At 38.7% G+C, this 72,089-nt stretch overlaps 1 long non-coding RNA gene across 1 annotated transcript; it reads left to right on the top strand.

Annotated features, from left to right (window-relative positions):
* The first annotated feature begins 47,310 nt into the window (after positions 1-47,310).
* On the top strand, positions 47,311-67,603 carry LOC116561660. The gene is made up of 3 exons (XR_004273546.1): positions 47,311-47,321; positions 54,050-54,056; positions 66,986-67,603. It is a non-coding gene; the product is annotated as an uncharacterized LOC116561660 (long non-coding RNA).
* Positions 67,604-72,089: the final 4,486 nt, after the last annotated feature.

Here is a 72,089-nt window from a genome sequence, read left to right as displayed (position 1 = left end):
GTTGTTGTATTGAAAAAGAGCCAGCTTGCTTTAGGCAGATAATAAGGAAAGTGTTCCCACAGAACCTCTGACCTGTGTTTTGTGTAGATAAGGGAACTTCCATAGGGTACTTGCCTAAACATCCCCACAGTGGACTAAGGGCCCACATGAGCACTGGGGCAATGGGGTGGAGCTACCAGGAATTTGTGCCTTATACAAATAGGGAACCCAGTCCCATCAGCTGGTGTGTAAAAGCCTTGTATTCACCTGTGAATGGGGCAACCAGGAAGGTGCTTTCAGGACCCCTCTCTGCTGAGAGCTTTCCTTTCACTTAATAAATTCTACTCCACTTACTCTTTGAGTGTTCACATGCCTAATTTTTCCTAGTTGTGAGACAAGAACCTGGACCTAGCTGAACTAAGGAGAAAAAAATCCTGCATCATTATCAGTTCCCATAGCCTTAATGCAGACAAAATTATTATTCTATTTGGGTAAATTTTCAATAATAACCCCACTATTTCTGGATATCTCTTTTCCTATCTATTTCTAACAGGGGCATGGACTGCGTTAAGAACTCATACTTATGTCACCCAAACATCTACCACTGTACCTTGCACATAGCGGATGCTTAATAAGTTTGTCTTATAATAAATTACTTTAATTTAATAAAATAATTAATGCTTGAAAAATGATGTAGTTAAATCTAAAACAATGGTCACAATCAGGATACTTGTTGCATAATAAAATACTGTTGGTAAATATTTTGATTGTATTTACTCATTCAGTGAGTATTTATTGAGTGCACACCATGGGCCAGGTGTTATTCTATGTATTAATCATACAGTGGTGAACAGGCAAATAAGAGCCTTGCTTTTATTCTAATGGGAAAAGACAGAATAAAGAAGACAAATAACTACGATAATTTTAGAGAGTGACTAATTGTATGAAGAACGTGAACTAGGGAAGTTGTGAGAGACTGTGCCTTGTATAGAGAGGAGAGGAGCACATGTTTGACAAGATGGTATTTGGGCACAGACCTGAATCATGCAATGAAATTATAATGCAGCAACAAACAAGCACGGCAAGTTTTTGGAGTATACAAAGAAGACCATTTTTCTCTGTGACTGGAGCAAAATGAACTAAGAGAAAAGTGGGGAAGATGAGAATGGACTAGTAAAAGCACTTACAGGGTGTTCAGGGAACCAAAGCTTATTGGAGTGAGTTGGGCAGGCAGGCTAGAAGGACATGATAGCTCTTCCAAACTGTTGGAAATGGGGTAGTGGGGTGAAGACTTTTCCTTTCCTCTCCTCTCCTCTCCCATTCTTGTTCTTTGCCCCTCATTCTCTCCCTTCCCTCCTTCCCTTCCTTCCTTCCTTTTATTTTTTGAGACAGTCTCACTCTGTTGCCCAGGCTGGAGTGCAATGGCACAATCTCAGCTCACCACACCTCCTCCTCTCGGGTTCAAGGAATTCCCCTGCCTCAGCTTCCCAGGTAGCTGGGACTACAGGTGTGTACCTTCATGCCCTGATAATTTTTGTATTTTTGGTAGAGATAGGGTTTCTCTACCATGTTGGCCAACTGGTCTTGAATTCATGACCTCATGATCTGCATTTCGACCTTTCAAAGTGCTGGGATTACAGGGGTGAGCCACCATGCCTAGTCCCTTCCCTTCTTTTGAAGTTGGGAAACACTAGTGTTTGCTTGTGTTCTGATGGAAATGAATCATTAGACTGAGGGAGAACAATGATACAGGACAAAGAAGGTGAAATTTCAAGAGGGCAGTTGATGAAGGCAGGAACACAAACAGCAGCCGTAGGAATGGGGAGGTGCTGCTGTGATGAGAGGGATGGGAGAGAGTGTGGGCACCATGCATGTGCATTCTTCTATTTAGTGGTGTGACTGAGAGGACCTTGGTTGGTTTGCATTAATTTTCTTAGAGGAGTATGGAGCATGGTCATCAGCTGAGAGAGGGCGGGTGGAGGAGGTGCAAGCAGTCTTAAAAAGGAGAAAATATGAAATTATCTATTGGGAAGGTGGGTGAAAAAATCCCTCAGGGAGGTATAGTAACAGTGTCTGGAATTGTTGGCATATGGAATTGGTCATTGCATGTGGTTTATTTTGAGATTGGCACATTGTAACAGGCATAAAGAGAGTCCTGTAAGTGCAGTAGGGTTGAAGAAAGGTCTAAGAAGTGTTTCATATGCAGAAGGACTAATGGAATTGGGCTAATAGAGTGTTTGGCTTGAAGAAGAAAATATTTAGAATCAAAGTGTGGTGGTTAAGACCATGAGCTGTGGAGTCTGGCAGACTTGCATTTGAATCTTGGCTTTTGTGTCATTAGCTGTGTGACCTTAGACAGGTTACTACCCTTTCTGAGCTTTAGTTTTTCATCTATGAACAATGTAAATAAACTTTCTACAGCAGGTTGCTATACTAGGGATTCAAGGATACCTGCTGTTTGTTCATGGGTCTGTATGTGTTGGTGCACTACTCTTTGGATAACAAAAAAGCTACTATGTGAAAGGGACATCTGGCCTATTCTGTATAGCATCAGAGAACAGATCTAGAACATGGGGAATTAAAAGGGTGACAACAAAAACAACTTTCTTGTAGCTGAAGCTGTTCTAACAGGGAATAAACCTTCCTGTGAGGGAGTGGGCTTTTCCCCATTAGAGGTGTTTGCACCAGGGCAGGGTGACTGCCTGTGAAGGGTATGGTAGGGACTATTCTTGCCTTAGTGGGAAGGTTGGAATAAGATGCTGAATTCTATAGCAAATATAATGATATGCATGGGTATGTTCCATATATTTGCATGTACAACTTCTAATTGCAAATAATTTGCATCACAAGTTTGATTTGTGTGTGTACAAACACTTTCGTTCTTGTGAAGCCTGAGAAATCAAAGCATTATATTTATGTACACATTGTATTATTGGATCATTTTAAGAATCCTATTGAGTAGATATTATTGTTTGGTTTTGTAGACTGGGAATAAAGATGGAGAGAAGTAAAGTTATTTGGCTATGAATTTACAGGAAAATTAGCATAGGGATCAAGACTCAGTACTGTGATTCGCCCAGTAATTTCCATCTCAGTTCCTTCAAATTGAGTGTATTCGCATTTATAGACTACTGTTAAGCACTATTCAAAGTCCACTCTCTTTATTAAATATAATGAAAAGGATGACTTATATGGCAGATTTTGAGTTAATAAATCATTTTTATAATGCTCTATTATTTAAGCTAATTTATCTAATCAATTCTCCGATGTTGATGAGCAATCTTAGAGCCAATTTGTAGAGTACCATTGCAATTTTCTAGTATTGTAGTATTTCTGTAAAACAGTACTAAGATGCAAAGTGTTATTACATCTAAATTTTATGATGATTGGGGGAAATGGCTGGAGACATTCATGGGTGACACTATATGCAAACTTTAAAAAAGCATTTCACATTATTATCAGAACAGAGAAGCTTTCACTAATAGAGTCACATAAATCCAAACGGATTAGTTTTTGTTGTGAGAAAGGCTAGCTCTCATAAGGCTTTCTCTATAATTGAAGGATTTTTACCAATTATGTTCAAATATTGTGTGAAAGGAAAAGATTTTCCATCACTATTTCTGGTTACATTTTACTCCAATGGAGAAAATATTTCACTCCAATGAGAACCGGAGCAGCATTCAGAGATTTTTTCTTCTTCTTCTTTAACTTTCAGTGCAAACTGACTAATGCTTCTTTCTGAGTTGGAGAGGAAATATTACAAAGCTCACTTTCTTAGAGGTGGAAAATAATACCATGCTTTAGAGGAAAAATGAATACATTGTTAAGCAGATCAACTTCTGAGTTTTCTGGAAAATTATATAATCTAAAGAAAATAGCTGAAGATTCAGCAGCATTTGCTAGAAACTGGAATATAGTTAAAGGTGGTTGAATGGGGGGGATATTGGAGGAAATGGAGGAGAAAGCCATGCAGTAGATATGATTCAGTCCTGGCAGATTAGACATGATGGTAACCAGACCTTTTGATTCAGTAATCAGCCTGATACTAAATATCTTCAGAGCATAATGACTTACAGAAGAACTCTGTGTTTCTTTTTTCTCCCAACAGAAATGTGAGGTAAAAATAAGGAGGCTTTCCTGGAAGTTGTAACAAGAGTGGAGCCTAACTCAGTGTTGTAAAAAAACAGCATCTTTGATCATTGGAATATTTCCAAAAAAGGAGGACTCATAGCATTAAAATGGCTAAAGATTGACTCATGCATAATTTGCTCACTCTCTTTGACCATCTCTTAAATGATATCAGGAGGGATTTTAATAAAGTGCTCTGTCAGTTTCCTAGGATTGGCACACTGGGTGGCTTAGAACAACTAAAATGTATTGCCTCATAATTCTGGAATTGCCAGAAGTCCAAAATTAAGGTGTCGGCAGGGCCATGATCCCTCTGAAGGCTTTGGGGAGGCATCCATTCCAGATCTTTCTCCTGGCTTCTGGTGGGGGTCTCAGGCCTTTCTGGGCTTGTAGATGTATCCCTCCAGCACGTGGTGGTCTTCTCTTTGTGTGTCTTCCCTTCATTTTCTCTCTGCATGTCTGTTTCTGTACCCAACTTCCTCCATTTCATAAGGACATCATATTGTATCGGATGAGGGCTCATGCTAATGACTTTATTCTTTTTTTTTTCCCATTTATTTTATTGCATTTTAGGTTTTGGGGTACATGTGAAGAACATGAAAGATTGCTGCATAGGTACACACATGGCAGTGTGATTTGCTGCCTTCCTCCCCATCACCTACATCGGGCATTTCTCCCCTTGCTATCTCTCCCCAGCTCCCCACCCCCCACCATCCCTCTCCTATTTCCCCCCAACTGACCCCAGTGTGTAGTGCTCCCCTCCCTGTGTCCATGTGTTCTCATTGTTCAACACCTGCCTATGAGTGAGAACATGCGGTGTTTGATCTTCTGCTCTTCTGTCAGTTTGCTGAGAATGATGATTTCCAGGTTCATCCATGTCCCTACAAAGGACACAAACTCATTGTTTTTGATGGCTGCATAATATTCCATGGTGTATATGTGCCACATTTTCCCTGTCCAGTCTATCAACGATGGGCATTTGGATTGGTTCCAGGTCTTTGCTATTGTAAACAGTGCTGCAATGAAAATTCATGTGCACGTGTCCTTATAGTAGAACGATTTGTAATCCTTTGGATATATACCCAGTAATGGGATTGCTGGGTCAAATGGAATTTCTATTTCTAGGTCCTTGAGGAATCGCCACACTGTCTTCCACAATGGTTGAATTAATTTGCACTCCCACCAACAGTGTAAAAGTGTTCCTATTTCTCCACATCTTCTCCAGCATCTGTTGTCTCCAGATTTTTTAATGATCGCCATTCTAACTGGCGTGAGATGGTATCTCAATGTTGTTTTGATTTGCATTTCTCTGATGACCAGCGATGATGAGAATTTTTTCATATGTTTGTTGGTCTCACGTATGTCTTCTTTTGAAAAGTATCTGTTCATATCCTTTGCCCACTTTTGAATGGGCTTGTTAGTTTTTTTCTTGTAAATCTGTTTTAGTTCTTTGTGAATTCTGGATATCAGCCCTTTGTCAGATGGGTAAACTGCAAAAATTTTTTCCCATTCTGTTGGTTGCCGATTCACTCTAATGACTGTTTCTTTTGCTGCGCAGAAGCTGTGGAGTTTGATTAGGTCCCATTTGTCTATTTTGGCTTTTGTTGTCAATGCTTTTGGTGTTTTGGTTATGAAACATGACCTATACCTATGTCCTGAATGGTTTTGCCTAGGTTTTCTTCTAGGGTTTTTATGGTGTTATGTCTTATGTTTAAGCTAATGACTTTATTCTTAACTTGACCACCTCTATAAGATCCTATTTCCAAATAAGGTCACATTTTGATGTGCTAGGGTTTGAGATTTCAACATATCGTTTTGCAGGGACACAAATCAACCTATATCAAGTGCTTTAAACATATTTTTTCTTTTTTTGAGAAGACAACTGAAGAGTTAACCTTATATGCAGAAGCCATAATTTATTCTCTTTCTCATTACAGTGTCAGAAAGATATGTGAGCACATTATGGTGCTATTTAGTGTTATTATAGGAGTTTGGCACAAAGTAAGTGCCCAAGATATACATTTTGATGGACTGATTGTGTGATCACATGATGTGGTCTTCAAAGCTCTTTATAATCTTGAACTCACTCTGGCACCATTCAGGTGTGACACTTGATTCATTAGCTAAAGCCAGAGAAAACCTCCTCTAGTGCCTTTGTTACCTCTGAATTATCTACCAGAGAGCACAGCTGAGCAGAGGTGACTTTGAGTAAGAGAATATGGAGACCCTTTGATAACATATCTAGGACCTGTAAGTGAATTTAAATAGGACTCAGAGTCCTGGGCACTGGGCTCTGGAAGAGCTGGGAAGACAGTTAATGATGATCTATTGGCTTATTTTTTTTCCTTGGCTCTGCCAGTGTTCCCACGTTTTCCCACTCTGCTAGTCTTTTCTGGTCTCTGAAATGAATAGCATATTTACCTGACCCACCATCTGCCTGGGTGGACCCACTTCTCCTCCTTCCCTTTTCTTCCTCCTCCTAAGTCCTTTCATCCCCAAGGCCTATATTTGTTCATTTCTGCAATATGGATTCTTCTGCCTAGGATTTTGCAGCTCTGGTAAATGATCTTTCAGTATACCCATGTACCCCATTTTGAGACAAATTTGTTTTATTTTTATTTAACTCCTAAACATTGTGTGTGTGTGTGTGTGTGTGTGTACAAATATATGCTACACACATATATATAGTGCACAGAGATATGCTACACATAAGTTTGGTGCATGTAGATGTGCTACGCATATATATGGTGCCTATCTCCCCAACCTGACTTTGAACGTCTTATGGGTAGAATCCGTTTTATTCTCTAGTCCCACAGAGCTTGATACATAGTGAGTACTCAGTGAACTGATAATTAAAACTGTAAAATGCTACTCACTTCCAATGGGACATCTCCTTATGGTTTTCCTTCAAGAATGCATGTGTGTATGTGTGTGGTTTTTGTAAATGAAAATGATATCTTCCAAAGATATCCACATTTTTAGAGAATCTTATGTTACTTCTGCTAATCCTACCAAATTTATCCTTAGAACATTCTGGCAACTCAGGAAGGGGGCATGTCAACCTTCCTGATGTTATAAATGATAATATCGTGGGTTGTGATTCCTTGCCAAGATCCCGTGTTTTTCAGATAAGTCCAAAAATAGATCTATAGAACATTTGATGTAATTGGATGTTTTGTGGAAGTTAGTGAAAGAGCTGGTTTGCCATAGGGATAAAACAGAGCAGCAGAAGTGGACAAGTAACAGCCAACATCTGGATGACACACCCCACAGGGCTGTCAAGATGGTTAAATGCAGTAACGTACATAAAGCTCAAGGGCTAAAATAAACAGGAATGATCATCACTGTGATGGTAGTGCCATTTATTGACTGCGTGTATATCCACACCTTTGCAGTGGAATTAGACACCACTGAATTAGATATTTTAATTTTCTGAGGTGTGTCTTTCCTGAGACTCTGTACTGATTTCCACAGAATCAGTAATGTTGGCTTGATGGTCCACAGGAAATTGAAATAACAGAAACTTTTGGGAGCATATGAGTTGACCCTGTGCATAGATGCTGAACATAAATGGCAGATTGAGGAGTAAATTCTAATTCATTGATTATAAAGGCCTTTTCCCTGAGCACAGCACCTTGCCATCTGTCTTTTTAATCTCTGTAAGGAATACCCCAGCCTGATTCCAAACTCTCTTTCTCTATAATGGGAAATCTCTCTGTGTTTGATGAACCTAAGTGAAAAATGCAGTCTCATATCCATGTATTTATTAAATCTCTGGTTGCATAAAGGCCTCGCTCCAAAGTAATGTTCAAAATAAATTGCTTCCATGATTGTATTGTTAGAATGCACATGTTTGATTTCTTCTCTCTGCATTCTAAGATGACAATGTATCTTGGGGAACATTAATGATGCAAATTCAAACTACCAGGGCAATCAGCAACAGACAGATCAGAAAATTGTAGTGATTGGCCTAAAGACTCCTTCTGAGTTCTTTCTAGTGCTAGGAGGTCTGGGAGAGCTCTTCAAGGAGATTCTGCTTATCACGTTCCCTGCACTCCCCACCCCCACCCTGCCAAGACTCAGAAAAAATAATTTTTGTTCAGAGCATGGCAGTTCTTCTCTGTGTCGGGGGTTCACCTGAATGCTTCTTCAAAATGCCAAATCTGCCATCACAGCCAACAAAACTTGGATGGATCTCACTGCTACACCAAAACCTTGACACTCATTCTTCCAGCAATGCACATTGGAGCGTGGCTTTAGGACAGGTCATTTTAAATTCAGTCTGGTGCTTTCTGCAGTGAGAAAATGCTTTCCACCTCTCGAATAGGTTTGGAAACCAGCAGTGTGTCAATGTGCTCCTGTGGGGTTCTTGCAGCTCTTGGATAGTTGGTAACTGAGTGGTCAGAAACATTCTTTCCTAGATGACCAATATTTTTCCATGGCTTAGCGGGTACTAAGAACTTTGCTTAGTTATCTAATTTAATTCTCATAACAGTCCTATGAAGAAGGCATATTTATTATCTCCTTTTACAGCTGGAGAAACTAAGGTTTAGGAAAGTTGAAAAATGTGCTGATATTTGCTTGGTGAGTGAGTAGTAAAGTTGACTTGGCCACTGGCAGGCAGACACCAAAGCCTGGGAGCTTGGCCATCCTGCTACATCTTTAAGGCATGTAGGTAGTAGTTAGCAGTCCTGCTGCCTGGGACCAAAGGCCAACTCTGCCACTCTCTCCTAATGGGATATTGGGCAAGTTTCTATACCTTCCTGAGCTATCACTTCCATCTTGCAGAATGAAGTAATAGGAGCCTGTCACCCAGGCCTATTGAGAGAATTAGGTGAGATAATGCATGTAATACACTGAAGCAAAATGTGCTCTACACATGTTAGCTATTGTTGTTGGACCATATCCCGCACTTTTGTGTCTGTCTGTCTCTAACTCTCTAGTTTAAAGGTTAGCCGTGATGTTTCTTCTCATCAATAAGAGAGAGTCGTAAGTTATCTGTGTTAAGGGAGTATAATGGAGGAATCCTAGCTTCTTAAATACGGTGAGTGATGAATTGACTCCGTGTGCTCATTGGCCTTCAAGGCTGAACATAAAAGAGACATCGTGATGTTCTTGCTTACAGAGAGCTTTGGCAAAGCTTGTTTTCAGGGATGTTAACTTTAATCACATTACCTCTCAATACAGAGTCAGTGGGGAGTGGAGCTCAGAGTCTTTATCTGAGAGCAAGGAGACCTGGCCTCTAGCACCTATTAGGTCGAGTGAGTGGGATTTTGTTATAGCTAGCACTTGGAGTTCTCATTTACAAAATGAGAGAACAGAACTAGGTATTTCCTAAGGACTTTTCTGCTCCTGGTGTTTATAAAGTGAGTCCTACATGTTTCCTAAATGCCTCTTTTAGTATTTGCCTTAAACAAGAGCTGCATGCTGGGATCGTGGAAGAGGAGTGGGCCATATGTAAGAAAGACAGATCAGATATGAGAATGAAGATATATGTGAGAAGTGATGGGTGGGTTTACACTAGGGCAGATGAGTAGAAAAAATAACAGAAAAATCAAAAGAAAAAGACCAGATATAATAAACAGTTGCAAAACAAGTAAGAAAAGGGTTGGGAAAAAGGATTTCATTAAGTTTGATCAAAAACAGTGTGATAGGATAATCCTTTAACTTAACAGGTGATGTCTTGTGTTTGCTTCATTTAAACTAAGATGATATGGTGCTGAATGTGTTTTAATCAAAAGAAATAAGTGTAACAGATAAGAATGAGAATTATTCAGCTGACCCAATATTCTTTAAAAATCAAGCCAACAACTTAAGTGTTGTGATGATTTTAAGAAGATAAATTCACAAGACCAGTGTTCTAACCCCTGAGCTATGGAGTCACTTAAGAAGGTAAATCAAAGTGGGATCAAGACTAAAGCCTTTAAAGTTTATGTTTATAAATAGTCTCAAAACAGACTAAATTATGTATACTAGTTATTATCTAATATGTAGATGATGTTTCAAATCAATGGAAAAATAATGCTTTCAAATAATTGATATTGAAATGAATTTTTTAATTATTAAATTACTAACATTTTAACTTATTAAACATTAAATTATTTTTAAAAGGTTAAATTTCTAGTTCACATATTTTTACTTAAATTAAATTCTGATTGAATTAAATATTTCTAATGTAAAAAATGAAACTATAAAATAACTAGAATGATATTCTAAGATAAAATTTTCGTAATGGAGAGGAAAAGGGCTTTCTACGCCACACACCAAGGATAAAAATAATAAAAAGAAAATATTAATAGGTTAGACTGCAAAAAGTAAAAACAAAACAAGATGAAAATTTAGAAAACAGAATCTCATATAACCAAAAATAGCATTTACAAACAAAAAAGGACAAGGTGAGAAATATATTTGAAGTGTACCTATCAAAGGAATCTTTGCTTTAAATTATGCTGAAGTCTGTTAAATCAATAAAAAAAAATCTCCAACAAGAAAGAAAGGGAAAAGGAGATAATTGGGAATTTGACACAAATCTTGACCCTAAATGCCTTCCAGATTTATGAAGAAATACAATGTTGAGACAGCATTTAAAAAACACATCATATCGTTCAAAATGAAAAAAGATTAATCCTATTATTGGTGAAGTATCTGGAAATAAGCAATCTCCTATTTTATTTTGGGAATGTAAGTGGTGTAATAATTCTGAGTGAAAAATAGAAAAAGGTACTCTTTTATCTATTCATTTAAATTATATATATTTCTATGAAGAAAACAATAAAATGTAAAAATATGAACACTAATTTTAATGACAGGAAAACAGCTCAAATCACTATCAATGAGGAATCGATTTAAAAGATTATATCCATTCAAAGGAATATTATGAAGTCATTCAATGCTTGTGTAGATCAATCTTTAATTCACAAGGAAAGATGTCCACAAAGTAAGAAGATACATTATGAGGTCATTTACATAGACAGTAGGAATTTATTTTATTTTATTTTATTTTTTGAGACGGAGTTTCACTCTTGTTGCCCAGGCTGGAGTGCAATGGCGTGATCTCGGCTCACCGCAACCTCTGCCTCCTGGGTTCAGGCAATTCTCCTGCCTCAGCCTCCTGAGTAGCTGGGATTACAGGCATGCGCCACCATGCTCAGCTGATTTTTTGTATTTTTAGTAGAGACGGAGTTTCACCATGTTGACCAGGATGGCATCGATCTCTTGACCTCGTGATCCACCCGCCTCGGCCTCCCAAAGTGCTGGGACTACAGGCGTGAGCCACCGCGCCCGGCCGAATTTATTTTTTAATTAAGACATATAAGGACATACATGAAGATAAATGTTACATTAAATACATCAAAATATTAAAAATAATCATGCCTATGTGCTGTTACATTGTAAAATTTTTACTTTTAATATTTGTATTTTTCTAAAATTATTCATGAGCATAATTTTATAATAATATTAAGGATTTTTAATAGAGATATTTGTGAAGAAAATGATAGCTATTATAATCATATATGGTTCAGCATATTTCTGTGAGTTACAGAAGAAAAAGAAGAAAGATGATTTATTGGTAACATGGTGTTAAACTTAACAGGGAGTAGGAACTAACAGTATGTAACCACTATGCACTAGACATTATTCTGATGGTTTTTAAATACATCCCATTTGATCCACGCACTAACATTCTTTATTAATTAACTCATTAATTCACTCATTTATACGCAATTCAAACAGTATCTCCTAAGCATCAACTATAAGACAGACCCTGTGCCTTCTGATTCCTATTTAGAGAGCTAGGATTTGAACCCAGATATATTCCTATAAAAAGTTTATATCAGCACTGTCCAATAGAAATAGTATGCAATTTAAAACTTTTCAAATAAATACATTAAAAGAAAGTGAAAAGATATAGGTATAATTAATATTAATAATATATTTAATTTAACCCAATATATCCAAAGTATTATCACTTATACATTTAATTGATGAAAAGTTATTAATAAGATATTTTACATTCTTTTGTATGTAAAGTCTTTAAAATCTGGTGTGCACTTTACACTAACCGTACATCTTAATCTACACTTGCCACATTTCTAGTGCTCAACAGCCAACTAAGGCTCATGGCTGTGATATTGGACATACAGGTCTATCTTATTTGCACTATATTATTTCCATTATCCTCTCTTACAGAATGAAAGTAAAGAAAGCATTGTTCCAATTATTAGAGAGATTACAAATTAGTTGGAAATTTAAAAACATAAATATGTGAGAGGGTTTGGAAATGACTGTAGTTCATTTCAACCAGAAGGTAGTAATAGCAAGCCACGTCTTCAATCATGGTGAGTGCTTCGGTTTGAATACCAGTGCTTTGCTCTCCCTAATGGGATTAACACTCTTACAAAAGGGCTCAAGATTGAAGGGAGCTCTATCTCTTTTGCCCTTCCATCTTCTGCCATGTGAGATGCCAGATACCAGTCCTGACAGAGCCTTATCTTGGACTTTCCAGTCTCCAGAACCACCAGAGATAAGTTTCTACTGTTTATAAATTACCCGGTCTGTGGTGTTTCATTATAGCAGCACAAACAGACTAATACAGTGAGTATGGGGTAACTCCAACCAAGCTCTTTAAGGTGGTAATTTTGAGCTGGGTCTTAAAGGATGAAATAGAAGATTTAGAAATGTTATTTAGCAAGTCATGTATAAGGATTGGCAAATGAATTAGCACAGCTGAAACAAAGAATTTATATAAGGAAATAGTAAGAGAAGAGACTGGCAAAGCAGAGGGGATTCACTCTCTGGGAGGCTTTGAATATTGGCCTGATAAGTCTCAACTTGATAAGGGAGTTCAGGAGAAAATCAAGTGAACAAATGGAAGTTTGTAGGAGAATGAAGATATGGGGAGACAGAAGAAGAGGGGTGAAGAGATGCTGGAGAAGGAAGTAAAGGGCAGTGATAAAGTGCACCATCTTTTAGCTCCCATTTTCTGTAGATTTGGGAGCAATTAGAAATGGGTTGTTTCATAAACAAATAAGACATTTGTTGGGCCAACACCACGTATGGCAACTTCTCAAGCAAGTCTAGACAGTGAGCAAAAGACTAAAAGTGCTAGAGAATTCAGTAACTTAGCCTTTTCTGAAATAGGAATATGCTAAGATTAGATGACAATCCTTCTCGAATTAGGCTCCATGGGGCCAAGGACCAAGTTCTTCTTGTTTATGGCTTAGGCTCAATTCTTCATACAATGCTTGGCATTTAGTAGGTATTAAAATTTTTTGCTAAGTGAGTGAGGGGAAGTAGGTACTCAAAAAAAACCTTAATAACTGGCTGAGTGATGCTGATTAGTGGGATTCAATCTTAGGGTTCTCTGAAGCAGACTCTGAGACCAGAATTACAGTGCAAGTAGTTTAATTAGGAGGTGATGCCTGGAACATCTCTAGGAGAATGAAGAAGTGAGATAGCGCATGGAAAGAAGTCAATATGAGTTAATGAGTAGGTTAAGATCTGAGCAACTAGGACCCTGTCCGGTGGAGAACTCTGGGAGACAGCATTGAGCCTGCATCAGGGATGTTTTTACATCCAAGAGCTGAAGGAGCTGGGGTATTTTTCCTTCATATCTCCATTCATTCTTGGCTAAGAGCTGTTCCGAGGACCCGACACTTCGAGCCAGCTTCAAGTGTAGTTTGAGAGGAAGCTCTCTGGCAGAGATGCAGGTGCCTCAGTAGGACGGCGTGGCATGTATGAGAACAGTGGGTGGCTAAGGAATCTGAGTGAGGCACTGGAAACATCTGCTGCAAGGGTTGAGTGAGAGCAGAGAGAATGGACTCAGACTGCAGGTTGCTTTCAGCTTGATTTACCTCTGCACCAGCAAACAAGCAGTACAAAGGACATATGTGGGATTAGGGTTCATGAAAGTAAATGCAGGTATTCAGGATGCTTTCTTCCCTCCCTGCAATGCTCTGCCTTCCTGGTTTGTCATGGACATGCACGTGGAGTCTGTGATCTCTGAGACACTGACCATGTGGGAGGAGCCTAGAGCTTCAGGCTTATGCCTTTTAAGACTTTAGACTGAAGACAGGTGATGGTAGGCCCCAGCGCCCATCTTATTACCTTATATTCTAATGCTTGAATGTTAATTTCCTCCTCTGTTCTAATTTTTACTGAATCATTGGGTCCGCAGCATGTCTGGTTCTACCATAAGATCAATGTTATAGGTTGGTTTATAGTCCATCTTGCTCCTAAAATTTATTTGAGATGGCTAAGAAAAACACAAATAAGATGACTTATAAAAATAGCAATATAAATAAATAGGAATATCAGGGGAAAGGAAACATCTGAAAACAAAAATAAAATCGAGTGCAAGTTAGTACAATATTCACCTTTGTTGTGCACCTTGCATATCTGTGAGAACCAGACCCCATTTTTGGGCTCTGAACATTCTAACATTCAAAGCAAAGAAAAAGATGACCTATGAGAAGGAAGATGATCACTTTAAAGTGACAGAGTATTCTTAAGATTAAAACAAAACAAAATAAAAGCCCCAAAGATACAAAACAACAAAAAGCCATTGATGAGAAGTATGGTTTTCTGAGACCTGAAAGAGGACACCAAGTGTTCTGGGAACATAACATCTTCAACACCAACCTCAAAACATACGCTACATACAGGGGTAATTATTGTTCTATTGTTCCTCTGTTCCATTGTTTCTTCTGAGGTTCTGTCTGTCCTCTCAAAACAAACTTTGGCATAATGCCAAAGCAAAATTTAATAAAAGCATTTCAGGATGCAAATCAATGCAACTCAAGCATAGAGTTTTCTGATTGTTTAGTGTGAACGAAGGGCAGATTTAAACTATCCAGAGAAATGGATAGAATGTAGACTCTTCAGGAAACCTATGAGTATTGTTTTTCACAATCAAGCTTTTGATATAAATCTGTAGAGAGCAGAGAGTCCAAGGTAATATTCTCTGGAAAAATTATACGGTGAGAGTTTTTTTGTGTGCAACCAATTAAGGACAGATTAGTATGTTTTGGCAATCAATCAGCCAAGCCAAAGGATAGAACTGATACTCTTAAGAAAATTATGAAGCATAACTAGGATATATGCTCAATAAATGACTTCAACTATCTCTCCCTAGAGATATTTTCATACTGTCTATTATAATGCTAGCATTTTTAGAATTTCTGTATTTAGGCTCTATAGGTTTAGCTGTTTTTTCTTATCTTTCCAACTAAAGGGTTATTATTATTATTTTTGTGGTTGTTGTTTTGGTAATGCAGTTGAAAAGTGTATTGTAACAAAAATGTTTATGGCATGAGCATTTTGATATCTTTTTAAAACCTGTGCAATGAATTGGCTTCATAGCCTGGCATTTTCAGGGAAAGTGTGAGCAAGCAGACTCATTATTGATAAATATTTTAAAACACGTGATATTTACCCAGAAGGTCCCAATGGCTCGATGTGCCTCCTGCAGAAATGGCATGTAATAAAAAACTCCAGAATGAAATTTCAGAGGAAAAAAGGATACTGCACTTAAACAAAAATTCAATAAAAGAAATGTTAGAAAATCCCCAAAGCATTCCAACCAAGTTATGGATTAATTGCTTGGCACGTTTCCTTTTTTAATTCCAAGCTGCCTTTTTGTTAGCTGAGTAAACAAAGCATCTAGAATAAGAACTTCAGCCAATGATGACAGCCCATTAACATCATGACTGATAATAATGATAATTCCCAAAGGCTTTGACAAGGTCCACACATCAGCAATGTTTGACCAGCAGGGACTGAATTGAGAAAGAATGAAAAAAGAGTATTGTTATCCCTTCTAATAAAGAAAAAAAGTGAAGTCAATGGGTAGAATGCGAAGAGCCTGGCTTATGGCTGGACTCCCACACTGTTGACTCAGGGCTGCTTGTGAAGGAGGCGTAGGGGAACAGCTTGCAATCCGTCCTGTGGGGTATAGGAAAGGGCAGAGAAATTCTTAAATCCCAAACACAGAAGTCTTTCTAAGGCTGTTAAAACAGTAGGTTTTAGGGCTAGAAAGCAATTGATTGCTGTATCACAAAATTGGTAGTTAATACACTTGTTCACGCCTCAAGGAAAATGTTTTCATTAGAGATTATTTTATTTACATAATGTAGATTCTATCTCCTCCTTTCCTCCCTCAATTCTCTCTGAGTTCCAAAAGAGCAAGGTCCCTGCCTTGCATATTGTTTGTGGAAGGTGTATAGTGAATATTAAACAATATGCAGCCACAAACAAGGGGCATTCAGATTAGGTTTGTTTAAAAAAACCAACAGCGACCACATAGCACTTCTCTAATGCTGCCCTCCAAATAACTGTCAAATCAAAACTTACATTTTGGTTCTCAGCTTTTGGCAATGCCCTACTGTGTACATTATCATTCTTTCTATACTCTGACTTTTCACGAAGATACCATGATGGAGAGATTCGTTAAGGAAGAATTCTCCTAATGCATTGGGAAACCATCTCTTGAGAGGAATAGTGTAAGATAAACAATTGATAACCAACCCAGAATCTCTTCCACCATCAAATTCTTAGCATTCTACTCATATAGTTTATATTAAAAACTATGCCCAGATATATACTACAGAGGAACACGGTTTATGCCTACATTTCATGAGTGATATTGCTGCTTGCTTCTGTGAATGCCTGAAACTGAAACTGAATATGGATGCTCATTATTTCTTATCCTATCTATGTGTTGCATTTATACTGAAATCCTGAATTATCACCACTTGTCTTATTTTAACATAGGCCAAAAGGGAGAGCTCAAAAAAAATCACTGGTTTTTATAATCTGAAAGGGGCAGTAGAAATCAGTTAGTTCAATCCTTTAATTTGACAAATGAGAAAACTGAGTTCTAAAGGGGCTTTGTATCTGATCCAAGAGCATGCAGTACTGAGATGCAGAGCTAAAACAACCATGTCTTTATTATGGAGCACATTAAAGCAGTTAAGAATGAAAAGAAAAGATCCATCTTTTGGAAAACACAACTGTCTGTGTATACTGGGATTATGGCCAGATACTTTGTAAGCTGTTTTCGACCTAAGGTTAAGGTTTAGGATTAGCCTCTGCTGACTGCTGGAAAAATCTTGCCAAAGACTTTTATAATAATACATAGTTCTATTTTCTGGATTTAAGAGAAATTTTGATGCTTCTTTTTCTTCAGCAAATATTTGTTGAGCAACTATTCTGGGTAAGGCATCATGCTAGGCGGGATGAGGATATGTAACAATGCAAACATCATGGCCATTGCCAAGAACTTAGAGTCCGGCATGGGAAATAACAAAGTGAGGCAAGGACATAACAAATCAGAATGGGATTCTGGCCTCTGTGGTGGTATAAAGCACAATGGGAAGTTTGGAAGCGGAAAGAGTAACTTTAATTGGGGAAATGAGAGAAAGATTTCTTAGCAGATGTGGCCTTTGGCTGGCACTGAATGAAGCTGAAGGATTTGACAGACTGCGTTGAGGAAAATCCTTCCAGGAGGAGGAAAATCAAGGAGCAAAGACATAAAAAGCATAGGATACTTTGGTGAAATTGCAAACTTAGTGATCTGATGAATGCGGTAGAGAATGGGGAAAATTTTGGTGGGTATGAGATAGGCATGGGACTAGAATGTGGGGGCCTTCCACCACAAAAAAGTAAAGCCCAAATTAAATGTGTTAACTTTTCACTGCATTACATTTAAAAAATCTCCAGGAAGCAAAGTGAGTTGAACAGATATAAACTCTTTCCTTCTAAAGAATCCAAGGGGTTTAACAATCCATTAAATTCAGATTTCCTTTTATTTATCTCTGGAATGAATTAATCACTTAACCAGTGTATGACTTGAAGACTACAGAATCAAGCAGGGTTATCAATCAGAAGAATACGGTTTTCATCAAGCAGTTCAGGTAACTGGTATACATTAGGAGATGTTGGAATCCCCAGGTCATGTCTCACGTGACACAGAAATCAACTTCTCAGTCTCCTAATCAGAGGTTGGGGATAGGAGAGGAGATGGTTATCTTTTATTTCAATGCTTGTGTTTTTCTCTCCCATCAGTTCATTCATTATTCATTGAACAAAATTCAGCAAGCACTTTTAATGAGTCAAGCAATGTGCTAAGGACTGCAAAGCAATGATTTTTTAAAAAACAATGGTATGGTTCTTGCCATTGTGTAGCTTGAGGTCTAGAAAGGAAGACTGAAAACGTTTAAAAAGCCAAAATCATGCAACCCTAAAATGTATACATACTGTGTGTTAGGGCAAGCGTAAGGCCACGTGGTGGGTTCAGCAGCATTGGGTCCAGGCAGTTCTGAGAGCGTCTAGGCTGACACTGGAAGAATGAGGAGCCAGCAGGAAGGCGGAGAGAAGTGGAAAGACTGACTCACACAGTGAAGACTGAAGCAGGAACACAGGACATTTGGAGAAGGTGAAGAATTTCTGTTTGGCTGGAGAGTCGATGAGGCTGCAGATTGTTGCAGGGGCCGGGACTTGAAACTCTTTATAAGCCATGTTAAGAAATTTGGACCAACGACATCTTCTTTCTTCCCTTGTTTTACTTTATTTTTTTTAGTTTGGCTTTGTTTTGTTGGACAGTAATTGTAGAAGTTTAAGCTCAAACCTAGGAAGACATATGTAAGCAGTCTGAAGGAAAAGCTATGATAAGTACTGTAATTATTATGAACCATGCTGTCCCATTCAGTAGCTACTAGCTACAAGTGACTACTAAGCACTTGATATGAGCCTGGTCCAAACTAAGAGGTGCTGTAAGTGACAAATGCAAACTGCGTTCTGAAACCATAGTAGGGCAAAAAAGGCATAAATATATCAATGATTTTTATACTGATTATATGTTGAAAATAAAAATATTTTGAAAATATTGGGTTAGATAAAACATATCATTAAAATCCATTTTACTGTTTTCTTCTTTTTTCCATGGTGGATATTAGAAAATTTAAAATGATATAAATGGCTACTTCTGTCGGACAGTGCTGGGTCAAAATAACTCTGATTTCCTTTTTAAGGGTAAGTGAAGCAAGCATGTGTAATTAAGTACTTCACTGAAATGCCTTCTGGAGCCTAGCCAAATTCGCTGTTATTGACAGACACATCCCTGTCATTAAATCAACGTCGTTAGAAACTTAGACAGGGGTTAGGCTGGCTGGTAGTCTGCTTTGCCTGATCAATGTAAAAGGTGTTCACTAAGCAAATGAACACTGGTGATTGGTTTGATCATAGGCTTGAGCCTATTTAAGAATAATAATGTAATGATCATCTAGGATCATTCTTATATTTGAATAACTTAATGGGAAAATTATATGTAATACAAATATATATTAGTTGTCAGAAAATCTTTACTTGGCAATAATTTATTACAGCTAAAAATAATATAGTCAGTATTTTATAATTCAGACTTCAGGAAAGCTCATTTAGACCTCCTAATAAATCTAAATTAAAGCAGTTTGAGTTTATTTCATGTGGCTTCATCCATTGGCTTCTCTTAATTCATTAAGCTGAGTACTAATGTTACAACGATGAGGCCAAATAAACAGGCAAAATGCCTCCCAACTAAAACCTGTTAGGCAGCATACACCTGAAAATATCCTGATACAATTTAGGCTTAAGAAATGAGCACATTGGCTCATTAAAAGTGTGAGAGGTCAGGATCCTGGAATAGAGTGGAAGTTAGTTATTATTACTGTTATCATTATTGTTATTTTTATTGTGGGCAATTTGTTTTAGCTGTAAACTGTAACACACTTTACAAGACAAACAGGTGTGCATGGCAATTGGACCACTCACTCTCGGGTGATGGCAGATGAAAAATCACACCATCCCGCTGTCCAGTCAAGTGCTCTATGTGCTGACCTCAACAGAGGAATCTGAGGAGATGCTCTCAAACATAACCCCAGATTTATAGGAAACAGCCCATTAAGCTCTAAATCTCAAGTGCCCATTTTAAAAAAGCAATGTTCACACTTAAAAAACCAACTGTGCTCTCCACTTTCCATGGAGGGAGATCTAGCAGAGAATGCATGATTGAGCTATATACCAAGACAAAAAGTCTGCCTTTCATTGCAATAACAAGAGGCAGAGACAAGCATGCACGTTTTAATATGGGGAACCTTATGTCTGTATGGTGATTCATCCCACTGCCTGTTCTGCTTCTCCCTACTTCCATTGCCCTTCGAAGTGCCATAGAAGACTGCTATAGTCATGTATTCTAGGCCCAAACAGGATCTCCCTCCAATTCATTTTTAAGATTGAGCATCTTCAGTTGAATCACCATTGTTTTATCTAAACATAGAAAATAAAACCAGAAAATTTCCTAAGCTGCCGTCATACAGAAGCTGTAGGAAATTGATTACAGAGAAGGCACAAAGGCTGCTGTACTGACTTTCCTACAAGAATGTCTGATTGTTTTAGGATTTCAGTATGGTAGATGGATTCCTTTGGTGAGTACAACTTTAAGGCATGGAATAGGTTTGTGATAGCCTATTCACTTATAAAATAAGGCATTTAGTAATGTAATAGTCCTAACATTTAAACCTCAGATGTATTTCCATGCACAAATGGTTAAGAAATCAAAAACAAGTAATTATCAATAGCATATGTATGCAATAAGAGAAGCATCAACCGAAAAAAAGTTATATTTATGACACTGGCAAGAAAGATGTATTAATTAACTGCAGAAAGGAGCCAACATAATATTTACTCTGCATTTTCAAAAGGATATACAGAAGATTCCAGAAACTTAAATGCACTTAACTTTATTTGGGGAAGAAAAGCCCAGGGGAACACTAATCAGAAAAGAACTGAAAAGGGTCTGTCTAGTGCCTTCTGATTTCATTTTACACACCCAGATGGAACCAGTCAGTGGATAGTCTCACAACTAATGCACAGGATAACAGTTTTTGGGTGTGTTAAGAGAGCTGTGGTTTTCAAAGTCATGGAGAGTTAAGAGACTTTTGAGTTAGAACTCTCTGTAATGCTGAGCATGATCCTACCTTTTTTCATATAAGCCTTTTTTCATGTTGGATTGTCTTTACGAAATTACCTTCTCTTCCTAACTCTGCTTACCAAAGTTGCACCTACATATTAAAGTTGAGCTCAAATCCATATATTTGAAGAAAATTCAGATTTGATTCTCAACCCCAGCTTTACAGAAGGCTGTCTTTCCTTTCCATAAATACCATAGTCACCTCTCTCTCTCTCTCTCTCTCTCTCTCTCTCTCATTTTTTATTCATCATATTTATATACTGGACTTATTTCCCTTTCTAGAGTGTAAACTTTTAAGGGTCAGGCTCTCTGTCTTATTTGTTTTTATCTTCTGCCTCCCCCTTACTCCCCTCCCCATCCCAAAGTGCCAAGCAGAGGTTTCACACATGGAAGATGCTCAGTAACTATTTGTTGTAAGAATCAGTAAAAGGAGTTCTAAGCTTGCTTTGGAAAGGACAACATAGCAAAGACCTGGATTCCTATTAATTTTGTGAGTCAGGTATAATAGGTCCTTGATATTATGATTGATGATCTTGTGTGATCACGCTCTGAAGCTGTCCATTTGATTCTCTGACCTTCCCTGCCCAAACCATGAACTCCCTCTACTAAAGTGCTAAGTAGATGGAAGACAAATACCTGAAATGCAGAAAATTAACATAGTTTTGAAGAAGCTGAGATAGCTCTTGAGGTCATTGACAGTCTATCAGGGTGGGACACACAAAAATGGAGAATACAGCCAAACAAAATTTAAACATCATTAGTAAGAAAATGCTGTTTTAATGAACGTGGTTTACAGGAGAGAGAGAAAAACCCTAGATTTTCTTTTCCTTGCCTTTTTTTTCTTTTTCTTTTCTTTCTTTCTTTCTTTTTTTTTTTTTTTTTTTGAGAGAGAATCTTTCTCTCTGATGCCCAGGCTGGAGTGCAGTGGTGTGATCTTGGCTCACTGTAATCTCTGCCTCTTGGGCTCAAGAGATCCTCTCACCTCAGCCTCCTGAGTAGCTGGGACTACAGCCACACACCACCATGCCTGGCTAATTAAAAAAAACATTTTTTTTTCAAATGAGGTCTCATTCGATTGCCCAAGATGGTCTTGAACTTATGGGCTCAAGTGATTCTCCTGTTTTGGCCTCCCAAAGTGCTGGGATTACAGGCATGAGCCACTGTGCCTAGTCAAGATTTTATAATCTGAATCTTACTTTCCTGTTACCTTTATCTTGTGTGTATATGTTATGTCAAGTAACAATGAAGACATAAGACAAATACTCAGAAATTTCTACCTAAGATCATTTTTGTTTGCTGCATCTAGCTAGTAGCCAAAAACACTTAAAGAAAACCCTGAATTATCTTGATTTTCTCAGTTTTACACTAATTGCTATAATGAGAAACCTAATGACCTAACTGCTCCTCAAGGAGAAATTGTTTGGCACATCAATTTCTGGTGGAAGGATGTAGCACACACTATGGTTTTAAGAATATGTGGCTGCCAGCCCAGGTTATAAAGTTTGGAAAATATTATGGTAGAAGAGAGGCCTCATCTTGCTATGACAAGGTCCTTCTGGCCATATTTTACATGCAACCTCAGTCTTGAAATAAGCATCGGATTTCCTTGGTGATTCTCCCAATCTTTCTGTTCTCTGTATCTTGTTTGCCTCTGCCACGTCCTCTGAGGAGCTCTCCAACTTGGCTTCTCTTTCTGTTATTTCTTGCACTTCCCTTAACATCATGCACTTCTCCGAGAATAATCCTTGTCTAAATCAGGTTAGCTCAACTGATCAGATTGTTTTCTCTTAGTTGGAGAATGATCCTTATTAGTCCAGTGGCAGAGGGAAGATGCGTCCTTCAGGGACTGGGGCTTTCCCCAGAACCAGAATGTACCATAAGGTCACAGCCAGTCCCATGTCCAGATCCCATCTTCCTCCAGGGTGTGGTCTCCCATGTGGTCCTACCTCCTGAGTCACAGCACTCCCTGGGGCCCAGAGCTCAGGTGCTCTCATGTGCAATTTTGCAGTGTTACCAGACCCTGTATCCTGCTTTTCAGCTGACTTTCTGGGTCAGTGTCATTATTACTTTCACCAGAAAATTCCAGTTCACAATTATGGTGGGTGACAGCTTGCTCAGAAAGAGTGAATAATTTTCTTGTGTTTCAGTTTGTTAAAGAAGGTGATATATTCTAGGAGGATAGAGGTCTTATCTCAGTTGGCTAAATTCCAGTGTTAGAAAGGCCAGCTTTACAGGGTCTCATCCCAGATGGACTGATTAGTAGGCTTTGCTCTATTTCTATTTTTTTTCCCAAGCATTCTCTTTGCCTCTGTCTTCTCAGTTATAGTATATGAAAATAGTGTTTTATGTCTCATGAGTCTGTAGAGATAATAAATGAATTAATACTTTAATTCTTGAAACAGGCATGCAGAAAATTCTCAATATATAGTAGTTATTGTTATATCATTATTATTATTATTCATTCAGTATTTCAACAAATTACTTAGGACTTCCTATGAATCAGGCTCTGAGCTGGGTGCTGGCTATTCACAATGGATTGACAACTTGAAAGAAGACCAACAAGGACGGAGAGAGAGATTGACAGGGGGAAGTGTCAGATCCAGGGCCACAGACTAGGGTTGGCAACCATCCTGATTCGCCTAGGCTGAGGAATTTCCTGGGATGTGAGGCTTGCAGTGCTAAAACCTGGAAAGTCCTGGCAAACTAGCATGGTTGGTCACCATAGCCCAGACTGTGCTCAAACCTTTGCCAACCATCATCAAGACGGAGGGCCTAGGGCTCAAAATGAGAGGGCCAAATGATCTCTTCTCTCAGGAAAAGACCACTGAAAGGCCAAGAGCTACTAATACTATACATTAACATGGACTTTGAGAGACAGAACAAATGTACTGAAAGCCCTCACAATTAGTTTGCAAATTAAAAACTATTTATCAACTCATTCATTGCAAATAAATCTGCCTTGCCCCCATCCAGATTTGGGATTAACTATGTGGAAGATGCCAACTTCAATGGGTTTGCCCAAACTTCCCTTTAAATGTGTTTCTTGTAATCTTAAAAAGGCAGCTTTCAGAAGAAGAAATTTCTAGCCTAATGGTGCTCACATTTGGTTCTAATTCCTTTAAGAACTCAGTTAATTACTATTGAGAGTCTTTATTGTTTGGGAAGATTTTGGCCTTCTAGAGTTCCTTGTACTCTTTCAATGATGGAATTTAAGATTTCTCTAATGTGTTGGTTAATTTTATGTGTCAATTTGTCTGGGCCATGGGATGCCTAGATATTTGATCTAACATTATTCCTGGTATGTCAGTGGGACTGTTTCTGGATGAGATTAGCCTTTAATTGGTAGACTGGAGTCAAGCAGATGGCCTTCTCCAATGTGGGTGGGCCTCATCCAATCAGTTGAAGGTCTGAATAAAACAAAAAGGCTGAACCATCCATGAGGGAGGGGGATCTCCTGCCTGATGCTTTTGAGCTGAGACACTGTTTTTGTTTTTGTTTTTGTTTTGTTCCCCTGCTTTCAGACACAGATTGAAACATCTGTTCTTTTTGGGTCTCAAGCCTGACTGCCTTCAGACTGGAACTGCACCCTTGGCTCTTCTGGGTCTCCAGGTTGCCAACTGCAGATCTTAGGACTGAACAGCTTCCATAATTGCAAGTGCTCATCCCCTAAAATAATGGTCTTTTTGAAAATCAATCTATATACACATCCTATTGATTCTGAAGAAGCTTGTCTCACACACCTGTAGTTAAAAAAACTCCAATTTTTATTTCTATATATATATATATATGGTATATCATAAATATGATATATAATTAAATATTTTAATAGATCATTAGAAAAAGGCAGATGTGAAAGGACTAAATCTATATTCTTTTAATTTGAATTTCCACAACAAGTTGAAAAAAAAAGAGCTGTATGAATTTGCTTTGGTCAAAGTGAAGGTCATTGACCACAGTCTTGGCTTTGTTGTGCTTTCTTCAGCACTATGGCAGCAGCTTTCTCAAGAGAGAAGAAATTCTGTTGCTAAAGGCAATGGGAAAAACTGACCGATGGGGCAGGGTATGTGGAATTTCAAGGCTCACAATCTTATCTTTGGATATAAGTGGTTACAGTCGTTTCAAATTCTATTTTTTTTTTTTTTTTTGAGGCCCAAGTCCATCTTATTCCCTGGTGCACTGGGTTCCAAAAGAGCCAAGCACTTAGTTGTGGCTGGAAGTGGCCTGAGAGATTAGCTGGCACCAACCTTCCGGTACTCAGATGATACAACAGAGCCTTGAGAGGGGAATGTTGGGGAGTTAGTGCTGAGAGTGAGCAGAGAAAAGACTTCTTAGAACCCAGCTCTCGGGTGCTCTCGCCAGCATTCTTCTTTTCATGTCACACGTGGGTGGGACACATATTTCCCCTTCAAACATTTTCAAAATTTCTATTTAGGAACAGTACAGGTAACAACAACAAAAATATACACAGCATTTTTTTTCCCTAAGAATAAAAAATGAGTTTGTGGTAATTTGCTATGTAAAGGGCAAACGAGTTTAAGACAATATGAATAATGTAATGATAAATAAGATTAACATATGTGTTTTCTCTTTAAAAATTAAACCCCAATATCAGATCTCATATCCTCTTAATAGTAGCCTTTATTATAGGCTTTCTTTAATATTGTTCAGATAGAATTTGCATCCAATAAAATTCACCAGTTTTAAGTGTTCAATTCAGTAACTCCTGATAAATATATATACCTGTGTAACTGCCATCTTGATCTTAATATAGAACATTTCCATCACCCTGAAAAGCTTCCTTGGGCTCTTTTGCAGCCAATTCCCCTACCCATGCTATAGTATCTGGAAACTTTCTGTTACTACAGTCTTATCTTTTCTAAAAATTTAAACAAGTAAAATAATATATTATAAAGTTTTTAATATTTGAATTCTTTCACTTAGCATAATGCTTTTGAGTACTGAATCTCTAAAGTTGGCATTCTCTCTCATACTATATATGTATATGTATATATATATATATATATATATGGGCCAGATATATATTTGTCCTTTTAGGTTTTTTCCATATTTTATACACATACATGTATATTTATAGAAACAACATAGTATTTAGGAATGCATGTGTGTTTGAACATAAATGGCATCATATCTTTCTGCAAGAGTCATTTTTACTCAATAATATATTTCTGGATCTTTTCATGTTACTATAATAGATCCAGCTCATTCCTTTTCAGTGCTGTCTACTATTCCATTGTACAAGTCACCCACAATTTATTCAGCCATTGCCATGACAAACAAAGTTGTTGTGACCATCGTCATACGTGTCTCCTTGTGTTCTATGCAGGGATTCTTTAGGCAGACATTGTAAATTGGAATTGCTGGGTCAAAGCATAAGCTCATTTTTAGTGTCAAATGACATTGCCAAACCAAATGGCTTTGTTATAAGCTTTGTAAATATGTCATTAACTTGCTGTCAGCTAAGTAAATAAAATTTGTAATAGGTGGTTCTGTGAAATTTGGATTTTACATTCATTCACCAAATGTTTAGGAAACATTGAGTTTGGGCCAAGAACTGCTAAGGGCTGGGATGTGTTGATCTATTTCTGGATTCTCCTTTCTCATGCAATAGTGCCTTCTGGAAACACTTTGGATGGGGCCTGGCACAGATCGTTCAGCCAGAGCAGGCTGCTCCTTCCTGCCCACTCTGTCTTCCTATCACATTGACACAAGTGATTCCTCTCTCATAACTTGAAGTATCTTCTGCATTACTACTTGTTTAGCATTTAGTATTTATCCTGTTGCCTTTGCATTGTTAGTTATCTTTTTATGCTTGTAACCGGGATAACTACTAATGAGCTTCCTTGGGCAGTCCTTCTGGGAAAGATATCAAAGTTTGGTACAAAGTGGGGAGTTGGTAGGGGTTTAGAGAGCATTACTTTCATTTTATTGTAAAAAAACCACATAGCATGAAATCTACTCTCAACAAATTTTTAAGTGTATGGTACAGTATTGTTAATTATATGCACATTGTACAGCAGAGCATTAGAACTTTTTCATCTTGTATGACTGAAAGCCTGTACCCTTGTGTGACTGAAGCCCTGTACCCACCGAATAGGAACTTTCTATTTCCCCCTCTCCCCAGCCCCTGGCAATCACCATTCTACTTTCCGCTTCAGTGAGTTCAACTGCATCGGATAATGCATATAAATGGAATCATGCAGTGCTTGTTCTTCTGTGCCTGGCTTCACTTAATATAATGTTGTTTTTTCTTGGGTTACAGCTTGGGTTTTTCCATGGTCAGGGCAGATCTTGTGACCCCCATATAGAATATATCCTCCTTTGGCTGGTACCATGGGGCCTGAGTACAGGGGAACAGCTGTGTGAAGGGCCTATTTCTAGGATAGATACTTCCTTCACATGACCTCATTTGAGTGTCTTAACATCCTAAGAGAGGGTTCAGTGGCCAAAGTTTAACCAATAAGGAAATAACCCAAAAAGGCTGTTTTCCCTGATCTGGGGTCATATGGCAAGAAGGTGGGGATGGAGGGACTTTAATCCAGGTTTTTTGCAAACCGAAGTTAGTGTTTTTAAACAATAGCCTCATGCTGCTTTTCTGAGGAGGTCTCAGTCCTCCAGTTTCTAGTTATGAGATCCAGAGACTGCATGATTTCTAAATCCGTGAGTCTTTAGACAAGACTTTGAAAGCAAACGTGTTACCATTCAGATCTCCTTGGTTTTCTTCCTCTATGGACTCAGTGTCCCACCCCCTGTGACCCACCCAGGAGACCTGGGGGTCCTATTTGACTCCTCTTTCTCCTTTATATCCAGTTTACATGAAAACTGAGCAAGAGCCGTTCCCGACTTTTGACAGACTATGTTAATGTCAACTGAAGTTTTGCACATTTCCTAAAGTTAAATTTCAGCTTTGTGAGACTTACTGGTGGTGTTAAACCAGTGCTCCTCTGAGCATGAGTAGGTGAAAATCAGCTCTACGCAATAACCCCCAAACCTTTCCTCAAGCCCCTCAGCTCCCCATTCCCTTTTCTGGTGTTTTCCTAACCATCAAGCTGTCCAGCCTTCAGGGGAATGGAGTACCCCTCTAGTTACTGTCCTTGTAATAGGTGAGGAAAAATTGCTCATCCCCCTTGAGCATAAGCAATAGCAAACATGAAGACTCATTAGCTTTGCTTTTTATTTCTCGAAGATTTCTTCCATTAAGCATTCTATTATCCCATCAAAATCCAAAGTATACTCCAGCAGCCCTTATGTAGCCAAATATACTATCGGTCCATTCATTTAGCATATTGTCGTTTTCAGACTTTATGTCTTGTCAGAGAAAGACACTCACAGAACTAAAACAAAAGAACAGAAGTCTCCAAATGAATGGGCTTGCTTCATGGAGGAGAAAGTTGAAGTATTAAAATCGCTCATCAGATGTTCTGAAAAATCATTTCAGCTGCTCCAAAAAAAAAAAAAAAAAGAAACAAAATTTTATTTTGAAGGATGTGTTCCAAGAACTTCCCCTTTGATTTTTTTTAAAAACCATCTGTCATGTTTGTTTCATTCCAGCCTTGAAGTAAATAGATTTAGAGAGTGTGCGGCGGCCATTGAAACCTTCCGCAGAAGAACAGAAACAGCCTGCTCTGTCAGTGCCCTTCTGGTACACTTTAATCAAAAGGCTTTGAAATTAAAAAAAAAATCCGTAGACATTTTGCTTGAGTTTGGAATATGGTGTGCAGAACACAGAATGTTATTTTGACCTATTGTTGAATGTCTCAAAACTTTTGCTTTGAGCAGCAAGGAGAGACTTTTTATTGGCAGTGCAGAATTTATTTCTCCTTCTTATGTTTGATTTAACCACCTGAACACAAGACTTCATTTTTCTAATAGAAGTGAGCCTTGGACTGCAATTCTTCACTTAGAATAAAGAAGCTTGGCATTTTGATTCATCTTGCTTATTTAACCTCATGATGTAGTTTTCACTTTCTTACTTATTCCACCATGAGGAGTTGGTCCTACCCCCATCACCTCAGCCCCTCCCTGTGAGAATCTCCAAGGCATTTGGATGCTTTTCTTAATAATACCCTTGAACTTGATGCTTTTGTTGCTTCAAAGCCACATGGAAAGACCCATGAACTGGGCACATCTCCCTCCCATAAAACAGATTGCTCCCTGGAATGAGGAGACTTTCACAGATCAATAACGGCCTGGGAGAAGGAAAGAAAACAAGAATGTGAGAAACTCATTATAATATAAAAATATTCTAAATAAATAAATGGCAAGTACTAACATGCTCAAAATAATAGTGTGGAAGTGACTGACAAAGTGTGAGCTTGTAAACTCAGATACATAGCTGTGCAAAACTCCGTGATGATTAAAAATGATGATGCACATAGACTATTTCAATGATAATTTGTTTAAAATAGATGGGCCAACTCCACCACTTATGTGTCTAGATAGAATACAAATCAGCATACTTTGTAGACTGTGCAGTAGCCTGATAAATACCTAAAAATATCAAGGATTCATTAAAATGTAAAGGAAACTTAAAACTCGTTGTGACAACATTGAAACATTTATAGAAGAAATGATACGATGTTTGGGATTTGTTTCAAAATAATCTGGTCTGGGTGTTATGAAGGAGAGGTCAGGTGGGCATTCAGATGAAACCTGACTAAGTATTGATAACCATTGGAAGTGTGTGAAAGGCACCTGAGGGAGCATTACACATTCCTCGTACTTTTTATATTTTTGAAATTTTCTATAAAAAAGTATAAGGATTGGAGGGAAATCAATGTAACAAACGGCAGGGGATTTAAATATTAGAGTGCTTTGTCAGAGACTTAGAGATAGCAAAACACAGGTATAGTTTATTTTATAAAGTTCCCCCTAAATATTGGTAAATAATAAGTTAGAGACACGAGGAATGCCCATTAGAAGCTCTGATGCTCAAATCAACAGAGATTAGAAAGCACAGGGAAAGATGTGCCAAGCGACTCATTTTCATAAAAGAATAATGCTTTGAATTCAAGTATTTGCATGATGTATTATATCCTCTAATAGAGGATAAGTATCTTAAATTGCTGGCTTCATTTCTTGAGTAACTTTATACCTATCACAGAGCCGAACATTGACCACTGTCTGTGGTAAGCTCTTAGTACCTATTTGGGTATTGGGTGAATTGACTTTAAAAATTCTTATCTGATCAAGCAATTGTTTCACAGCTGTGCCTGGACTCCTTATTTGCAAATACATGTACCCCAACAATATTAAAGGCAGGCAGATGTCACCGTTTTTATTAATAAATAAGAAGAGCATAATGGAAAAATAGAACATCTTTTACCTCCCACCTTCCCCACCTTTTTAAATTGGATCTTGGAATGCCCCGTGCAAAGATATATATAATTTAGAGCCGTTTGACAGGGTGAGCTCGCATTTTCAAGCTAAATTGAAGGGGATGGCTTGTCACTGACAGATCCACTAGGGTTGGTTTTTCCAAAACAATATTCTGTGAAAACTTCAGATTTTTCAAAATGCTTTCAATTTGGTGATGCTGTTGGAAAAATATTTGCTTCCAAATCAGTGTGCAGCGTAAAACAGAAGGGCCCAGGCCTTGCTGCTTTGCATTAGCAGGAATGAGGAGTATTATTACAGCCGTTGATTCAAACAGTGATTCCTGCTGCTGCTGAAGCCGAGCAGATCTGTAAAAATCAGGAGGCTATTGCTAGAGTTAATTTTCTTCCGGTCGTTGAAAATACCAAAGCTGACTTTTTAGTAGTGGATGGATTGATAGCTCAAACTGTGATTGGGAATACCTTGGTAAACATCTTGATATTTTTACATCATTTCTGACCTAAGAGTTGAAAAAAGAGGTGTACGTGCTTGGTTACGATTCTGTTACAATTGCCCTGTGCAGTAGCTTCATCCCCACACCTGGAGATGTTTATCCAGCACCTTAGATATGAGCTTACATCCTTGGAAGTCTTTCGTGCTTGGCATCAAACTGAAGCTGACAACAGTCTATTTAATTTCTTTTCTGAGAAGGAATACTCTGGAAGGAGTCGATGGGAAGAACGTCTATGGGCACTCTTCTGAGTGACTCTCAGAACAAAGTTTAAAATCAGGCATTTTCACTTCAAATTTTCCATCTTTCCACCCTGCACATCCCTAAAAAGAGACAACCTGAAGTTTCCGGCCCCAGGGCAGGAGCTCCAGGTGGGTTAGGGAGAGTGGGCTTATTGACCATGGAACCCTTCTATCTGCGTACCCCTTTAGCAGAGTCAGCTTGGGGCTCTTGATGGCAACTGTTTTCAAAGTTACTATTTATACCACCTTTAAAATAAAATGCTAACACAAGAGAGAGATAACTGAGGGAGTGTCACTTAAATTATATTTTAAAATGACTCAGCAGACTTTTTAGTTTCTGGGGATAATTATGGACTTCACTCGCTTTCAGCAATTCAGGAAAATTTGACTGTGAATCTAATTCCTCAGACTGGAAGCAAAATCTTTGGGTCTGGAAAATTCCCCGCAGAAATAAGTATTTGGAATAGGAGGTAACAGAGGCTGTCCTTGGTCTACGCTGAGAAGGTGACACTTGTCTGCTGTACTTTCCAAACTCCTCTTCTAGGCTGCATGATGTCTCCCTGCTTCATTCCTCTCAACTCGCCATGATTTTTCTTTCCTTTGCCCCTCCCGTCCCCTCCCCTCCCCTCCCCTCCCCTTTTCTCTTCTCTCTTTTCTTTTTCCTCCTTCTCACCCTTTTTTCCTTTCTCCCTCTCCTTTTCCTTCCTTTTTTCTTTAACTCCCTTTCTCATACATCATCACATTCATTTTTTTGCTTATCAAAACCTACTTTTTGTAAAACATGAAAAAAAATCTCACACAGATAACTAAAATATGACCCCTCCTTGACACACAAATATCGGGAGGTCGTCTGAAAAGAAATAAAAATTTAAAAAACAAACAACTAAGCCTAAACCTCAGTATTTTAGGCACCAAAAATAATGGGTGAGGAAGGTGTATTTTGAAGCAGAAGAATTTGTCCTTGAGGCAGTTGGTGATTTGGGTGTTGAAATACTGTCACCCACATCTCTAAGCTAGGAGAGGCTTGTGCACCGTTCAGGAGAAAGGACAGGCCAAACAGAAAGTAGAAAACTAAAAAGGAGGACTGTGGGAGAAAATGCTCTGAAATACCTGGAAAGCCTTAATGTTGAATGCGTGCATATGTGTTTTCACACGAAGCAATTTACAACTAGATAGTGAAGAGCAGGTGAGGCCTGAGTCCACATAGCTGATCCGCTCCTCGAAGTTTGCGATGTGCTTGGCTATGACCTTCGGGCTCTTCCACAGACATGCCCGGTGCTCAGGGTCGGAGACCTACTGACAAATCCACCTCAGGGCATGGTGAACACATCTGTCCAGCCTGTAATTTGGAAGGCATAATTATTACTACAAAAGCCAAGAGCACATTTGGCATTCTGCAAAACCCAGATGAAAATCCTGGAGTTCCCTCCCTTGTGAATTGGGATGTGACAGCCCCTGTTTTCTGGCTGCCAGGGCCATGACTTTGATCTGGTCTACGAATCTGGAAAGGCTCCTTAACCAGTTTGAAGCAGGTAGATGTATGAATAGAAAGCCACACCGACGCTCATGCATGGGACAGGTTTTGGAATCAATTTCTATCAGAGAAAACATCTCAGGATTTGGAACTGAAAAAGAGGAAGGCAGGTGTGTTCCACTGAAATTTTACCATCAGCCTAGAGCATATGGAGTGGCCTTTCTGTACCTTTTATAAGAAGAAACTTAGGTGTTCTTAGTGGGAATTCCTGGGACTGGGTTCTAATTCAGACAAGACCCCCAATTCAGGACTGAGTAGTGAAGGCGATGGGGGCAAAAGAGGGATGGAGCCAAGAGAAAGCTGACATGTGGGCCACTAAGATGGGAGGAGAGAAGACTTTTAGATTAAGAAAATGTCTGTTTGAAACAGGGACTAAAATCTACAAGCATCTATGTTTACATAATGTCTTCCTTTGAAAACTCAGAGTTTTGGCTGGGCACGGTAGCTCACGCCTATAATCCCCGCATTTCAGGAGGCTAAGGTGGGTGGATCATTTGAGGTCAGGGGTTTGAGACCAGCCTGGCCAACATGGTGAACCCCATCTTTACTAAAAATACAAAAATTAGCTGGGATTGGTGGCGTGCGCCTGTAATCTCAGCTACTAGGGAGGCTGAGGCATGAGAATCACTTGAACCTAGGACACAGAGGTTGCACAGGGAGGCCCAGGTTGCAGTGAGCCGAGATCCCGCCTCTGAACTCCAGCCTGGGCAATGGAGTGAGACTCTGTCAAAAAAGAAAGAAGGAAAGAAGAAGGAAGGAAGGAAGGGAAGGAGGGAAGGAAAGAAAGAAAAAGAAAACTGAGTTTTAATACCTGATTCTTAATGATCTGAGGCAGAATGGGAATGTACCGGGAACATTGGGTCCTCCTCCTGAGTCTCTGATTATTCTGACCTTCAGGGTTTCAGAAATAGCAAACCATGGGAGAAAGAAGAGGCAGGGGAAGGAGGAGGAGGACTGAGCCATTCACTGGAATTTGTTTGTTGGCAGCAAGCTCTGATCTAAGGAAAAGAAACTGCTGAAACCAGAGGGCTTGGTGTGAACAGGTATTCTAGAAATTCCACCAAATTTGTTCTGTAGGTAAAGGGCAATCCATGTAAGTTTGAGGTTTCTCTTTCCCGGTGCATTACTACAATTTCAGGAACAATATTTAGTCTAAGGGCTTGTGAATGCATACTTTTCAATTAAAATATTTGTGCTTCTATTTCTCCTTCCATTTAACTTGTGCTGAGTCATTTACAGTCAGCCTCTGGTGATGTCTGTTCTAGCTACCTTCGACTATCCTAATATGGTTTTCTTAAAGGAATAGCACAAGGTCATAAATGACTTGCAGGGAACAAGGGGAAAAGGAGCTCCAGAATTTTGGGGAACATTGATAAAGACTTCAGTGTTTGTTTACACTGGCCTTGTACTGATTCCAAGAAGGCTAAATCCCAAACTCATCTTGCTTTATTACAATAGTGTTTATAACTGAAAGTGACCTGCCTTAATATTTCTGTTTTGCTTTCATCTTGATGACCCCTGTTTGGTTACAGGTTATTAGCAGGGTCCTCAAACCAGGTGAGAGGCAATTTCTCCTCTCCCACTCCATGTCCACCCATGGCATAAGATGATATTTCATAACAGAAACCTGCAACAGCTCCAAAGCAGCTGAGAACATAAAGCAGGATGGTGCGTGCAATCATCTTCTTGAATTGTGGAATCAAAGATATTGCAAACATCTGCAAATTTTCTTCAAGGCAGTATATTCTACAGGAAAAAAAGAGATAGGTCAACCTCATTGCTGCCTGAAAGTCTTTCTATCCATTTCTGCGGGAATCCTATGAACCCTGAAATGGAGTGTAGGAATCTGTGAGCAATTTTTATTCAAAAGCCCTGATGGATATTGCATATTTACCAGAAATAAGATTGCATTGAAGTAATTCACACTCAGTGCAGTTGATCTGGTCTAAAGTTCTTACTGACTGTCATCTGGTTCTGTAATAAGTAAAATGTTGGAAAACAAGGTAATTTTTTGTTTAGTAACTTTTTATAAGGCTAAGCTTTATAAACATTAGGTTTCATAGGAGAAAATGTAATTTAAAAGGAAAATGTGAAATTCTGTATTCTAATAAGCCACTTGTCATTAAGATTTTTGGCTGTATAGTACTACAGCATACATAGTTATTTTTTATATCAAAATATAAATATCAGACTATATTCTTTAATGAAAGAATTAATATGGTTAGCTAGTGACATTTGGAAGGTATCTCAACCAACTAACAGCTAAACCAGCATGACTGCATAGTATGTACATATAAAATAGCATTAGATAAAATATTAATAACTTTGTGAACAGAAATAAAAATAATGTGAATTACACAAAAGTAAACAGCACTCTATAATTCCAAATCTGGGGGCGCTAAGAGTATTAAACAGTTAGTAATGCCCTTGACACCTGGTAGTGTTGCTTGAGATTGGCTACAGAGCTACTCACCCTTCTTTATCATGATCTTGGCTTTTTTTGTTTGCTTTTTTTTTTTTTAACCTGCTTGTGAATCTCTATGATTTGGATGACTATTTTATCATTACTGCAATTAAAAGTCTTACCTAGAACAGTACCTGGCTCATAGTGCTCAGTAAGTCCTTAAAAATGAATGAACCAAATTTTTTTTGTTTATACCCTCTAAAGGTATCATCCTAGCATTCATTAAGTGGCAGTGTTAATGCCAGTCTCAAAATGTAATAAAAAGATAAATAATATTAATATTGAAGTTAGATGTGATCCTGTTATTATATATCTATTAATTTGATAGTGTGTGTGTGTCTATGTGTGTGCATGTGTGTGTGTGTGTGTGTGAGGGGGAGAGATACAGAGAGAGAGGAGAGAAAGGGAGCGAGAGAGAGAAAGCCTTTGCTTTAAAAATGAGTTTCAAAGCAAAAAGAAGTTAAGATACAAGGGTTGTAGATTTTTATGCATTCTTCTATTTATATCTATTCTTATGGAAAGAAAGTCTTGATAAGGTGAGTTTTGATTTTGTGAGGTCTTCAGCCACAAATGTTTTCTCATAAAGTGTATTTGTCTGGCATACAAAGTTGTTTAAATGAGCCCAACTATACCCAAGAGAGACTGTTTGAAACAGATGTTCACACCTCTGTTGTATTAAGGCAGTCACTCTTCCCTTTGGGTATGTTTGAACTGATGTGGGGTTTTGATCCAATTGCACACTTATGCCCCAATTTCATGTTTAGGATATTTGGTGATCTTTTGTCATTTATTTGTTTTTCAATATTACTACCTAAGATGCAGCCATGTTAGCAAAGTAGAATTTTGCAGCTTCTGAAATCAAGGTTATATTTTTTAAGTGTTTGGAGCAAATAGGAGAAAGGTTAGGTTTAACTGAAAAGTTTTTTTTTGTTTTAACACTCTTATTATATTCTGAGGATGCTGAAACAATGTCATGTCTGTTACTGCTTAAAACAAAGCACTGAAACTTGGGTAGGCGCTATCTGGAAGACAAACATTATTAATAAAGATAAAGGCAGACCACGGATCTCTTTGTAGTCTAAGTGGAAATTCACACTAGTTATATTCTGTAGTAGCTGTCTGTTTCTTCCAGAAGAGGGGCAATACAAGCCGTGTGCCATTTTTCCACCCTATTTTCTGTTTTTCTTCTTTGAGTCAAGGTTCAAAGACCAGACTTCGGGACTTCCAAGATGAGATTCAAGTTGGAAATTTGGGTCTCATGGATATTGTATAAGGAGCCATTTAATCACCATTTTAAAATTATATTTGGGAATGTCTTCATGGATATTGGCACAGATTAACAAAACAATTGATCCCAATGATCCAAACACTAGACTACTCATCTATAGAAATAACTCTATTCATGCAGTTGTTTGAAGTCATTTCTGTTGCATTGATCTTCCTCAATAATGAAGATGGGGGCATCTTCACAATGTGATAAATCTCCTTGTAAATGATTCCACATTTCTTATTTAGGAATTTTACTATTTACTTAGTAAGCTATGAAGCTTAAAGGTATTCTGTAAAATGAGAGTATCATAGCTCAGATTTTTGCTTCATTCTCCTGTATTCACTCTAAGACCCTGGCAACATGTACCTGCAAATCTATTTAGCCTACTATATATGTGTGTATTTTTTAAATTAGAATTTGGAATGTAATAGAAAGCATTATTTAATATCCACCCTATTACAATTTTTGCAATGGAAAATGTGGTCAATTTTAATAATCCTCAATCCAAATGATTAGTTATCCACTTTCTGTGCTTGGCCATTTTGACTTTGTTTCATTGGTGTTCTTGGATGATCATCAGTTTTGCAGAGCTTAACCCCTGGAGATAAAAAAAAAAAAAGAAAAGAAAAATCCTCTTCCTTCTTCCCTGCATGGTTAAATGGGAAAATCTGCCAGGACTGATGAGCAGCCCATCAGCTATACATGGTGAGCCACAAAAAGGCTATAGAAAAGATTATAAACATCTACAGTGTTAGTTACAGGGACATTATCCATAAAGCATGTAATCCTATCCAAACCTTCCTACAAGAGTTTCACCAGAAATTATTAGGATATTTTCTATTTTCAACCCGTGATCCCATGTAATACATCGTCTTGGCATTTCTTATCACTGCCAACCATGCATTTCTCATTTAAAAAAAATGTTTGTTCCAAATTTCAATACTAGGCATTCTTTTTGCCTTAGACCAAATGCCTATCACACATTCTCATCATTTTAATTAAACTCGGGCCAATACAGGGCAAGTGTTTTATTTTAACTCAAAAGGTACATGCAAATCGCAAACTCTATGGCATTCAGAATGGAAATACTTCCTGTAGCCTTTTTTTCAGCATGCAGAATGGAACAGTCTGCCAGATTTGTAATTGCTCGTTATTAGAGAGGAAACCTGCTGATTCAAAAATAGAAAAATAAACCCATGTCCACTCTATGAGTAAACATTATGCATCTGTAGTTTCAAGATCGTCAGTCTAAAGAAACAAAAGGCTGGGCCTGGAAGAAGGCAGCCCTTGGTTTTATCCCAGCATCAAGTGAACAAAGAGCTAACTGGCCACAGATGTTAGAACCTCCGGGCCCTAGGAAATCATACTTGGGATCTGCAATCAGGAACTCTTGAGTTCCTTTGACGCTTCTAGCGCTCTCCTTCTTCATGGCCTTGAGCAAGAAAATTATTTCTTTTCCTGGCCTATAAAATGGAGGAAACACTAAGGAACCATGTCTGCTACACATTTTTCACAGTTTGGATGGCCAATTAGAGCCTTCAAAGAGGCAGTTCTGTAGTTGCTGAATTCATTTTCATGAATCAAGATTTTATACAAGCATAGATAACTGTGAACTCACCAAAGAGAAATTCATAATAAAGAATGTTGTCAAAGCAAGCTCCTTAAAATCCCCTTTAGGGATGTTTGTTGCCCTTAGTGACTTAGAGCAATATGACGAAATATATTTTGTGGGGAAAGAATCTCTGCACAAATGAATTTAGTATGTGTTTCTCTGTAAGAAGCATTGTATAATTCAAAATGTTTACAGGCAAAGTAGCTGAGGTTTTTTGACTTTTATCACTATGCTTTGGAGGAGGGGTGTGGGGTTTAATGGGTCTTGAGTTTGCATCATAGGATGCCTACAAATGTTGACGTGGTCAAAGAGGCCAGGTGCCGTTATTAATGTTCAATGAAATTAATCAGGGTATTTAGGGAGATTGAGAGGGAAGCAACAATGAGAACAAGGCTTGCCCCTGCTTTTTTCTGAGCCTCCCTTTGGCTCTATTACCTTCTCACTAAGTGTCTGTATGCCCTGAATGAAATGCTCAATTATTACTGTACTTACACAAGTACTGGTATGAACCACTTGCAATCAATTGGCTCAACCTTCCACCCAGTGCAGCAGTTAGTTCAATAATACATTTACACTTTTATCTCATTATGGTTTATAACATCTCTATGGTGTCCATGCTACTGTTATCTCTGCTTTATAGAGGAGGAAGCACAGGCTTAGAGAATTCAAGTGACTTGCTTAGGTCACACAGTAAGAAGCAAAATCAGAATTTGAACTATAGTTTTCTTTATGATCACACTTTTAATCATCTTGCTACACATCTTTCCTAATTTAGAAGTTCATTTCATTATTGCACATCTGTAATGAACGCATTAAACTGAAATCTGCCTTTTGGGCTAGTTCTGTACTTTGGAGTAACAGAGCACTAATCTAATTAGGTTACTCACATGCTTCAGCACATATTGGGGCTCTGCTATTTTCCAGGCACACTAAAAATTAAGCTCCTAAAAATTACTATTAGATCACAGTGGACAGGAAGCAAGACTACATTGAAGCTCTGGACAGAGCAGCATGTGGAGGCTTGCGCTGTGAATTTTAGCTCCCAATCAACTGCGAGAACAAACCAGCAATCCTGAGAGGAACCGCAGATCCTCCAAAGAAAGCGGACTGCTCCTGCAGGACCAGGGAGACACCTCAAATACTGTGAGTGCCCAATTGCGGAAGTTGGAAAGGGAGACCCTCTTCTCCCAAACACACATTCCCAATGGAGAAGCTGAAGGTCTGTTTGCAGGAGAAGTTTCTGACTTTACCTGGAGCTGAGTCAAGTTAGAGAGCTGAGCTGAGTGAAATACAGGGGTAGAGGAAGCAGTGGAGAGGCCCTGGGAGTTCGCTGGGTCCCCAAGCAGCGCATTCCTGCCTGGCACCAGAAGGATCCATTAGGAGGGTGGTCAGAGGAACAGGCGGTAAAACTCCACAGGGAAAAGGAATTCTCTAGCTGAACTTTGTAACAGTTTGGACAGGGCAAGAAGCCTTCTGGCCAGAACTTGGGGGAGGGCACAAAACTGGCTTGCAGACTTCACAGGTCAGGGAAGAACTAAGGCCCTTTTCTTTTGCAGCTAGTAGGTGGAAAGCCTCAGGCAAGTTTTCAAGTCCATCTTGCCCTCCACCTGGAAATAGATCCAGGGCTGTTGGTGGGGACTGGTGGGAGTGGGATCAGCCCTCTGGTTTATGTGGGAGCTGGGTAAGGGCTGTAACTGCAGGCTTTCCCCCACTTCCCTAATAACCTGTATGACTCAGCGGAAGCAGCCATAATCCACTTTATCCACAGGTACACAACTCCAGTGACGGAGAATCTCAGCCTCATACCCCACAGTGGTCACAGCAAGACTGGCCCAAGGAGAGTCCGTTTCATATTTTTGATGCTATTAGAGAGATGCTATTGGTTTTTAAATTTCCATTTTTAATTGTTCCTTATATGTAGAAGCAGTTGATTTTGTGTAGATCATCTACCATACAGTCTTGCTAAATTCCTTCATCAGTTTTAGATTCTCTTGAATTTTCTATATAGATCACCATGTCATTAGTAAACAAATACAATATTCATCTTCCTTTTCAGTTCCTTTTATTCTTTTTCTTGCCTTATTGCATTGGTTGAAATATCCAATACAATATTGAAGAGAAGACTTGAGGGAAGACATCCTTGTCTTATTTCTGATGTTTGCAACTGTTTTTCTTGTTTTATATTCTGCAGGGAAAGAGACTACATTTTTTCTCTTTGCATCCCTACTTCTCAGCACATTATTTAGGAAATAGCAAATATTCAGTAAAGGGTGATCAAAAAATTAGTCTAAGAAATGTAGAATTCACTTCTTTCCCACAGCTAATGGGGGAGAGAAGAGAGACAGACATTGGAATACAAAGTTCTACTACAACATGAAGGGGCTTTTATGGATAATAACAAGGTACAGAGAGGGAGAATGTCTAGTCCTCTGCCTGTCGCAGGGAGCATGAAAATGGAAAATGACTCATGGAAGGTCTCTGGAAAAGTTGTTGCTGAACTGGATCTGGAGGGATCAACAGGCAAGAGGAAGGGGAGAAGCACTTGAAGTAGAAGAAACTGCACAAATGGAGACCTCACAGCCTATATTGGAAAATATAAGAAATGTGTCATAGGCTGGGTGTGGTGGCTCACACCTGTAATCCCAGCACTTTGCGAGGCCAAGGCAGGCAGACCACTTGAGGTTAGGAGTTTGAGACCAGCCTGGCCAACATGGTGAAACCCCATCTCTACTAAAAATCCAAAAATTAGCTGGGCATGGTGGCGTGTGCCTGTAATCCCAGGTACTCAGGAGGCAGAGACAGGAGAATCACTTGAACCTGGAAGGTGGATGTTGCAGTGAGCACAGATCACACTATTGCACTCCATCCTGGGCAACAAAAGCAAAACTCTGTCTCAAAAAAAAAAAAAAAAAAAAAAAAAAAAGAGAAAGAAAAAAAAAAGAAATGTAACATGAAAACCTTTCAAATATTTGGCTTTTTAATCTCCCCCATTCTCTTCTTGTCCAGGTTTACAGTCCAAGTTATTTCGAATGTGCTTCCGATGAAATAATTCCTGAGGCATTCACCACTCTGGTTTCTGACTCTGGATACTTTCCAGCTAATCTTTCTCAAAATAGATTCCCACTCCACTCCCTGAACTGAACCCAGTTCCAGGTGTGGCTAGCCAACCAGAGTGCAGGTGCATATCACTCTCTAGGCCTGAATATTGCAATTACAGGATCCAAATGAATGTGACCCACTTACCCACACCTGCTTCCTCCATATATAATTTTGATGTTTTAAGAGAAATAAACCTGGCAGTGAACACTATACCACTTTCATTACATTTGATTCAGAATCCCAAAGAGTCTTGCTTGTCTTCTAATATCTCTTGTTATGTAATTTAGCCAGAGCCTAAGTACACATGGGTTTGCTCATTTATAAGGCTCTGCTTTGTCTTCCTGGGGCAAAGCAGTCATTTTACTTCAGTGGTAATTTCTAGGAGATACGTGAATGAAAAGGCAGTCCTGGAGCCTTGAGGGATTATGTTGCTGTTAACATTTCTTGGGAACTTTGATGAAACTTAGTGGAACATAGTAGTTTTCCCACATACAGTGGGAAGACAATATTGAACACTTCTGGTATAAAGTAATTACTAGAATTTGTATCGGTAACATTTTGTGTCTTTTTTTTTTAACATTTTGTGTTTTAAGTGCACAAGTCTTTAGTGAATATCCACCCTATATAAATTGTTCTTGGAAAAAACATGCTTTTAAAGTCTTTTCAAAATTCTGCGGGTTGAATGGTAAGGTTCAATGTCAATACACTTTATTATGATTTGTTATTCCTTGTTTACTTTTATTTCTCTATAGAGAGTGCAACTCAGCAGGTAGTTCTTTAAATAAATAAATGCAAACACTTTCCCACATACACTGAAACACACGTGTGCGTGCAAGCACACACATGAGTACAACACTCACACACACACAGAGAAGAGCCTCTTTACCCACCACTGCAAGCTAAGGTATCTTAAGAGAGGATGTGTCCTCTTGCTCTCTCTCTAGCAGATACTTTGTTAGATTCTGGGAAGGAAGAAGTTTCTTGTAAGGGCCTCTGGAGGGACATCTTCTCAATGGGGATTCTTTGTTTTGTTTGAAATAAAGTCAGTTCCTCCACATCAGATGTATCTTTGTTGACATAAAGTCATGGAAACACATTTTAGGATATGCAGTGAAGGGAAGTGGAGGAGGATCAGATTCGACCTCCTTTTATGATCCTGTGTGGCAAGCTCTATAGGACCTTCTAAGGCTTAATTTACACACAACATTTAAAATGATCAGCATGTTTTTATATCCTGGTCTATTGAGACTCTGCAAAGAATCGGGGGGCTGAGCATACTCTAAATGACCTCCAAGTCAGTATCAGATACCACATTTGGAGAAACCATGTTAGAGGAGGCCACATTTCTGCTCTGAGGAGTTGCACTGCCCTCCGCTGCTGTCGTGCTCTTCCTTACCAGCACTGTTCATATACATCTGCATATGGTTTATGTCTTTATTTCTTACCTGCGTTTAGTAAACCTTTTAGAGCCATACCACCCGATAGAGAAATGACCTAGCCATTCGGCTTATTACCCTTTCCTCTCTCTCCTCACCTTCACAATGGAATGAAAGTGAACCGAATCAAACTGGGTTGAAGAAGTTGCTTTCAGCTAGTCCTGAACCAGTCTTCCTTTTCTTTTTTTCTTCTGTAACCTTAGCAACCATGCAGAACTAAAGCTTTTTTGGTCTACTCTTCTCTAGCCCTTTGCTTGGACCTTGTTTTCCCTTTGGACTAGTGACTTCTCTGTCTTTGAGAAGCAGGTGGCAAGAGGAGGTGTATGTGTCCATTTTACGCTGATGATACAGACATATCTGAGATTGTGGAAAAAAAGAGGTTTAATGGACTTACAGTTCCACATGGCTGGGGAAGCCCCACAATCATGACGGAAGGCAAAGAAGAGCAAGTCACATCTTCATGGATGGCAGCAGGCAAAGAAAAGTTTTGTTCAGGGCAACTCTTCTTTTTAAAACCATCAGATCTCTTGAGACTTATTCACTATTATGAGAACAACACGAGAAAGACCGGTTCTCATGATCTATTACCTCCCACTGGGTCTCTCCCACAACTTATGGGAATTGTGGGAGTTATAATTCAAGCTGAGATTTGGGTGGGGACACATCCAAACCATAACAGGAGGAATGCTATAAGGTACCAGAAAAGTAGGAAAGTTGATAAGCGTGAAGATAGAAAAAGAGATGCAGGCCTTCCATCAGTTTCAGACATCTCATACCCTATTCATGGCAGATGTGGCATAAATATTCATGGCAACCAAGATGGTTGCCACCAAGTGATGGTATAGTATACTCATTCTGCCCTGTGTGGGTATATCAGGAATAGATGACGTCTCTGTAGCTAGAGAATGTGGACTCAAGCTGAGGGGGGCGGGGATGTTTGCTGGCAACGATTTAGCTGGTGTTGGGTTGTCCCCAACCCACTGCATTTTGCACAACTGTGCTGTACCACGGCCTTGCTTCAGCTAGGCCTTGGCCCTGTTTTTAGAACTTTGGGAAAGCCCGAATAGAACTGCTTCACCGTCTGGCACACTTAAGATTCTTTTGTGTCCTCTAGGTACATCTTCCTTCCAGCCAGCCCTGTCTAGGAAGACAATGTCCCACCCTGCTACACTGCAGATTGTTCCCTGACTCTAATGGAACCACAGTGGATTAATTCAAGAAGAAACTAGTGACGCCTGTTTCCTCCTGAGCCCTCTACTAAGTTGCTATAGAGTCTTTTCTGAATGTTTACAGGATATCTTGCTCCAAGCAAGTCCCCATTTTCATGCTGGTTAATAAGAAATGTGGGGAATGCAATGGGTCTGAGGATAAAATTTCTGACTCTATAGCAAAGAAAAGCCCTAATGTCACTAGGAAAGTGATATAAACAGAAGACAAGTGGTGACTTTCATGAACCTCAACCAACCACAGCTGCATTAAACCAATGACATGAGAAATCTGGTATTCTGTTATCATATAGGATACAGCCCAGTATCAGCACTCTGAAGGAAAAACATGTGTGAGAGGCAACTTAGCTTCTTCCAAACATAGGGATAAAGGCTGAACAAGTATCTGGAAATGTAAAACAGAGATACAAATAACACAATGTCAATGATTGCTGACCATGTCTCTCCTTGCAATAGGCAGAACAAACTCAGAAAGTTTCTCAGCCCACAGAAAGCCACCTCCACCCCATTAAATTAGAGAGCTATATATTTCACAATCAACTGAGAGTTAAATACTCCTGATTGGTAACATCAAGTTTAGTTTCTGGGTCATTTTTCCCATAGTCTGGTTTAGTTTCATTCAATTCAGTTCAATCCAAAAAGTAGTTATTGAGCCCTGACTGTGGACTAGACTGTGTATTATGAGGGATGTGCAAATGACTAAGTTTCTGCTTTCAAAAAACCGAGAATATCCTGGGGAAGCAAAGATTTTTTTTCAAAGAGAAACAAAAAATCTAGCTCCATATATATATCTATCTCCATCTATCTATAGATGGAGTTAAATATACATATATATTTATATGTATTTTTAATCACATCTATATCACAACATTCATATCAACAAGGGGAAAAAAAAACTATCCCAGTTGAGATAGACACAGCTAATTATGAAAAGAGGGCTGCATTAAGGGCCCTCTCAAGGGAAAAACAAGAGTGCTTTGGACCCATAGGTGAAAACTGCAATGGCTCAGTGGGCAAGAGGACATGTGAGCTGGCCCTTGAGCACTGAGTAGAATTTAGTCCAGTGGAATTGGGGCATGGGGGTGTTGGGGAAGGGTAAGAAAGGATATTTGAGAATGAATTAAGGGTTTAATCAAAGACATTGGTTCGTGAAAATTCATTGTATATTTGAGAAACAGTGACTGGTCTGATATGGCTTGTATGTCGCATATTGGGAGACAGGCAACAAACATATGTCAGGGCAGGATTGTAAGGGGCCTTCAATAACATGCCAATGACTCTCTGACTGATGAAAAAATGTATTTACTCCATGAGTATTTAGTGAGTACCTTCCATGTAAACATTGACATTATAGTTATAGTGGTGAATGAGAAAGACAAGTTCTCTTCTACAATGGGGCTCATATTCTAGTAAGTGAGGTAGGCTATTAAATTTTTTTTTAAAAAGCAGGCAAATAAATCAAGAAGAAAACTGGAAAGATAAATAATTGCTCGGAAGGAAACAAAGCAGGGTGAGGTGAGAGAGACAGAAAGGGGGTGGTCAAGGTTGACCTCTCTGAGGATATGATATTTGTGCTGAGACCTAAGGTCAGAATGGACCTTGACTAACCCCATTTTGTCTCCTTTTGTTATTATTATTATACTTTAAGTTCAGGGGTACATGTGCAGAATGTGCAGGTTTGTTACCTAGTATACACGTGCCATGGTGGTTGGCTGCACCCATCAACCTGCCATCTACATTAGGTATTTCTCCTAATGGTAAACTTCCCCTAAGCCACAAACTCCCAACAGGCCCCAGTGTGTGATATTCCCCTCTCTGTGTCTATGTGTTCTCATTGTTCAACTCCCAATTATGAGTGAGAACGTGCAGTATTTGGTTTTCTGTTCTTGTGTTAGTTTGCTGAGAATGATGATTTTCAGCATCATCCATGTCCCTGCAAAGGACATAAACTTATCCTTTTTTTGGCTGCATAGTATTCCATGGTGCATATGTACCACATTTTCTTCATCCAGTCTATTTTTAATGGGCATTTGGTTCCAAATCTTTGCTATTGTGAATAGTGCCACAATAAACATACATGTGTATGTATCTTTATAGAGAATGATTTATAATCCTTTGGGTATATACCCAGTAATGGGACTCCTGGGTCAAATGGTATTTCTGGTTCTAGATTCTTGGGGAATTGCCACACTGTCTTCCACAATGTTTGAACTAATTTATACATCCATCTACAGTGTAAAAGCGTTCCTATTTCTCCACATCCTCTCCAGCATCTGTTGTTTCCTGACTTTTTAATGATCACCATTCTAACTGCTGTGAGATGGTATCTCATTGTGGTTTTGATTTGCATATCTCTAGTGACCAGTGATGATGAGCTTTTTTTACATACGTTTGTTGGCTGCATAAATGTCTTATTTTGAGAAATGCCTGCTCATATTTTTAGCCTATTTTTGATGGGGTTGTTGGGTTTTTTCTTGTAAATTTGTTTATGTTCTTTGTAGATTTTGAATATTAGCCCTTTGTCAGATGGATAGAGTGCAAAAATTTTCTCCCATTTTGTAGGTTGTCTGTTCACTCTGAGGCTAGTTTCTTTTGCTATGCAGAACCTCTTTAGTTTAATTAGATCCCATTTGTCTATTTTGACTTTTGTTGCCATTGCTTTTGGTGTTTTAGTCATGAAGTCTTTGCCCATGCCTATGTCCTGAATGGTATAGCCTAGGTTTTCTTCTATGGTTTTTGTGGTTTTTGGTCTTACATTTAAGTCTTTAATCCATCTTGGGTATTTTTGTATAGGGTGAAAGGAAGGGGTCCAGTTTCAGTTTTCTGCATATGGTTAGCCAGTTTTCCTAACATCATGTATTAAATAGGGAATCCTTTCCCCATTGATTATTTTTGTCAGGTTTGTCAAAGATCAAATGGTTATAGATGTGTGGTGTTATTTCTGAGGCCTCTGTTCTGTTCCATGATCTATATATCTGTTTTGGTACCAGTACCATGCTATTTTGGTTAATGTAGCCTTGTAGTATAGTTTAAAGTCAGGTAGCATGATGCCTCCAGCTTTGTTATTTTTGCTTAGGATTGTCTTGGCTATGTGGGCTCTTTTTTGGTTCCATATGAAGTTTAAAGTAGTTTTTTCTTATTCTTTGAAGAAAGTCAATGGTAGCTTGATGGGGATAACATTGAATCTATAAATTACTTTGGGCAATATGACCATTTTCACAATATTGATTCTTTCTATCCATGAGCATGGCATATTTTTCCATTTGTTTGTGTCCTCTCTTATTTCCTTGAGCTGAGAGAGACAGAATTGGGGCAGTCAAGGTTGACCTCTCTGAGGATATGATATTTGTGCTAAGATCTAAGGTCAGAATGGTCCTTGACTACACCCATTCTGTCTTCTTAACCGAGGAGAAGATGTCAGTCATGCAAAGATAAGTGGGGAGAGATTTCAATGCCGAGAAGCAGAAAAGGACAAACTCCAAGTGAGGAATGTGTTTGGCATGTTTGAGAAACAAAAGACAGGGAAGTCTGGAGCACAGAAAGTAATGAGACAATAATAAGAGATGTGGTTATAGAGGGGGCATGGCCTGTTCTGGTGGGGCCTTGCAGGTCATGGTAGAGCTTGGGCTCTATTCTGAGTGTAATGGGAAGCCAGTGTGGGGTTTGGCAGGGAAGTAGCACATTCTGGCTTGCACTTTGCTCTGCAGTGAACTGACTATGGTGGATTAAAGGTAGAAACAGAGATCCATGGAGAGTCTCTTGAATTTCAGAAGGTGAAAGACGATTGTGGCATGGAGCAAGATGGCACCACTGGATATGGAGAGAAGGTAACTGCCTTGGCATATATTTGAAGTTAGTGCCCACAGGACTTGGTGTTGAATTGGATGTTGGATCAAGGGACAGAACAATTAAAGATGGCCCCTACGGTCTTCACAGGAGCAGGTGATTTGTCATTGCTGAGACAGGAAACACTGGAGGAAATATTAATTTAAAGAGTATATATCAGGAGTGTGTTTTAGGTAGACTATTAAGTTTGAGTTGCTTATTTCTCATTCAGGTGGTGATGTCAAGACAGTGGCTATTATGTGAGTTGTTATTCTGACCCCAGGGAAAAGGTCATGTTTGGCAATAATATATTTAGACATGTACTTAGCCTAGAGAAGTAGAGAATGTGGGTTGACTTCTTTTGTAAAAATCTGTGGGTTTTTTGGAGGGGTGGAGGGAGATTACTGACAATATTTAAAGCTCCATGAATATTGAAATCTCTATGAAAAGGATTGCTTAATCCCAAGTCTAATATTCTAAACCTAAAAGCATCATGTTGACTTTGACTAAGTTGTAAATTTTCAAGGACTTGCGTATTGTAAATGCCTACATTTATTTTTGTGAATTCATTGTACTATAATGAGATAGACAAAGGTTTGGTGGGTATTCCTTGGACCAGTAAAATCTTGTTGTAGACTTGGGACGTTTTTCAAAGTTAAATAAACTAGCTCAATCTATATGTTTTTTAAAAAATCACTAAATTCCTTGTCAACAGGGAGAAAACCTATCCCAATTGAAACATTTTTCAACTGGCTTGGTTTGGAGTTGTGATCTTCTTAATGAGGTCATGAGATCTGTTCTATTGTCTATTGGTTGATCACACAGAAAACTATTGACCATGTGACCCAACCAAGAGATCCCCTAAACAAGACCAAATAGAAACCACTAATACAGTGGTTACAATGGAGTGAACTGTAAATCAATAAATATACATTTTGTATTTATTGTTTTATTTTTGTTGAGATTAGTTATACTGTCCAGTGTTGAGGAAAATCTTGTTGATGATTTATGAAATATTTTGAGCTCATTAGAAAAAAAAGGTAGTCTAAATATACTAGTGTAACTATTATAGCATCTTTTAAATTCAAAACTAAAATTTTCCTTCATGGTCTCTGAATTTCGAATTATTGGGTCATGGAATTAATAAAAAGAAAATGATTGAGAAATACTGCCAGGATGCTTTAGAAGAGAAGAGATTACTACTTAAAGTCTCTGTAAGGCTAAAAATATTACAGGAATGTATCCATAAGTAAGGGCAAAGAACATGAACAGACACTCTTCAAGAGAAGACATACATGTAGCCAAAAATCATATGAAGAAAAGCTCTATTAGATGGTATTTCATGGTGTTTTTAACTTGCATTTCTCTACCACAAGTCAAAACCTCCATGAGACATCATGTCACAATAGTCAGAAGGGCTATAATTAAAAAGTCAAAAAATAACAAAGCTGGTAAGGTTGTGGAGAAAAAGGAATGCTTATACACTGTTGGTGGGAGTGTAAATTAGTTCAGCCATTGTGGAAGATAGTATGTCTATTCCTCAAAGATCCAAAGATAGAAATACCATTCAACTCACCAATCCTGTTATTAGGTACATACCCAGAGATATATAAATCATTCTATTATAAATATACATGCATATGTATGTTCATTGCAGCACTCTTCACAATAGCAAGGACATGGAATCAACCTAAATGCCCATTGATGATAGACTGGATAAAGAAAATGTGGTACATATATACCGTGGAACACTATGCAGCCATAAAAAAGAATGAGATCATGTTCTTTGCAGGGACATGGATGGAGCTGGAGACCATTATCCTTAGCAAAGTAACACAGGAGCAGAAACCAAATACCATATGTTCTCACTTATAAGTGGGAGCTAAATGATGAGAACGCATGGACACACAGAGGAGAACAACATGCACTGAGGCCTTTTGGAAGGTGGAGGGTGGGAGGAGGATGATCAGGAAAAACAGCTGATGGGTATTGCTTAATACCTGCGTGATGAAATAATTTGTACACCAAACCCCCATGAACCAAGTTTACCTATGTAACAAAGCTACACTTATACCCCAGAACTTAAATATAAAATTAAAGTCTCCTGCCTGTAATCCCAGCACTTTGGGAGGCTGAGGCGGGTGGATCACCTGAGGTCAAGAGTTTGAGACCAGCCTGTCCGACATGACGAAACCCCCTCTCTACTAAAAATACAAACATTAGCCAGACATGGTGTCACGTGCCTGTAGTCCCAGATACTTGAGAGGCTGAGGCAGGAGAATCACTTGAACCTAGGAGGTGGAGGTGGTAGTGAGCCAAAATCGTACCACTGCACTCCAGCCTGGTTGACAGAGTGAGACCCCATCTCAAAAAATAAGAAAAATAAAATAAAATATTTAAAAAGTCACTGACATGTATACTTTTAATGGGTGAATTTTATGGTACGTGAATTATATCTTAATAAAGTTGTTATAAAACAATAATAATCATTAGATTATTTTTATTTGTATATTTTAATATTGATAAATAATCATCTGATAATAACAAATAATAAATAAAATACTTCAATAAATAATTATCACAATAATAATAAAGTGACCCGACAGAAATTTGTTAGACTTTCTGTCTCCATGTGGAATCTTAGAAAGGATGCTTTATGCAGCTGAACTGGTCTCTTGCATGATGTGCAAATGAGGGTGAAATAACGCTTGAGAATGTGGTCGGTCAGGAAGACTGAGATGAAATAAGCAGACCAAAAAATGTGAACCAAAATGTAATGCATGAACTGAAGTACATCTGGTGAGTATGTGTGCCGCTGTTCTATGCTAGAAACCATTATAAACCATTTGGGGTGATCGAAAAATTGCTGCCCAGGTGCAGCAGTTTCTATTTTGAAAATGAAATAAATCTAGTGGACACTGTGGATGAAGAACTTGCAAAATCTTATTAGAAAAATAAATCTGTTTTGAGTTAGAGGAGTGAAAAAATCCTAACTTCTGCAGGAGTAGAAGTGTTGCAAAACTGAATACATTCATGTTTATTCAATAATCACACACATGTTCCATTAAGAAATGCAGAAAAAAATGCAATAAATATTGACTTTCGCAGCAAAATGTAGGAGTATATGTGCAAAGAATAATGAATCCTTTTCTTGACAGTTTGAGAAAAATAGAAAATTTGAGTTGTTTACGCAGGTTGAAAAATAAGAAAACTGTCCTCTTTATTAGCAGAGGGAAAACATTTCCAGTTAGTTGTGCAGAGATTATTTATCTGACTTGATTTTTTACAGGCAGAAAAGCCAGTTTGCATTTGGTAGTAATGTAGGTTTGTGAATGTAGGAGATCATGGGGCAAGATCTGGGTTTGGAGCTCCTTTTGTTTGGGAGGGAAAAGACAGCATGGGTTTGCTTCTCCTCCCCTCCATCCCCAACAATGAGGGTCATAGAGGGTTTGGGGCCTTGGGGAAAATCATGCTGTGTTCAAAATGTCTCATACCACTTCCCCTACACCCAGCAATATTTAAATCCAGAAAAAAATCATGTGAAAAGTGAACCTTGAAAGCAAACTTAAAAACTTTATAAACTTTGTAATTAAAAAAATTACAAAGAATATTTTGGGAACTCTAATGCTTGCTCATCAGAGGATAACTTGGCTGTTTTTTGGAAGGAGTGTGCAATGAAAAGACATGTATCAACGACCTTTAAAATGTTCATGGCCTTTAGGCAATCAATTCCATGGGATCATAAGAAAATGATCAGACATACCTGCATATAACAACTTTCAGGCAACCACATTTATACAGTATTTTTTAAATAGTAAAAACTTGGAATAGACAAAATTTCATTGGTAAATGACTTAACAAATTAAAAAATGACAACATGGACTACTGTGAATCCTTCAGAAATTATGTTGTAAAGAATATTTATTCACCTGCAAAACTATTTATGAAGTATCTGTAAATGCAAAAAGCTGAAACGTTACAGGGCATGCATTTTGGCCTCTATTATATGTCTGTTATGTGTAACTGTATAGAAAAAAGCCTGGAAGGAAATATTTAAAGAATGTTAACTGCTTAATTCTGGAAAGTGAAATTTTGCATGGGGATCTGAGCAACAGCTCCACAATGTGAAACTCTGGTTGGACCTAAAAGGATACACAGTAGTTCCACCTGAAGGAGCTGATCTCTGGAAGTAACCAATTGGCTGTGTGATTCCTGGTGGGATAACTTAGCAGCAGGCTTAACCTCTAACACCGTCAGTGCAGCGTTCCCACCAGCTTCCCCACTCACTTCTGAAGAGTTATCATCAGCTCGGTGGGGCATAATGCAATGAGAGAAATGGGCCCTGGGTTTCTTTTCGCAGCTCTATGAGCAAAAGTGGACACAATCACTTGCCCTCAACATTAAAAGATCATATAATGATGGTTGGTAAACTGTTTTGAGATCCACAGGCAAATGTGCTAATTTATTACCAGTCTTCAATTGACATTTCTATTCACTCATGTAAGAACCATTGAAAACTATTGGTCCTGAACTTTATATAGTCAACAGCAAGTGGGTCTGGGGAAGTTTTGATGCGAAGATCACAGCAAACTAGTAGCATAGGCAACTGTAATAGTGTTAGGCAGATAAAAATCAGTGAAGACCAATGTTAATATGAAGATAAAGGAAATTTACTGAGGTCAGAAGTTTCCTGAGAAATAATGATCTATGAGAAGAAACTGAAATGAGTGGGAATATCCACTACTGATCTAGTTATCATTTCACTACCCCCTTCTAGTAGACACACATTTGAGAGCTGACTTTTATCATCATGTAGACTAATTTCCTAGTTTGAAAATCTTCAACCGTAATACTCTATATAGCAGTGTAAAGATTTTAGCTTTTTAGCAATAATTGTTCAGAGGAAATCTTTCAACACTTCTTTTCCTATGTTCCATTTATATTTATGTTGTGGTGGTTTGTACTATGGATTGCGGTGGCTCTGCCCTGCACAGAGTCCCAGCGTGCCTCTACTATGAAGAAATGGTATGCTCTGAAAAGTTTCAACTGGTTTTATATATAGCTGTTGATTACTGAGTTTTCTTTCACAAGGGCTTATGTACCTTGTTTGTCAATTAATATTACAGCTCTAGAACTAGTTTTGTAGTGATCCACCCATATATTTACCTTTTCTATGCCTTGTGTAAGAAATAAGTTGGGATGCCTTACAAAATATAAAATAAAATTGAAAAGTACAAAATATGAAATAAAATTGAAAAGGAACAAAAAAATGTGATAAAGACAAAATAGTAAGAAAGAAGAACTAAAGCTAAGAATGAGTTTAGCAGGTCATAAGTTTTCTTCATATTCTAGAAGTAGACCATAAACTCTAGTGGCTAATGCAGAGAGAGAGAGAGAGGCAGAGAGAGGGTCAGTGTCAGAGTCACCAAATCTTGGTCCCTTGAAGACTTTGGCTTCCCCAGAAGTAGTAAGGGGCAGGTACAGCAGGTGAGAGCAGGCCAACTGTAATGTTTCAATATCCTTCACCCACCTGCTCAACCAGAAAAGTTTGTTTTATAGTTTTATATGGTGTGGGATTCTACATAAGATTTAAGGTTTAAAAATCATCCTTCACTAAAAGACATATTTGAAAGCCACAGAATTCACAGTGGTTCTAAGAGTCAAGCCAGCTACCCTGCAGGTAAACATACTCATTCTTTGTACTATGAGTGAAGGGGAGTATCCTTAACAACACCTTTGAAGAGAATTGTGGCAGATAATATATGTTCCTAGCTGAATGTTTAAGTATATTCTCCATCCATTTCTTTATTCAACACAATTTATCAAATACTCACCATGTGAATTGCTTACAGCCTGGAGATAAGAGGTAGGTGGTATACTGCTGAATATAAAGTATGTTTTTTGATTTTGAGAAATATTCTCTGAGATCAGCCATATGTGAACAATTAAACAACAATACAGACAATAACATTAGAACCATCAAGTTCAGACAATGAAAGTTTGTAATCAGAGGAAAGAGAGTGAATTTTGCCAGGGTTATTATAAAATCTCCTTGGAATTAGATCAATCTGAGTTAAGCTTTAAAGAATGTCCAGGGTCCAGATATACAGAGAAACATGGGAAGAGCACACATGTATATCGGTGTGCTGAACATACAGATCACCAGATAGGAAATAAAATAAAAGCTGTTAGAAAAGGTGTTGCTGGATGTGGTGGCTCAGGCCTATAATCTCACCACTTTGGCAAGCGAAGGCGGGAAGATGGCTTAAACCCAGCAGTTTGAGATAAGGCTGGGCAGCATAGTAAGACTTGTCTCTGGAAAAAATATTAAATTAGTTGGGCATTGTGATGCATACCTGTAGTCCCAGCTACTCTAGAGGCTGAGGCAGGAGGTTTGCTTGAGCATAGGCGCTTGAGACTGCAGTGATCCATGATCATGCCACCGTACTCCAGCCTGGGTGACAGAACAAAACCCTGTTTCAAAAAAATAGAAACCAAAAAGAAAAAGTGCTAACCATGTATATTAGTTTATTTTCATGCTGTTGAAAAGACGTATGCAAAACTGGGCAATTTACAAAAGAAAGAGATTTGACTGGACTTACAGGTCCGTGTGCCTGGGAAGCCTCACAATCATGGTAGAAGGCAAGGAGGAGCAAGTCAGGTGTCACATGGATGGAAGTAGGCAAAGAGAGAGAGAGAGCGTGTGCGGGGGAACTCCTCTTTTTGAAGCCATCAGATCTTGTGAGACTTATTCACTATCATGAGAACAGCACAGGAAAGATTTCTCCCCATGATTCAGTTACCTTTCACCAGGTCCCTCCCACAACGTGTGGGAATGTAAGATGAGATTTGGGTGGGGACACAGCCAAACCATATCAGCATGAGTTTTTGATTGGAGAGAGAGAGAGAAAGGGGGAGAGAGAGAGAGAGAGAGAGAGAGAGAGATATAAAATGAGGGAAGAGAGGGAGGATTTATACCCTGTACGTGAAGATACTGATGTTCTACTGAGCATGATATGGCACCTGACAATGCCAAGTGCTATTTTTCCCCCATGGTGTAGAGAATTTATGTCTAATAGACATCTCGGCTAGAGAAGGAAAAGGAGACATTCTAGAGTAGAGTGAAGTGCACAAAGTAGGGCAGAGAGCAGCTTTTTAGATTAGGGCTATACTTACCAATAAGCCTAGTTCAATCATTCTCTTTTTACAAAACTTCCAGCATTATTCCATATTTTGTAAGATGTTTGAGTTTTCTAAAGAGTCACGCTTTTGGAAGCAGTGTATTATGTAGAAGAATACTGAATGTGCACCCCGCTATTAATTGCATGGCTCTGGGCAAGTAACTCGGCTTTTCTGAGTCTCTCCCTTTCCTTATTTTCAAAATAGAGATAATAATGGATAACTTTGCTGGTTGTAGAGCTGCAGTGAGAATTAAATCACGGTTGTATTTGTAAAAGCTGCCATGATGTATGTAGCTTAGAGTATCCCTGGGAGGATACAAAAGAAACAAACTGATTGCAATATAGGTGGAGAAGTGATAAACTGGATAAGAGGAGCAGGGGAATAGTAGTTAAAGAGGAGAAGGAAGAATTTTTTTACTTTTCACTGAATACCCTTTGAACTTTCTTGCATTTTATACTACGGATGCTCATTGCCTATTCAAAACTAATTAATAATAATTAAGGAATAGACTTGATTATCAGAAAAAAATAGATAATTACACAGTCATGTTATTATCTAGATCAAGGATCAGTAAACTGTGGCTCTCAAGTCAAATCCAGTTTGCTGTCTGGTTTTTGTAAATAAAGTTTTATTGGAACACAACAACCATTTTAAGTTATTTATGGCTGCTTTTGAGCCAGCCACTAAGTTACAACTGCAGACTTGATTAGATGTAACAGAGTTGGCTTGCAGAACCCAAAATATTTATCATCTGGCCCTTCCTAGAAAAAGTTCATCAACTCTTAGCCTAGATGTTATTCAATGCTTTGAAATTTAAGGACACCTTTTTCCCCTTTTTGAAAAAGTTATCTTTTTTTTTTTCTGAGACAGAGTCTTGCTCTGTTGCCAGGCACCAGGCTGGAGTGCAGTGGTGCAATCTTGGCTCACTGCAACCTCCGCCTCCCGGGTTTAAGCAACTCTCCTGCCTCAGCCTCCCAAGTAGCTGGAACTACAGGCACACGCCACCATGCCCAGCTAATTTTTGTATTTTTAGTAGAGACGGGGTTTCACCATGTTGGCCAGGATGGCCTCGATTTCTTGACCTCGTGATCCACCTGCCTTGGCCTCCCAAAGTACTGGGATTACAGGCGTGAGCCACCACGCCCGGCCAAAAAAGTTATCTTTTTACATATGCTTTCTTTTCTTTCTTTCTTTCCTAATGAAAGGTACCATAGTTGGTATCTCTTTCTATATTCTTAGCACATACCATTGTGCCTTCCACATGGTAGAGCTCAATATGTTATTGATTGAATTTACTATTCATTCTAATGAGCTTGAGAACACTAATAGTTAAATTTGCCATGCTGAGTATGTATGATAAAAATTTCCTATTGAAATTCTATATAATTGTCATTAATTTTAGATATAGTTTATTATTCTGTTTGTGGCTCAGAAATCTAGGCTTATAGTCAGAAAGTATTGCTTAGTGCTTTGATAACTGATGACTTCCTATGTGATGCTGAGTTTGAGCTGAAGTTTCCATACCTATAATCTGGGGATGATAATACCTAGTCCTACTTGCTCCACAGGGATGTTCTCAAGACACCCAAAATAAAAGCTCTGTGTCATTCAAGCAGTCCTGGTGGCTGGAAAGCCATCCTCAAAGTGGCACTGGCAAAGTAAGTTTTCTGATTCGTACTTGTTACGAAGGTAAAAAGATGTGGCTACAAAAATGTTCTCCATGCAATTAGGAAAAAAAAAATTTGCTAAGATAAACATGATTGTTGACATTGATTAATACTGTTCCTATGTGTAGGGCAGTATCTTCAGGGTAGTTGGCTTTTACAGCATCCTGACATTGGCATTCCCAGGAGTGCAGGCATTAGCAGCAGTGTCCTTTCGCTGGACTCTGTCTGCTGCCATTGACTCATGCTCCACCCTCCTCTCCAATACTGCTCAGACAGTGGCCCCTTTTCTGGGTGGAAAGTCCATTAACAGGGGCTAGGCTACTCACACTTCATCAGGGGATGCTGCCAAATCATATGGGTTTGCTAAAGCCTCAAAATCTCTTCAATAGGAGATTCTGGCCCTTCACATGTAACAGGGTTATGCTCATTTTGTTAACTCTGCAAATGTGACAATTTGATGGGGATATTACAATCAGCATTTGGAAAATCAGAAGATACCAATTACATGCTGATAGACTGATATGAAAATATAATTAGAATGTGCATCATCTAACCATGGTGCATAGTGAGCCAAAAGGGGGACAGGTGGTCAGGAGGGGGTATTTATTTTACAAAGGTAATTTCAAGATCTTAAAGTTATATATTGGACATCTTTCAAGTTTTGTTGTTGTTACATATTTCTTCCTTCAGATTATAGGTACTATCTTAGACAAAAGGGAATTGCAAAGATAAATGTGTGCATATATTCGTTGCAGCACTATTCACAAAAGCAAAGGCATGGAATCAATCCAAATGCCCATCAATGATAGACTGGATAAAGAAAATATGGTACATAAACACCATGGAATACTATGCAGCCATAAAAAGGAATGAGATAATGTCCTTTGCAGGGACATGGATGAAGCTGGAAGCCATTATCCACAGCAAACTAATGCAGGAACAGAAAACCATACACTGCAAGTTCTCACTTGCAAGTGGGAGCTGAACAATGAGAACACAAGCACACAGGGAGGGGAACAACATTTCCTGGGGCCTGTAGTGGGAGGGCAGAGAGAGGGTGGAAGAGCATTAGAGAAAAGAATTAATGCATGCTGGGCTTACTACCTAGGTGATGAGTTTTTAGGTGCAGTAAGCCAGCATAGTACACGTTTACATATGTAACAGACCTGCACATTCTGCACGTGTACCCCAGGACTTAAAAGAAACTTTTTTTAAAAGAAAGAATTGCCATTAAAATTTTAAACTTCCTCTGCTTTCTCTTGCCTGCCAAGTGGAGATGATGATATTTCCTGTTAATATGCCCCTTGGGGATTAGAAAGAAGGTTATATTTGTCATCATAATCATTGTGATCAAAACCATAGTCAACCTCAGCCAGTTACTGAATGCTCTAAATCTTGGCTGTTAGGCTTTAATGCATAAATATGAACATAAAGAGTCATCCAGAAGAGGTATCCTCCTCTCTCTATCCTTTCCTTTCCCTCACTCTCTTTTCTTTTAAATCACTAAGAATCACTCCATTCCCAGTGTTGTTGCCAGCAGTCATATCACAGGAGCGAATATTCCTTTCTAGCAGTGTATGCCTGACCTTTAAAAAAATGATAGGTAGATGTTTGGCAACTCAGGTTAACAGAATACCAGCACTGTATTTCCATTCAAATAGTGAGTCCATATTCTGTTTTAGCATCTTTAAGTTATCATCACAGTCATTTAAGGTCATTTGTTAAAAAGTACAGCTAATTGCATTTCTAGTGTTACTATATATGGAAAATCAAAATATCAGCTATAGTGTTTATTATTTCCTTATACAAAAGGGAAGAACACACATCCTTTTAATTGTATCTTTAATAATAAAAAGGAACATTATCATTACTAGCAAAAGATGTATTACTTTCATGAGGCTTTGCACACCAGCATTTTGTCCTATTACTTCTCTTTTATACTCAGCAACACGAATTTTGGGGGCCTAACTAGGCAAAATTACAGTATAGACCCTAATGAAGTCTCCAGATTCTTAACAAACTGTGTCTTTCCATGTCATTCTGCAGTCACCATTAGCTATGTAAAGCAGCCTAGCCTTCTTTTTCTACCAGCTTGTCTCTGAAATAATTATTTTTCTTGGTTCTCTGACTATTTTTCTTGATCAAAGTTTTGGAGATGGTTTTGTTTTTTAAAGTTAGTTTTGTTTTGTTTCTAAATCTACCTTAGTGCTGTTAAAAAACTATCCACTAAAAAAGATTCTGGATCAGAAAATAAAGGAGCAAGGGGCTGGGGGGGCGGGCACTTAAGTCTGTTATTATGATATCATTGAGGAGTGACATTTGCTTTATTGAATCTGCTAATCCCATCCTGAAAAACCCTCACAGACACACCCAGAAATAATGTTTAATTTGGGCACTTTGTGACCCAGTCAAGTGGAAACATAAGATTAACTATCACCTGTGCCCCAGTGTAGTCTTAGCATGTAAAACCGTTGACCCATTCCAGAGTTTGTACCTAACCTCTTGGCTAACCGACTAGCTGCCGATCTCATGTTAAGTAATTATCTTGTCCAACCTTCTTGGCTCAGGGACCCCCATCTCTTCTGGTTTTTATATCAGCCGCCTTCTAAGGTTTTGCCCTTGGCACCTATGAAGTTGTGTCCACCTACCTAATTGTTGTTACTTTTGGACATATTTTCTGTTCCAGTCAGACTGAGGAGAGGCTATGCTTATTCTTCGTCTTTGCTAATTTCTACTTCCTCTCTGCCCCCGTGCAGAATCTTTTCGTTTGCCCATCTGAGTGAGTCCTGCTGGTTCCAGTCTCTTCATCAGTCTAGGCCCAGTACTCCCTAAGGCTTTCCTTGATCCATATGTTTCATGCTGGTCTCTTGGTCAAAGGTCTGTGCTTTTTCTTTGGGTGCATGCTGCCTTTCAATGTTACTTAGCAGCGTTCCTCCCCACAGAGATCCCCATTTGTTGGGAGCATGGGCTAATGAAGTTTCTTGGGGATGAGCATCAACCTTCATAACTTGGATAACGTGTCTAGGCTGGGAAAGTTGAGCTGGGTACCAGCAGTAGGAGATGGTGGGAAAATTGGTGCGTTCTGGAAAGAGGTAGGGAGAGGAAGGGAGAATGCTTTGAGGAGAAGGGACATTGAACCAGAGAAATGACAAATGACAGATTTTTCTTTCTTTTGTGAAAGGCCCTTTACTATGCAAGTTGGGTTCGCTTCTATATGCAATCTAAAATCAAGACTGCAAAAAGAACAAATATCAGAGTGTTTTGTATCATGACTTCTTGTGGTCTGGATGCCACATAATGTGATACCTAAAAAGAGTTATTGTTACTCTCTCTCTCTCCAGTTATTTTTTTGAGACATAGTCTCTCATTGTCATCCAAGCTGGAGTGCAGTGGTGTAATCTCAGCTCACTGCAACCTCCACTTTCCACGTTCAAGAGATTCTCATGCCTCAGCCTCCTGAGTAGCTGGGATTACAGGTGTGCACCACCACACTTGGCTAATTTTTGTATATTTAGTAGAGACCGGGTTTCACCATGTTGGCCAGGCTGGTCTTGAACCCCTGACCTCAAGTGATCTGCCTGCCTCAGCCTCCCAAAGTGCTGGGATTACAGACATGAGGCACTGCACCCAGCCTTAAAAAGAGTTATTCTAACTAAACATGGGATCATTTCACGTATCGATGGGAGGTGTTCAATAAACAATAGTACAATGGGGCATAGAAGTTAATTTCGTGGCCCATGTTCCATCTTGATGATGTCAAATTGTTTAAAAACGAGGGTTCAAAGTACAGAGATAATTTTCAGGGAGAAAAAAATAGAGTTTAGTTTATGATCTCCCTTTATGCAATTTATACATTTAATATATAAGCTTCGTGTGGGAATAAATATTGCATTATTTTCAATAATGCAATATTTCTTTTCTGCATGCTATGTCTCATGAGAATGGCAATGGAGAATGTGCATCCCAACATATGCATGGTCTTCGTTCATCCTTCTACTTAACCTTACCCACTCTTGGCTTCCGTACTGAGAGATCATTGTTTCTTATCATTATGGTCCTCCCTTGCCTATTCAGCCACATGCATGATCCAGTCTTTTCTTGCTAATTTGGATTCCTGGCTTTTCATCTCCTTGGCTCTGATTGCTCCTGAACAACACCCTTCCTGTCTGGACAGGTTCCTGGGAAGTTCCTTTCCCACATGCTCCCTTTGTCTGCAGCTTTCTACTTGGTGTATTGTCCTGCAGACCTCACATCTTACTTGAGATGGTGTTGATTGTATCAGAAGTATGGCAACAGGAGTGGCAGGGCAGTCAAGATGATGTGGTGATAAATTTGATGGAGTGAGAAAGAAATCGATGACCCTCTTAAAAAAGCTGGTCCAATGCTCCTGAAACAGAGTGATTTGAATCAAAGAGAGCAATAGGAAAAAGACAAAAAGGGCGTGTCATTCTAAAGTGAAGTGGAGAAGGAACGTTTTTTGAATAGTGGGCAAGCTGCTTTCATTTTTCAGGTAACAGAGGGTCCCCACTCACATAGCTGGAGATAGTCTTTCAACACTTGTTTTTTAAATTAAATCTCCTAAATTAGGAGTTATGATTATGCAGTTTGCTTTTCTTGCTGATAGCCTGGAATAATCACCTATACTGGGCTCAACTTACATTTTTTGGAGGTCCGTGTATGCTTAGGCACCTAGAGATTTAATTACAGAGCTCAACCTTTCTCTGTTATTTTCATAGACAGGCCCCTGTAATCAAGCCCATCCTTGGCAACTCTTCACTGGAAACTCCTTTGACATCCATCAAGTTGCTCTCTTCATTAATGCCTTAATAAGTCTTCAGAATCAAAGAACAACTTAAAAATAAACATAATTTCAGAGACGAGAGCCAGAAAAGCACTGTAATTTAAAGGAGGTTTGATATGCCACAAATAGGAACAAGAAAACACTGATTAGGGAGATATGAAGGGGATCAGTAAGCCCCAGGAAGTATTAGATGAAGTGATGATAAGTTTGGAATTTGGGAAATTTGTGTAAACTTGAACATTAACCTCTAGGCTACCTGTAACATTTTAGCCACACTCAGCTTTTGAAACTTTTGGAAAAGCATTAGAACATTTTGAGAGACTGCCTCCTTGAAATGGTTAGAATTCAAGTTGTTACTGAAATTACATTGAGAGTAAAATGTTCCAGTTAACAGCTGAAATGTAGCATAGAATTACTGAAACTCTCAACAAGATACAGGAAGCTGTGTCCTGAATACAGCAGTCAGGAAAGAAAGAAGTATTGGTAATATACTTAAGCCCACTGCTCCTGAAAATGTGATGAGTTTGTGTCCATGTGAATAAACTAGGTTATTTTAGTAAACAAAAAACAAGCATCACCCAGACCAAAACCAAAATGATTAAATCAAGTAAAGAAAGCCATTAAAAACTTACCTAGGTCAGGAACGGTGGCTCACGCCTGTAATCCCAGCACTTTGGGAGGTTGAAGCAGGCAGATCACTTGATGTCAGGAGTTCCAGACCAGCCTGGCCAACATGGTGAAACCCTGTCTCTAGTATAAAAGAAAACAAAATACAAAACTTAGCCGGGAGTGGTGGCGGGCACCTGTAATCCCGGCTACTCAGGGGGCTGAGGCAGCAGAACTGTTTGTTTTCATGAGCCGACATCATATCACTGCAATCCAGCATGGGTGACAGAGCGAGAGTCCATCTAAAAAAAAAAGTATCTAATATTTAGAAAACAGATTAAGTAAATGTTTCACTTTGTAAGAATACAAGCTCATGTACTCCTAAAAAATTCTCTCACATAAGAATCCAAATCTATTATCATTTCCATTTGCTGGATCCACAAATGAACTCACTTCTATTTCTAAAGAAAATAGAAGCCATTTTAAATGTGTTTCTCTGCACACACAAACACACACACACACACACACCAACTTCACTTGTTTTTGTTTTTCCCCAACTTTTAAAAATCAAACTTCCAAACCTACCTGTATCTACATCCGTTCTTTCTTTCAACCTCCTATTAGAATAAGGTGTTGTTCTTCTCCATCTGAAGTCACCTCCTTCCCTTGTGTTTGGCTTCCATTCATTCTTCCTTTTCAGAACATTTCGGAATATAATCTCTCCTCTCTGTCTTTATGATTTACTTCTCCACTGTTTTTATTATTCAGCATTTCACTACCATAAAGTCTCATTCATTTAAAAATCACCTTCTATTAATTTTATCTTATTTTTTTCCAGTCTCTTTCATCCTTTTATAGCTAAGCCATACCTATCTGCTTCTCATTTACTCACTCCTCAGCCCATTTCAATATGCATTTAATCCCCATAACTTCATTGAAATGACTCTAAGTCACATACAACCTCTATGTCACTGACTACAATGAACATTCTTCAAATCTCATCATGGTGGATCTCTCATAAATGTGGACCATTATCTCTTTGAAACATTTGTGTATCTCTTCCCTCTTGATTTTTATTTTATATCCTTGGCTAGTCCTTGCTAACTGCCTTTAAAGGGTCATTCCTTCTTTACCTGACCATTGAAACTTCAGGTCCCTCAAGGTTTGATTCTGCTCTTCTTCTCACTCTTCGTTCTTTCTCTAGATGCTGTCTATCATAGCTGAGTCTTCCGATGCCATCTATGGGTCAAAGATTTCCAAATGTTGATCCCTGGTAAATCTCTCCTGAGCTCCAGAGCACATATACACCAGATAGTTTGGAACCTCCAGTGGGAGGTTGTAAAGGCACCTCACCACTCAGTGTGGTTTAGCTCATACTCATAATCCTACCCTTGAAGTCTGACTCTCCCCTAATATTCCCTGGTTTAGTGAAAGTCACTACCACCCACTACAGCTGTCCAATTACAAACCCAGGAGCTCTACTTCATCTTAACTTCCCCTGCTGAATCTACCATTAAACCTTGCCCATGGGAACTTCTAAATATCTCTGGAATCAGTCCATCTCACCCCATCTCAATTTTCCCCACCCCCATCCAAGCTAATATGATCTCTTGCCTAATCTTTTGAATATCCCCTCCCAAGTGGTCTCATGCTGCCAGAGTGATCTTTTAAGAATCAAACTGGATACTACTCATTAGCTTAAAACTTTTAGCTCCTGACCAGTCTCTGTCATCCTTTTATAGCTAAGCCATACCTACTTTCTTCTCATCATTTACTCACTCCTCAGTCCATTTCAGTATGCATTTAATCCCCATCAAGTCACTGAAATGACTTTAAGTCACTTGTAACCTCTATGTCACTGATTACAATGAACATTCCTCAAATCTCATCGTGGCAGATCTCTCATAAATGTGGACCATTACCTCTCTGAAAAATCTGTGTATCTCTTCCCTCTTGATTTTCATTTTATATCTTTGGCTTTCCTACACTGAAGGATCTTCATAACCTGCCTTCGACATTTTCCTGGACTTCTCTTGCAAAATCTTTCCCTTGACCTTTGTCCATTAGGCATCTTGTTTTCTCCCACCTTTTTCTGTTTAACTACTGGGCATCCTTTAGATTGCTGCTCAAATATTATTTCCTCAGTAATGTACATGAGTTTTATAAGAATGTATAAGAATGGGATTATTATGCATCTATATCTTGCATTTAAAAGAAGGAATCAGGCTTCATAAATATCTCTGCCTTTTCTAACAAATGCATGGATTTTTATGTAAGCTCAGCAATATTTATCTTTCATAGTATAAGTGAAAACTCTTCATTAATTCATGAAATTGCTAATTGTTTGATTCTCCTTAGAGATAAGCCCATACTGAACAGGTGGCAGCCTATTTGGAGGCCCATGTGGAGTGTCACAGCAATTAGAATTTTTACTTACTGATCTAGCTAAACCAGTAGTTGTGACCTTCTACTCCAAGGCTAGAAGGCAGCTGCCAGTGAATAATTACTTTTCTTTTCTTTTTGTGGTGGATAAACTCTAGATGATGACCAATAATTCTCTCCTTCTACTATTCATTCACTTGTGTGATCCCTCCTTCTGAATATGGAATGGGGCGGGGTGGGGGGAGCTGCAACCAGCATTTAGGTAATAAAATACTGCAAAGGTAATGGGATTTTGCTTCCATGATGATGTTACATAAGATTGTAACTTCAGTTTTGCTAATAGACTCTTTCTGTTTCTGGCTTTGATGAAACAGGCTGCCATATTGTGAGTTGCCTTTAGTTAAACCCAGTGGCAAGGAACTGAGGGACATTTGTGGTCAATATCCAGCCAAGAGCAAAGCTCATCATCTGACATGGTTTTCCTGCATCTCCACCCAAATCTCACCTTGAATTGTAATAATCTCTATGTGTCAAGGGTGGGGCCAGGTAGAGATAATGGGGGCAGTTTCCTCCATACTGTTCTCATGGTAGTTAATAAGTTTCATAAGATCTGATGGTTTTAAAAATGTGAGTTTCTCTGCACAAGTTCTCTTGCCTGCCACCATGTAAGACATGCCTTTGCTTCTCTTTTGCCTTCTGCCATGATTGTGAGGCTTTGCCAGCCACATGGAACTGTGAGTTCATTAAACCTGTTTCCTTTGCAAATTACCCAGCCTTCAGTATGTCTTTATTGGCAGTGAGAACAGACTAATACACCATCCAACAATCCTTCAGGAACTGAAGTCTGCCAACAACTACCTGAGCTTGGAGCAGATCTTCCATCAGTCAAGCCTTTAAACATCCCAGCCCTAGCTGACATCTTGATTGCGGGCTTGTGAGAGACCCCGAGCAGAGGACCCAGTTAAGTTTCGTCTGGATTTCTGAACACAAAAATTATGAGATATTAAATGTGTGATGTTTAAATTGGTGATATTTTACTTGATAGAAAATGAATACAGTTTTCTTTTTACCATAATTGCTGTGTCTTAATTTTTGATAATCTCATTGCAATAAAAAATAGAGCTATGTATGTTATTCACACACCTAAAGGACTTCTGCTGAATGTCTGCTCCCTATCACAGCCCATCTCAGCTTCTTGGTTTAGCTTACAAAGCCCTTCAGGATTAGTGAGTAACTTTTCCAGCTTCCTCTGCTATTACTCTTCCTTTCTCACTCTCTCTGCACACACTGCCACACATGATCTCTTTTTTTTTCCTCATTGTTTTGAAGATACCCCACAACCGGGGGCCTTGCATAAGCTTCTCACTCTTCCTGGAATGCCTTTGTTTTGGCCTTGCACCCTCTTCCTTATTTTTCAAAATCCAGCTAGTTGTTGCCTCTTTTACAGATTAGTCCAAAGTGTTCCCATAGCACTTTTTAAATATATATTATACCATTTATCATCTTATGTTATAATTTATACAGATGGAAGGGTAGTTTTTGGTGTAAACTTAGATTTTGTTTTTCAAACTTTTCCTTTGATCCTCTTTTCAAGTAGGTGGCTATGCTATTGGCATTTCTTTGTTTGGGGGAGTTTTCTCAGTGTGGAAAGCAGAAGATGTTTGGAGTTATCTGACTTTCCTGTTTGTCGTTCTTCAAAATCAAACTTATTGAGTAGATTGTGCTGGATATTCAAAAAAGGGGAACAAAGAGGGAGGAGAGCCTGGGGAGTAGTGAAAGACAGAGTCCCTTGCTGCGGAGGAGGCAGGGTACCACCACAGTGCTCCAGGAGAGAGCAGGAGGCATAGGCGATGGAAGAAAGTGCTGGACTTAGGGAGCCAGCCCCTGCTTTAGTCTATCTAGTGTTGCTATAAAGGAATATCTGAGACTGGGTAATTTTTAAAGAAAAGAGATTTCTTTAACTCATGGTTCTTCAGACTGTACAAGAGGTATGATACCAGCAGCTTCTTCTGGTGAGGACCTCAGGCTGCTTCCACTCAAGGTGGGAGGCAAAGGGGAGCCAGCATGTGCAGATCACATGGTGAGAGAAGAAGCAAGAGGGAGAAGGAAGAGGCCAGACCCTTTCTAACAACCAGTTGTCTATGGAACCAATCAGAGTGTGAACTAACTCACTTTCCAACCCAGGGATGACATTAATCTATTCATAAGAGATTCACCCCCATTGCCAAAACACTTCCCATTAGGCCCCACCTCCCAACAACACCACACTGGGGATCAAATTTCAACATGAGATTTGGATGGTACAAACATCTAAACTACAGCCACTCCCAACCTGAAGATGGGCACAGGACTCTGGCCATCTGAAGAGTTCCATGTCCCAGGCACAGATTAAAGACAACATTGGCTGTGAACAAGAACATGAGTATCTCCATGGCAAAAAAATCATGTCAATGACCCATGATTGAAGGAATTCCCCTATCTGTGTAAGGTCCGGGGGACATCCCCACTTGGGTGGAGAAAAGAAAAATAATAACTATGACTGAGTTTCCTGCAGTGTACTGGGGAGGGTTGGTACATAGTTAGATTTAATTTGAGTTAAAAAGAACAAAAGAAATCTGATATTTGTTTCATAACTGTTTGTAGATGAAGATTTATACCAGTATAAATGATCCCTAAGTGCAAGAAGCATGAAGAAAACTACATCAAGTTATATCATCACCAATTTGCTCAAAACCAGTGATAAAGAGAAAATCTTTATAACAGCCAGAGAATAAAACATGCATTACATACAGAGGAACAAAGATAAGGATGACAGTAGATTTCTTGTAGGAAACAGTGCAAGTGAGGAGGCAACAGAACCACATTTTAAAATTGTTAGAAGAGCAAAGGTGTCAGCCTATGATTCTTCATCCAGTGAAAATATCTCTCAAAAATGAAGGTGAAATAATGACTTTTTCTGAAGTACAAAAGCTGAAAGAATGTATCACCAGCATACTTCTCACTACACAAAATATTCAAGGGAGTCCTTTGAGGAGAAGGAAATGATTCCAGTTGGAAATATGGATATACACCAATGGTTCTCAACTGAGGGTGATTTTACTCTGGCCCTCTGGACATGTGGCAATATCTGCAGATATTTTTATTTGTTGCAATTTGGGGGAGAGTGTGTGGAATGCTATAGCTACTAGTGGATAGAGGCCAGGGATGCTACTAAACATTCTACAATGCACATGACTTCCCCCCACGACAAAGAATGTCAATAGTAATGAGGATGAAAAGTCTCTGGTCTAAACAGAGGAATTACATGGGTAAATATAAATATTTTTCGTAAGACTTAAATCTCTTTAAAAGATTATTGATTTCCTCTATTAGTCTATTTTGTGTTGCTCTAAAGAAATACCTTAGGCTGGGTAATTTATAAAGAAAAAAGGGGCTGGGTGCAGTGGCTCACACCTGTAATCCTAGCACTTTGAGAGGCTGAGGTGGGTGGATCACTTGAGGCCAAGAGTTCCAGAAGAGCCTGGCCAACATGGTGACCCCGTCTCTACTAAAAATATGCACACACAAAATTACCCAGGCATGGTGGCTAGCACCTGTAATCCCAGCTACTCAGAAGGCTGAGGCAGGAGAATCACTTGAACCTGGGAGGCAGAGGTTGCAATGAGCTAAGATCGTGCCACTGCACTCCAGTCTGGGCAACAGAGTGAGATTTTATCTCAAAAAAAAAAAAAAAAAAAAAAGGAAAGAAAGAAAGAAGGTAGGTTTATTTGACCACAGTTTTGCAGGCTGTACACAAAGCATAGTGCTGATATCTGCTTCTGGTGAGGCCCCAGGAAGCCTATAATCATGGTGGTAGGCAAGGTGGGAGCAGGTACATCACATGATAAGAGAAGGAGCAAGAGAGCAGGAGGTGTCAGGCTCTTTAAACACTATCTCTGGTGACTAATAGAGCGAGAACTCACTCATCACCATGAGAAGGCACCAAGCCATTCATGAGCGATCCATCCCCATGACCCAAACACCTGCCACTAGACCACACCACCAAAATCCTCATGATCACATTTCAACTTGATATTGGGAGGGGACATATATCCAAACCATATCAACATTTTCACTAAAATAATAACAATATAATACAGGTTTCTAGCATATGTAAAAGTAAAATCTATAACTTTTTATAGATTAATAAAATAACTCAGAGGCTGAGAGTTGAGAAACAGAAGTGTACTCTTGTGTGGTTCTTATACTGTGTGGGACGTAGTATAATATCACTTGAAGTTAGGCTGTGGTTAGCTAAATATGTGTACTATACATCCTAAAGTAACCACTACAATCATACAAAAAGCAAATGTACAGTTAGTAAGCTAACAAAGGAGATAACAGTCAATCACAAAAATCAATTAATCCAAAAGAAGTCAGAGAAAAAAAGGAGGAGCAAAGAACTGTTGGGAAAAAAATAGAAAACAAATAGCAAGAAGATAGACTCAAACCTAACCATACCAATAATCACATTATATTTAAAAGGCCCTAATACCCAATTAAGAGGAAAGCATTATCAGATTGGATTTGGAAAAAGATCCAACTATATAAATAATAACCTTATTTATTACTTTAAATAAAGACACAGGTTTAAAGTGAATGGAAATAGATATACATGTTAACTCTAATCAAAAGGAAGTCAGAGAAGCTATATTACTGTAAGGAAAAAGTTGACATCATAGCAAAGAATATTATCGGGTATAAAGGAGGCCATTTTATAAAGATAAAGGAATAAATTCATCAGGAGAACATAACAATTCTAAGTGTTTATTCTTCTAATAACAGAACTTCAAAAAAAAACAAAAACTGTAGCATTTCAAGTAGCAATAGATACACCCCCAATTATGGTTAGAGATTTCAGTACTGCTAGCTTAATAACAGAGTAAGCAAACTGAAAATCGGAAAGGATATTAAAAACTTGGACAACATAATCAACAAACACAACCTAATTGGTATTTATAAGAACACTTCATCCAAATATATCAGAATAAAAATTCTCAAGTGCACAGAACATTTATCACAAGTTTCAATTTTAAAAATGTTTAAGTCATTCAAAGTGTTTTATCTTACCATGATGGAATTCAATTCAGAATCAATAACAGAAAGATTTCTGGAAAACCCCCAATCATCTTGAAATCATCTAGTATACCCTGCTTGTCTTTGAACCTGTTGGAAGGTGTTAGGCTATATTTTTCTTCTGCTTGGGATTTTAATAGGTAACAACAATAAAAATGGAACAGTGATTTAGATTCAGTCTTGCCTACCCAGAACAGTGGAAGAAACAGTTTGACACCTGGTGGACTTTATAGTTCAAGGTCTTTATGCAGATGCCAAAAAACAGTAACAACAACAACAAAAAAACCCCCACAAACAAACAAAAAAACAAAACTCATAAACTCATAAAGAAAAGCTAATTTAAATTTCTAAAATGTGCTGTAATATATTTAAAGGCAAATAAAATTTTATCAACTTGACACCTAATATGTGAGTAGACAATGGTTTTCAGTTGACGTACTTTGATGGATTGCTTTAAAAATATATGCTTTATAGTTAATATGAGTATGCATAAGTTTGCTTTACATAATAGACAAAAATGTTTATAGGGAAGTGGATGCTTCTAATCTGTGCCTATACTATGTATATAAGTAATTTTTTCTTTAAACTATGATAAATACTCCCAATGGTGGCATATGTTATTTTCTAAAAATGATCATAACAGTATTTCCAGCCCCACCTTTTTTTTTACTCAGGACTTTTGCATTCCTCCAAACAAGAGGTGGAGTCTGATTTCCTTCCCCTTGAATAAGGCTTTAGTGACTTTTTTCTAATGAACAGATTGCCGTGGAGATGATGTTGTGAGACTTCCAATACTAGGTCATGAAACTTTTCACAATTTCCCCCCGCTTTGTCTGTTGGTGCACTTGCCCTTAGAACCCAGCCCCCAGGCTGTGAGAAGGACTGTGTGGGGAGACCCCATGAAGATATCTACATGAGGAACTGAGGCCCTCAGCCCACAGCCAGCATCAACCCTGAGTCATGTGATTGAGAACTTTCAGGTGACTCCTGCTATCAGCATCAAGTCTTCTACCTGAAGGCCCAGACATCATGGATTAAGGACATGTTGGGCATACTAACTGGTTGTCTCATACCTCTAAGCTTTAGGGTAATATGCTTACACAACTGTAGACATTGGAACACTAGTACCATCTTATTTACTTATCAATTTATTTAATAAGCCCATTTTCATTTTATGTTCTTTACAATTAATCACGTATTTTGAATCTGGCAGTAACCTAGTGTGTGGTTACACTTGTACAACTTAATATATTCCTGAATATCTCTGTGGATGGAGAAATATTACACATGGTTATCAGAAAAGACTGTAATCTCCATGGACTAGTATGTAGACAGACCACAAATCTCCGGGATAAGGCCAGTCACACTGGAATTTCACCACCAGGGTCATGGAGCCCAATGGGACTAGGTTTAGAATTCCAACTCTATTGCTGGAATTCTAACTGTGTGTACAAGGATGAGCCACAACTGTGTGTACAAAGAATAGTTGCAATATCTCTGAGTCTTAATTTTCTCATCTGTCTTTTGGGGATAACAGTAACTCCAATCTTAAAGGGTTGCTGCAATGAATAAATGACGTAATGCACGTTAGGCACTCGATAAGTGTTGGCTATTAGGGTTATCTGTATGAAATCTGAGTACTTAAATATGTGCCATGTCATACTACCTTGACTTCCAAATATGGAAAATTTCTCCCAGTGATCCACGGCTGGGCAGAGCTTATAAAGTTAACTTTTACAGGAATTCACTGTGGCTATTAATTGAAGTGACTTCCCAGAGACTATTGTTGTCCAACATCTCTATTGTTGTCTCTTCTGAAACCCCTGGAGAGAAACAAACTGCCCCAGGAGACTCTGGGCTAACCCCACCACCTCCCAGGTGAGCCGACTTATACCTGGGCGAGTTTCAGTTTGGTTCAGAGATTCACTTCTCTTCAGTTGTCTCCCTAAGAGAAACACAATTTTGCAGGATGATAATTTCCTAGAGACTTTTAGAAGAAGTTCCACTGTTTGTTTTGGAAAGCAGTTAGGGTAAAATAAAACCCAAAAATTTGCTTTTCTCTTCTGACAGTCTGGCTGGGTTGACTCGGTGGCACCCGCTTTGGGGACGTGCCCCCGTCTCTCTCCCTCAGCCCTTCCAGGGAGAACAGTCTTGTGTGATTTTAATGTGATCATGTCTTTACCATGTGGTCTCTCAGCTGTCACTGACAGTGTGTTTGAGAGTGTCTAGAAGGGGTTTTAATTGGCAAGATCTTTAGTAAAATTTGCAAATTAGTGATCCACCGGCTGATGTTATGACAATGTCTAAACACTATCAGTGCCATTTTAAAATAATCTTTCATCGATACAACATTCATTTTAATTAGCCAGGAAATGTTGGTCCCAAAGGAAGCTGCCTACAGTTTCATGGATTTAGCATAGGGTTATGGGATGGCTTCATAAATTTCATTTATTTGAAAAAAGAGATTTATTGAAGTTGTTTATATTTCATTCAACTTATGAGATGCTGGTCAGAGTTCAGAATGATTGGAACCTAGACCCAGGGATACAGGCGGAAAGTGCCCTTCTCTTTGATGGAGTGGCATGGTATGAGTATCAGTCTCAGAGTCCTGAAACCCAGGTTTTCATCCTGGCTCAGCAAGAATTTGTTTGTATAATCTGGGAAAGAACAAC

The sequence above is a fragment of the Sapajus apella genome, unplaced genomic scaffold (assembly GCF_009761245.1).
Source record: "Sapajus apella isolate SASKATOON/1434 unplaced genomic scaffold, GSC_monkey_1.0 scaffold30, whole genome shotgun sequence".
NCBI classification, from domain to species: Eukaryota; Metazoa; Chordata; class Mammalia; order Primates; family Cebidae; genus Sapajus; species Sapajus apella.
This window is presented reverse-complemented; position numbering and strand designations above follow the sequence as displayed.